Source organism: Citrus sinensis, chromosome 5 (assembly GCF_022201045.2).
Source record: "Citrus sinensis cultivar Valencia sweet orange chromosome 5, DVS_A1.0, whole genome shotgun sequence".
NCBI classification, from domain to species: Eukaryota; Viridiplantae; Streptophyta; class Magnoliopsida; order Sapindales; family Rutaceae; genus Citrus; species Citrus sinensis.
Window position 1 is genome coordinate 17,699,120 of NC_068560.1, and position 72,089 is coordinate 17,771,208.

The 72,089-nt window shown below is 33.0% G+C and overlaps 5 protein-coding genes and 1 long non-coding RNA gene across 14 annotated transcripts; 4 read left to right on the forward strand and 2 right to left on the reverse strand.

The window, feature by feature from the left end:
- Positions 1 to 510: 510 nt before the first annotated feature.
- Positions 511 to 1,358, forward strand: LOC127902303 (F-box protein CPR1-like; the record flags this gene model as incomplete). The annotated part of the gene is made up of 1 exon (XM_052441162.1): positions 511 to 1,358. A coding segment is annotated over exon 1 (777 nt), but the record flags the coding sequence as incomplete, so codon positions are not given.
- A 12-nt stretch (positions 1,359 to 1,370) lies between these two features.
- On the forward strand, positions 1,371 to 2,472 carry LOC127902525 (uncharacterized). Its single transcript, XR_008054891.1, has 3 exons — positions 1,371 to 1,744; positions 2,044 to 2,106; positions 2,203 to 2,472. It is a non-coding gene; the product is annotated as an uncharacterized LOC127902525 (long non-coding RNA).
- A 1,176-nt stretch (positions 2,473 to 3,648) lies between these two features.
- LOC102630621 (putative pectinesterase/pectinesterase inhibitor 24) lies at positions 3,649 to 5,873 on the reverse strand. The gene is made up of 2 exons (XM_006471229.3): positions 4,801 to 5,873; positions 3,649 to 4,494 (listed from the first exon to the last, which is right to left on the reverse strand). Exons 1-2 carry the CDS (start codon positions 5,858 to 5,860, stop codon positions 3,818 to 3,820), a joined length of 1,737 nt encoding a protein of 578 aa, XP_006471292.3. The 5' UTR covers positions 5,861 to 5,873; the 3' UTR covers positions 3,649 to 3,817.
- A 10,257-nt stretch (positions 5,874 to 16,130) lies between these two features.
- On the forward strand, positions 16,131 to 28,561 carry EIL1 (ethylene-insensitive 3-like 1 protein). The gene is given in 2 exon segments (NM_001288922.1): positions 16,131 to 16,784; positions 26,938 to 28,561. Coding segments are annotated over 2 exon segments (1,845 nt in total). The 5' UTR covers positions 16,131 to 16,185; the 3' UTR covers positions 28,184 to 28,561.
- An 852-nt stretch (positions 28,562 to 29,413) lies between these two features.
- Positions 29,414 to 40,675, reverse strand: LOC102631330 (CSC1-like protein RXW8). 9 transcript variants are annotated; one of them, XR_008054888.1, is made up of 13 exons: positions 39,575 to 40,324; positions 37,486 to 37,790; positions 37,081 to 37,227; positions 36,634 to 36,697; positions 36,308 to 36,517; positions 35,640 to 35,816; positions 34,216 to 34,514; positions 33,645 to 33,921; positions 33,115 to 33,393; positions 31,862 to 32,095; positions 31,605 to 31,781; positions 30,740 to 30,856; positions 29,414 to 29,626 (listed from the first exon to the last, which is right to left on the reverse strand). XR_008054888.1 is itself a non-coding variant. In XM_052441794.1 (12 exons), the coding sequence occupies exons 2-11, from the start codon at positions 37,764 to 37,766 to the stop codon at positions 31,611 to 31,613; spliced, it is 2,139 nt and encodes a 712-aa protein (XP_052297754.1). In that variant the 5' UTR covers positions 37,767 to 37,790; positions 39,575 to 40,324; the 3' UTR covers positions 29,414 to 29,626; positions 31,605 to 31,610. The 9 variants fall into 9 exon arrangements, 6 of the variants coding, with proteins under 6 accessions (XP_052297754.1, XP_024952077.2, XP_052297755.1 ...); XR_008054890.1 differs by having other exon boundaries at positions 30,740 to 30,884; XR_008054889.1 differs by lacking the exons at positions 29,414 to 29,626; positions 30,740 to 30,856 and adding exons at positions 30,893 to 31,093; positions 31,205 to 31,250.
- Positions 40,676 to 47,473: 6,798 nt separating this feature from the next.
- Positions 47,474 to 48,628, forward strand: LOC107176094 (putative F-box protein At1g32420). The gene has a single exon (XM_015528140.2). It carries the CDS (start codon positions 47,474 to 47,476, stop codon positions 48,626 to 48,628), a length of 1,155 nt encoding a protein of 384 aa, XP_015383626.2.
- The last annotated feature ends 23,461 nt before the right edge of the window (positions 48,629 to 72,089 follow it).

The following is a 72,089-nucleotide window of genomic DNA, read 5'->3' on the forward strand; positions in this document are numbered from 1 at the left end:
AAGAATCAAAGCATTAAAGAAACAAATATGACACCAAGTATAAGTGGTGCCTACATCCACTGGAAACAAAGCAACAGTCTTCACTAATTGAGATCACAAACTTTACAAGAATAGAAATCAATTTATAGAGAACAAGAACTTGTTAACCCTTTCTCTCTCTATCTTCTCTCTACTCTCAGTGTTTCCCAAATCATGTAGAGACGATGACAAAGCCTGCACCTTTTAACCTATGTTTCTAGGTTGTTACGCTAACTACTATTCCCGCCAAATCTATCCAAGAAGCTCTACCTCACGTGCTTGACACAAGCTGATTTAAGTGTGTTTAAGAAACGGCACTCAGAGACATCGTTTCTTGATCCAAGCAAGAGTCAGCTTCAACACATGTGCAAACCACGTGTATTACTTAAGATTGAATGACGGCTGAAATTATGTCGGTTCTGACTTCAAGAACTCTACAAGTGACAAGTCATCCGAGACTGAATCCTCTAAACGACTTGTAGTACTTGAGTTTCAAGTTCACTGTTTATCACATTTCAACAAACATCTCGTGTTCATACTACTGCCTGTAGGTGCTACTAACAATGGAGCGGCTCCCACGGGATTTAAACATGAACATATTAAGCCGACTATCTGTTAAGTGTCTGCTGCGCTTGAGGTGCGTGTCGAAGCCATTTTGTAGCTTAATCGACAGCCAAAAATTCGTAAAGACTCATCTCAACCGCTCCATCGAAACCGACTTCAATCTCAGCGTCATTCTTTCGTATACGCCGGCTCCGATGATATCGTGTTCTCGTTATGGGCAAGGTAAAATCTTCTCTGCCAGCTTAGATTCACTCAACATTGCTGTCGAACTCGATCACCCTTTTAAGAACTGCACAGGAGAGACCCCAATTATTGATACTTGCAATGGATTAATTGCCCTGAAAAATGGTGAAAATGACATTGCCCTGTGGAACCCATCAACCAAGAAACATGTATTATTACCTAAGTTTTGGAGTGATTTCGACGATTATGCTGATCTTGTCGATGGGTTTGGTTATGATGCTGTTAGTGATGACTATAAAGTTGTTAGACTTATACAATTCGGGAGAGGAAAGGTGGAGTATACTGAAATTGCTGTCTATAGTTTGAAATCTAATTCTTCCAGACGGATTAGAGTTGACTTCCCGTATTATTTTTCTCACCCTCGGGATGGTACATTTGCGCGCGGTCATGTACATTGGTTGGTATTGAGCGAACCCGAAGGATATAATGAAGATCTGATTGTTGCATTTGATCTAAAGAGTGAGGAATTTTTTGAAGTGCCATTGCCTCATCTAGAGAATAGAGATTCTGGGAATCTTATGTATATGGGCAATTTTAGTGGATGTCTATATTTCAGTTGCTTTTGTGATTATCCAGAACCTGTTGATATATGGATAATGAAGGAGTCTTGGACTAAAGTTTTTTCTTTTGCCGGAGGTGTTTTTGGAATTTTTACTTACGCGAAAGCATTAGCTTACTCTAAGAGCGGGGATAAAGTGTTAGTGGATAAGTTTTTATATGATGAAGATGAAGATGAGGGCATAAATAAATGGGAACTTGGTTGGTATGACCTACAAAATCAAAGAGCTGCTGGTCAAGTGACAGTTCATGGTGTGCCGCAAGGTTGTCGTTATACAATGATTTATGTGGATAGTCTTATCCAGAAAGAGATGTCTAGAGGCAGACCAACAGGCAAAGAAGGAAGAACAAGTTAGAAGAGGTAAAGTTACAATATTTTTGCTCAAGCAAATACTTAACTTGATCACATGAATACTAAGTCTCTTTAGTTCTCGTGATTATTGATTTTACTCTGTCTCACAACATAGTGTGGGCTTAGGTTGTTTAGCTCCTATTTTTCTCACTATTGAAGCAGGGTAGATGAATTGCTTTCTCATATGGTACATAGTCCTTCTGAATCATAGAGGGATGAGCATTGTCTTGAGTAGATTTATTATGATTTGTCCCCATGCATTCTTTCCTGCACTAACATATAGCCTGATGGTTAATTTTGCTTTCAAGGGTTTGAAATTGGCTTTAGTCATGTTGAAGAAGAATTGGTATAGGGTCAAGAAACTGAGCCAAGTAAATTTTTGAATTCCTCAATATTGTTCAATATAATCCAAATACATAAAAGGACATCTTGGGGGGTTTAAATTATCTGATTTTTCACTTTTTCAGGTTTAGGGTGGCTATTGGATTGGGAAGCTTAGTCATTAGAAGGTCTGGTTATTATGGTGGACATTGAAAGGTTTGATGAATACTTTTTGCAGTGCACATCCAAATTATGCTTTTTGAAGGCCAGATTTTGTCATATTATCTCTTTAATCATAGATAGTTTAAGAAGCTTTTACTTCTGAATTCGGTTGTGAAAGTACTTTCAATAGATGCTTGACTCTTATAATTGTCTAAAGACATGTTTTGCTTTCAAACCCCCACCACCCTCCCGGATTCCATTCTACTTGGTTCTTTATTTCTTTCTCTTCACAGTGGACTAATTCAATGATATGAAACTAATAAGGTTGCAGTATTAGAACAGCTGTATTGAGTCGAACAAACTAACTGCAATTTCTAATAACTTATTGCAATTAGCCTTAGCTAATAAGTCCATAGAAACATGCTGGGGACTTACATCTGCACTACTATTTGAAACTTTTATTTCAAGATTGATGGAAGTTGGATTTGGGAAAACAAATTTAGTTGGTACTGATCTTCTTTGATTTTGCCAATAATTTCTTCTTACCCAAGGTTTTTATTTTTTATTTTGGATACATACGAATGGTGAAAATGTATTTCTTCTAATGTTAATCAAAATTGAAATTGGAACCCGATTCTAGTCGAATCTTATTTATCCTCGAATACGTTAGTTGCCTTTTTTTGTTTGGTCTTTTGTTTCGATCACCATGCAACTTTAGAAATGATAATGAATATAAAACAATGTCATGATTATAAAACAGTCTAGTTCATGAAAAATAAAACTAAAAATGTGAAACAAGTTTTTCACAAATGTTAATTAAATAAATAGAAGAGATAATGATTATATAAATGGGTAAGTTGGGGGTCAAGTTGGGTAGATTAACCTAAAATCAATTTAGACCTTATTTGATATTGAGGTGTTATAGTTTTTAAGTTAAAATTGCTGTGGAAAAAAAGTTAAATATAGATAAAATTTTAAATAATAATTTTAACAAAATTAGTAAAGATATAATAAATTTTTCATCATACAAGTGTAAAATCACATCAACTTTGTTTTTAAACTACAGCCGTTAATATTTACTAAAGACTTTAGTGTCGTACCTCAACCTCAATTCCAAATAGAATCTAAATCAACTTTTTTTTCCAGCCCCCCGCACCACCCTCTCCCAATTTATATAGCTATTAAAACATTTAATTTTTTAAAGTTTACGAAAGTTACGAAAGCATATGGTTTATTAGTGTAACGGCCAAGAAAGTTATCAATCCATATGATTTAAGAGTGTAATAGCATTATACATTTAATCCATATGGCTTAATAGTTTTTTAAAAATTTAATAAAGTTCAGAATCCTGCACTCGATGAATACTATAACAATCAAATATATCTTTTTAAAAAATTAAAACAAAAATCAGATGAGCACTGAATTTAAATTCAATTATAAATGATCTGCATATATTACATATTACAGGTTGATGAAATGAACAAAACAATTTTCTGTAAAATGAATAACAAAATAAAAATCAGAAATAATTAATTATTTCTGTCAACAAAACCCTCTCATCATCGGTGTAATAGAATAAATGTCATCGTTATTGTTTCATCAAAGTCCAGGTTTGTAGGCAACTCCAGCATCCGATATCCACCGATCCCCTTGAAGAAATGCCCTCACTGTAAATTTACCAGCTTCTTTATAGCTAATCCCTCTTAATCCCTTCCACTTAACTCTCTTTTTCGTCGACGATCCTGCCCCATAGTTCTCAAACTCAGAGTAAAAAATGGTGTTTGGTGCTGAGTTTCCAACCCAAGGTAGCCACCCACTTGGGTGAATGAAGCTCCCCATCATCGATTGCATGATAATGGTCGTCGAGTAATTTTTCCAAGGCCTCCCGAGATAAGTCTCGACGCCACTCAAGTCTCCGAATGGCGAAATGGTGCAGTTCTGTATTACAATGCCTGTGTTTTCATTAGGGTCTTTTTTACCTTGTGCTGTTATGGTGTTTTTCTGGCCAGGCACTGGTCTCCTGGGCAGTATTTTGCAGTTCTGGAGGACGGCGGCCGAGTTTCCGAATATGAAATCCACTGTGCCGTAGATATTACATTCGCTGTAGAATTGGCGATTCGAGTGTGCGTAAAGCGTGTCCTGATACGCATCGAACTGGCAACGGTGGAACACTGAGTGATCCGCGGTTGACATTAGGGCTACTGCTTGGTGCTTGCTTGGTCCCGCTGTGTTGCGGAATCCCATGTCCCGAGCAACAAAGCCTTGGCCGAATACAGCTGTGAGCAAGTAAAAGAATGGTTGGATGGTGACGAGGCCAGAGAAATTATTTTCATTTTAAAATCATATAGATGAATTAAGAGTCCATGACATCGTCTCTGTACGGTTTTTGAGTTTTACCACTTACTCTCCTATCGTTAAAAACCTTTACAAAGATCTTATATATCAATTATATATCCTAAAATCTTAAATATCATGTTTCATTCATTGTGTCAAAACTATAATAGAAAAAAACATACGGTCTGAAAGATAAATATAACATTTTAATGAACAAATAAACAAGGATAAATACAATGAGAACTTACCAAATGTTGCAGTTGAGAATGTGGGAGTCCCGTCGATGAAGTTCCTGTGGCCGGAAACAATTGTTTCATTCATACCATCACCAATCATCACGACATTCCACTTTGGCTTCTCAATCCTAACATTTTCTACATAAACTCCTTTCTTAATGTAGATGATGAACTTCTTTTTGCTTTTATCCGGCACAGCTCTTAGGGCATCATTGATAGTCTTGTACTTAGCAAACCGATCTTTCCCCACAACGGCATTTGCATTCTTCTTCCAATTCTCCGCCGGACTCTGCAGCAGCTTCCGGTCCTCAGGCCGCAGCCACTCATGTGGCGGTTCACCCAGTAACCGCCTCAGCTTCAGAGAGCTCTCCACTTTTGAAATCCCAGTCAAAATGGCAAGCGCATTGCTTGTCATTTCAGTAGAGTTCCTTAAATACTCCAAAACCCTAGCTCGGAACCCTGGTTTTGCTTCTTCCAAGCCATCAATGCATGTCTCTTGATACGTTCCCGCTGAACTCAGCATCGTCTTTAGATCATTCACAGCATCCGACACAGACTTTCCCGACGACAACGAGCTGTCGAGGCTGTCCCATGCGATGGACAAAAGCTCACGACAGTTTCCCAAAGCATCAAGAAACATTATATTATTATTATTATTATCATCAGACGTTCCATTATGGTCCGAGAAAAATTTATCAGATGCTTTGGAAAGCTCGTTGGAGGCCACTTTGATGGCCAGCTTAAACAACTCTTCAGGCTGCATTTGGCTTGAATTACTAGCCCCCTTACTGAGACTATCATAACAAGTGTCCTTGTACATCGAGACATCGCAAACAGCTTTAATGGCAGCAGAAATGACCCGTCCATGGCCATTATTTTCGGCCTCAACTCGATCAGAATCATTGTTGCGAGTGATTCCCACAACGGCGGCTACAATGACGGCAACAAGAACGATGGAAGAGAGGGCAACGATGGCGATCCTTCGTCTAGTTCTCCGGCGAGCTTCGAGCCTCGCATGCAGATCAGCCTCGTCGACCTTGCCGTAGGATCTGAAGGAAGACATGTTTGACATTTAATTAGCTTAATTATTTTGCAATTCTTATTCTTGATTTGTTTTGAGTTGGTTTTATTTATATATAGAAAGCAAGATTATTGTAACGTGGTGTTACGTGCGAGTCACTAAGCTTTTGAAATAGCAAGCAATTAGAGAGTTTTCAAAGCTTAACAAACTCATGAAGTGCTTCTCATGTTTGTACAGTAGAAACTTTTATATTATTGGTGGTTCATTTCATTTGAGAATAATTATTCTATATCTCATTTGACTCACTAAAATATTATTATAATTAAAAAAAGAAGAAGTATAAATTGTATACTATTGTGTCTAATTAATCCAATATTCGGCTTTCTTAATAATTGCGTACCATATAGACGTGTTATAATAAGAATGGGGTTGATTTAATATATGTGTTAACATATTGAGAGTAATTTTTCCTAAACAGTTTTCAAGCAATTTTATTTAGGTGACCATCTAAATTTAACCTTTAGGAAAAATATAATTAAAAAATTAATTTAAACTATGCGCACCCCTCTAGTTTTAATAAAAAATTAATTAATTATATCTTAATATCTCTTTTGCATATACATTTTTTTAAAATGAATTATGAATTATGAGCTCATTTTTATTTGATGAATAGGAATATTTTGGATTTAACAATTATTATTGTATAATTATTTATTCATCTATTTTCTGAAAATACTCAAGGTCTTGCACGGTGGTTTTTAAATAACTTTATTTAATTAGTCATTCGAATTCAAAACTTAGAGAGGCAGGGAGCAAAAAATTCTATGTAAAACTTTACCCATTCCTCTACCTTTTAAAATTAAAAAAAAAAAACTCTATTGTTTGAAAACATGCATCCTTTATGTGCACCTGTTTTTAGTATTTCATTGTATTAGGGTCCTCTCCTTATTTTTTTTCTCTCTTTATCTCTCCTCGCCTTAATAATTGAGTGAAAAAAATTGACTTCGATATAAATAAAGTGAAAAGATAAATGCAAAATTCAATCCTAGCCACTAATTAAATAATGAGAGATAAAACAAAAAAACAAGAAGAGAATCTTTGTCCCATTTACATTAGGGTGGACAATGCTAACACTAATAATTAAGTATTTGAATATACATTAGAGAGTACACAAATTAAGTTAAAATTAAAGAGGTGCTGAAAAATAACAAATAAATAAACACAACCAACTCAACCAAAGAATTCTTTTTTTTTTATAGAGCTAAATTATTTTATAAATTCCTGTTTGTAGTAAATTAAAGTAATTTGTAATTTGGAATACTTTGCAAAATCGAAGCAGATATAAATAAGTCATGCTCTAAAATATTAATAAAAAATAAACAAACGCGTAAAATTCATTCCATCACCAACCTTTTAAAATTATGAATATATATATATATATATATATATATATATATATATATGATGATGCATTGTGCTTGTAAATAAGATCATTGTTTCTTTGTCAAATTTGTTTAACACTTCACCCGATGTCTAGTCCCAACAGAAAATATTTTAATTTAAACGATCGACATGCAATGATCGATGCAAATGTCAACTGTCTAGTCTCTAATTTCTCTATGTCAAAATTAAAATTATTTAGAGCAGTAGCCGGTGTATAAATATATATATATATAATCTCTATTATTGAGTTAACAACCCACGGGCAAAAGAAGAGTGTCCACAAGCAATATTCTCATTTAGATTATTATATTTAACTAATTCGAGATTTATGATCTTAATATTCCACGCACCACGGTTCACATTCGATGTCCATATATAAACTAATTAACATCATACAGGCATGCGAATATTTCCCATTTATTCTGATCCATTTACAGTTATTGCTTGTATGAACACAGTAGTTAAACAATCCCAATGAATTATAAACCTTCATGGCTATCGTTATAGATAGGGCGACATGGAGAGGGCTGCTACTGAAAAAAAGACGAGATCAATTCCATACTCTTGAAGTGATGCCGCACGTAAACTTACATATTTATATTTAGGCCGTTTTTTTTTTTAAATATTGATTACGCATTAGATTACTGTATTGCATTACACTGATATTTATAATTAGATATATATAACTGAAACTTACATTATTATATTAAATTTTATAAAATACATGCCTAGACAAATAACCCTCACAGAGGAGGGATGTCCACGCTCCACTCACATTTTGTGAGGGAGAAGAACTTATGAATATTTAGCTTCCACAATGCTTTTGTAGGGGTTGTAAGGACAGCAGCCCAACCACTTCGGCCAAAGGTCTAGTGGCATATTTAAGCCGTGTTTGAGATTGAAGTATTGTACCTTTTAAATTATACTTATTGTAAAAAAAATTGTAATTATAAAATAAAAGTTAATAGTATGTAGTTATACAAGATAATAATTTTAAAAAATTATTAAAGATATAATAAACTTTTTATTACAAAAGTATAAAATCAAATTAACTTAATTTTTAAACTGCAGCAGTTAGTATTTACAAATTATTTTAGTGCTATAACTCTTAATTTAATTAGTTATAAATGTCCAACTTCAATTTTAAATAGTGGCTTAACATATATGAAATTTAGTATCCAAACATATATCTAACTTTTGATTAGCTTTGATTTTCTTTCTTTTTTTTCTTTGGAAAGGCATTGACTGTGAACACAGCGCATGCATGATCGTCTTCCAATTCTCCTCGCAGTTGCTTCGGTGGATTGGATAGATTTTTGGACAATTAATGGCCAACGGCAATAGTATCCTTTCACCAGCAATTTGACTTTTGGTTTGAGTTATCTCATAAAGACCTTAATAAATATCTTATAATTGATTCAATAGTTAATAAATATTTAATTGTGAGTACGAATGTCGTTTTCAGGTTTAAAAGTTTTCGAAAGGCCAAGAGGCCAAATTTGAAATTCTATCTTGGCAAAGCTTGTTATAATTGGCACAAAAACCGATTAGTTGGAAAATTAGTAATCATAAATTTGAAATTTGTTTATAAAAACAAGTTAAATGTTAAACAAATAATTAAGCAACGATTTGATAACGTAAGCCGTAAGGCAACTCCAAGCATGCACAATTTACGTCGAAATCTTACTTTACAAATATTAATGTATCCATTTTTACTTGAACAAAATAAATTAAAGAATAAAGAGAGGATGAGTTTGAGATGGGATACTTAACTCTTAAGCTCCTGCTTGTCTAACACTAGTCGATATTCAAATAAAGCAAATGCTTTTTTGAAATGAATTAGCTAAACGTCTCTCTCTTTTTCTTTTTTTTTCTTTTTCTTTTAAAGTCCAGCTTTAATTTAACTGTAAACGCTGTGTTGGAAACGTGATAGCATTTTTGTATTTTCAATTTCATGTCCTATAGAGAAAAATAAACAGAAAATCTATCTATTAACATAGATTATTGAAAATAGTAATAATCAAAGTCAACTTTATTTTATGGACGTGATCATTTAATACAGATGTATTAAACTCCGTCAGAATTTCACAATTTCGCGTATTAAAAACTTGATCCATTAATTTTTAAACAGTATTTAGGTGACCATCTAAGTTTAATTTAGACTCTAATGAAATATAAAAGACCTAAACTAACTCCGAAAGACTAGAACATCAATTTAAACTTTAATCATACACGCATGGCTTTTGAAAAAAAAATAATAATAAATAAATAAAAGTCACATTCATCTCCCCAAAAGCATGGCCCTCGTATTAATTGTTGCATGTTGATTGTTGAACCTCAGCAAACGATTTGGATAAGCCATTCAATACATAATTATCTTCTCAGCCTCTATATATATATATATATGTAGTACTTTTTAAAAGGGCCGGAGAGATAAAATTCCTCATAAATAGTATAATTCACTATTTTAATTGACGAATTTTGGTGAATTGATTTTAGGGAGCAAATAGTACAAGATGGACGATTTGGTCTTTCAATAACGCTCGCAATTGGTCAAAGAACCTGTGTGATAAATTTACAAATATTAAGGGATTATTTTATATATATTTGCAAACGTGTGGCTCATATGCATTTTGGTTAAAAAGAAGGGACCTCAACGTAAATTAGTCTTTTGGTGCTTATCCACTTCCGCTCGTGTACCGTGTCCCTTTTGAAAATGACAAAAGTCACGGTATACACCACAATCACGACAACGTGGGGCCCAACCATTTTTGGACGTGTCAATTTGTGAGTGAATGGTAACAGTGACAGCACCTGCGCAAGTGGTAACAATCTTCAAATGCGGCAGCTGTTTTAAATTCCTCGTGAATTTACATAACTGCCCCTCCGACGCTGAACTCTTTTTTTCTTGGTTCTTTATTTTTTTTATTTTTTATTAAAAATATAATTTTTTTTTGTGTTTATTGATTCTCTTTTTCTTTATTTTTAAAAATAAATTTGAAATGAGTAATGATATAATCATAAATTCTTGTATAAATTTATTTTGTATAAACTGACATGACATTAATTCATTGGTTGAATTCAATATCTTTTAACCCACATGATTTATTTTTATTATTTTATATTTTCATTCAACTAATAAATTAATACCACATTAGTTTGTATGACATAAATTTATATAAATATTTACGGTTATATCATTACTCATTTAAAATACTCGACAGACAGTTAATATAATCCCTCATTCTTAATTCATCATTGAAAGTATTCTTAAGTGTTCAAGTAACAAATCTAAGAATCCCTTTCGTATGCATACCATAATGAGACTAGGTAACTAATCACATTTAGAGAAAATAATCTTAATTTAAATATAATTCCCAAAAAAAATCTTAATTTAACGAATATAATAGGACAAATGAGAGAGATATTTAGAATTGCACAAAAAAAAAACTATTTATCTCAAAGGGGTCTACATAAAATTTTGAAAAAAACTTATTTGTCAAAGAACAATAGATTACATTATAAAGAATTGATTAGTAAGTTGAATACCCCGGGAGTCAAAAAATCGTTAATTTGAAACAAAAGCCATGACTTTATTATGTAGCATGATAACTCAAAACAATGAGCGTGTTTTCTTCTGATAAGAACGATATTGACTTAACGTAATGGTTGCTAAGCGGGAATTTCACATGTCATGTTCGGTCCATTTGATTGAATGATTACCAATTTATTCTTTATTTTCTATATTGAAAGAAGTAACGCCTTTATTAGTGGTAATTTATTCACAAAATAAAGATTGTTATTCTCTACAAACGTTGTGAAATTAATAATGTAACTCAAATGATTTATGCTCTTCTTGAATACGAAATTAGAAAATTGAACATGTCGTTTTGTCATTTAAAGAAATTCACCGGTCGTGTAAAAACTCCATTAGAAATTCCTTTCCCACCTGATGGTCAAACAATTGAAGCACAAAATTCTCTTCTCAATTTATCATGCCCCACCACCGCATCCTTTGATTCATTGCTCTCAAGTTGATGTGATTAAAGAACCATGATTAATCAAACATTAGCAACGCAAAGCAAAACCCACAGTCAAAATTGATTCCTAATACGACCGTATAAACCCAAAGAAATAAGTAATCTGAGTTCGATTGAGCTTTTAAAGATATTTTACCATGTGTCTTTTAGTGGTAATTTATGGGTAAAATTTAACTTCTTTTATTTTTTTATTTATTAACAACTAATTAGCAATTGAGTTATTTGCTCATGATATGATCAAATCAGGAGAGAATATTGATAAAAGAAATAAACATAGGTTAATTAACGCTCATATAAGCGACCTTTGTTTCTAAATAACACGTCACCAATAAATGACTACTGTATATTTAGTAATAGTTGATTTTTTATGCTATCATTATTGAAATAATTTCACGATACTATTAAAATAGTTGAAGGACGATGACACGTTATTTGAAATATAAATTTTTTATCCAAACTTTATAAACACATATATCATTACTCTTATATATAAAAAAAAAATCATATGCAGCCAATAGATAAGTCTTGATCAATACAAAATTGGATCATGCATGAATAATAACGATAAAACATTAGAATATATGCTTGTGATTTTCTTTGAAGTTTACTTGGGGTAAATTTAAGACCAAAAGAATCTCATATTTTCACATATGGAAAAGAGTGCATAATGTGATTGCATTAAATTGAAGGTCCATTCCATCTCTTATTGTCTAAATGTCACTAACTTGGTGCGGGCTTACGTTTTGATCAAGCCAAGTACTTTGACCTGCTAAATGTCATACGTTATTCTTTGAACTTTGATTGATTTCGAAGAAATTTGACAAAAAGATAAGATCTCCCCAAAAGTTTGAAAGTCAAAGGATTCGCTGCAACATGAAGGAACAGTAGCCACCGCGCAATAAAGGATAACATCGTGGCAAGAAACAAAAAAAAGATTATTATTTGAGTAGAGCTGATTATATTAGAGTAAGTCACATTGTCACGTAACATTGTTTGATTAATCTATGATTTTAAAACTATTTATGTTCCAAATTTATCTTGCAGTGAAAATCTATTTAGTTTCGTAGGAATATACTTGAATAAAATAATCTTTGGACATAACCTTTAGTACAAATGCCCAAATGGGTTTATTTAACTGTAATTATAAAAGTATCTCTAATTTTTCATCATATATATATATATATTATGAATTGAAAATATACATAAATATCCATCATCCCTTTGAGTACTAAATCATCTTACTATGCTGAGATGTATGCTAACTATTATGACCTTGGAGATTATTGCAGATAAAGATTGGATTTACATATGGCTAGAGTGTGATTCAACGGCTACTATTGCTTGTTATCACCCACTATTTATTAATCACCTTGGGAGCTATATGCAAAACTGTTTAAGTTTCTATGCTTCAAATGCTCTCATTTTTTCAGAGAGAGGAAATTTTATTGGGGACTCTCTGGTAAATATTCCTATTTGTAAGAGTTTGTACGAGAATTTCTGGGACTTGCTTAAATACCGATTTTTCTTAATTGGTGTTACAAATTCCACGCCTTCTAATTTCATTTTTCTTTATAGAGCTCCTACATTTTCATAAAAAAAAATTTTTAGAACTATTATCCAATATTTAATTAATGTAAGTCCAAAAATACTGTAAACAAGTTGAAATTATCAACGGCATACCGATTGTTTGCAAAATGTATCAACTTCTATCTGTAGGGTTTTATAAATTAATCACTATTCTCGTGACATTATCAAAAATTGACGTTGTTAAATAACGGAGTGAAAAATTGATACACTTTTTAGACCTTAGGTGGAGTGCCGATGATTTAAAAATAAATAAATTGAGATATTTTTGAAATATTATTAAACATTGGCGGTAAAATTGATAATTGATGTCTGCCGTTTAAGCGACGGCAACTTAATGAATGTCACAAGCGGACAAACTTTAATGTGACTTTCCGAAAAAGGGTTCCCAGAAAAATAATCCAACCGAGCAGCCCTCTATTATATTATACACATCCGAGTTCAGTAAGTTAACATACATACAGTCCGCAGTCCAGCCATTTTGTGCTAACATGGGAAATAAGAGTGGAGCCAACCATTTTGTGCCGTAACAAGAGTAGTGGGGCCAACACCTTCTCCTGAATGCTGGACTTCAAATTACTCGTGCTGTAATACAGTTACAAATTTTTTGTATAATTTTATCTTATACAAATTAATATGATATTAGTTGAATGAAAATATAAAATAATATAAATAAATTATGTGGGTTAAGTGATATTTAATTTCACTAATTTTATTCTACTCTATCAGTTTGTATAAAATTAATTTATACAATAATTTATGATTATATCATTATTCATAAAATATCTATGGATGAAAGTTGGGGCTATTCACAAACTTGAAAAATGAAAACACATAATGAAGGGTAAAATGCTGTTTTTGAATTCATTCAAAAAATAAATAAATAAGTAAAGTAAAGAGTAGGGTTATTTAAATTTGAAAATTTAGAAATTGTCTATTATTGATCTCTTTTTATACCCATTGACGATTGTATTTGTGTCTCTCCACTTTTATATTTTACAAATCAAAACTCTTAATTTTCTTCTTTTTTTAGATTTTTTTGTCTTTCTTAATAAATTGTAATCTTTGTTCAAACTTTCTATATATATATATATATGAATTATTTTGATATTTACGGGTTTTTATGGTTAGTAAATATTATTTTTTTATATTTATTAACTTTCATGATTAATAATAATTTATTGATATTTATGTTTTAATAATAAATTTTGCTCATCTTAATTTAAGACAGCGTATAACAAAATAAATTATTTACAGATAAAAAAATTATATGAAAGAATTGACGAGAATTGAGAAATTGAGAAAGTGCAAAAAAAGAGCTAATAAAATAATTTTGTGAAAAATTATTTTGATTATAAATTTTTAATTAAAAAAATAGTGCGCAGAAAAAAAATTGACCTCCTTCCACGAAAGGTAAATTGACCTCCTTCCACGAAGCTAGGCTTCGATTCAGGTGCTGCTTGCACTTTCGCACGTTCGTGCGCCGTCCCAAACTCGGCTGACCCTATTAAACTTTTACGGGAAATTTCTACGGTGCTGTGCATGCACTCTACTTAAAGTACACCATACAACTTCTATACTAATTATGGCAAAATTTTAAACACAAACCCCACCCACCCGCTTATTTATCAAATCAGTATGATTTGATACGTTTGATATGATTAATAAACGAGTTAACTTTATATTTATCATAACTGTGATATGATTTTTGGATTAATATGTCAACACAATAATGCAACAATATGCTTATTAAGGATACAAACGACTAAGGAATTATGATATAAAAAATTAGTAGATAAATTATAAAAAGTATTAAAAATAAGTAAATTTATCAAGTAATCTAATACGAAGACAACACGGTTATTAAATAAATTGATACAAATTTTACACAATTAATTTATGTTAATTGGAAGAAAAGAATTGCGTTATAATTCTTATTGCTAGGGGTAAGCATTCGGTTCAAATCAAATAAAATTGAATCGTATCGAATCCAAAATTTATTTCAATTTGGTTTGATAAACCCTAAAAGTTGATTAAATTGAGAATTGAAAATCAATTAAGTTCAGCTTCGATTACCGAACATAAAAAACGATTGAGGTACATTTAAATATAAAAAAAATCTAAATCTAATAAAAAATTTTGATTTTCCTCAAATCTCAACCCTCTTTCCTTCAATTACAATTCAAACTAAATTCTGACATGAAATTATAACCTGAGCCCAAATCCGAACCGAATTTGAGCCAAATCAAACTAACTCTTGAACCGGTCTGAGTTGAATTAAAATCAAACGAGTTATAATCCAAATTGAAACTCGAAAAAAATCGAACCAAAACCCTAAATGCTCACCCCCAGTTACGGCCACCCGCCCGATCCCAGAAAAACTACCCTAACATATTGCCACGTGTCACACGTCATTCTTATGTACGATAATTTACAAACGAGTGACGAACACAGAAGTGAGTCCAGCAGAAAGTAAAGCGAAAACGCCAGGCCCACGGGTTAACCGCGGTTAAAACTGAGCCTAACCATAGTTAAATAGATAAATCCACCCAAAAAGCTTTTTAACTTCGCCTTCCCTCCCTCTGTCTCTGTCTCTGTCTCTCTCTCCTTCTTCCCTCTAAAAGCAGGACCAGATCAAATTCATCAAACCTTTTTCTCTCTCCTCTGTTTTCTCTCTCTAAAAGTGGGTTTCAATTTTAAAAAAAGAAAAAGAAAAAGAAAAAGAAGGCTTCTTGGATTACTCTATCGAACAAACAAATAATTATCCGGTACAATTACTATTCAGTATTATTATCGTCTTCATTTTCACTTCCATTATTTTTGCTGAGTTTTATGTTGTAAGCTCATGTAGTTTTGTTTAGTTTCTGTTTTTTTATCTTCTATAAGCTTGTTTTTATACTAGTGTAAGCAGATCTGAGCTAGTTTATTGAAATTTAAAGCCTTTCCTGATAATTTATTAAAATTTTGAAAGTACATAATGGTCTTCTTTTTTTTTTAATTTGTTGCATTTATTGTTTTATTACTTGCTCAATTTGTTTAGATTACTTTAATGGGCAGTTTCTATGTATGTTGATTAGGAGTTATTATTGGTTGCAGATTCTGTGTACCTGATTGATTATGCGAGAATGATTTATTTATTTAATTTAATTTGCAGGAGTTCACACTTGATCTACTTTTGCTTCAATTTTTTTTTTTAAAATTTTGAATTGCAAGTGTGTGGATTTGAGAATCTGAAAGAGGAAGGAAGAGAATTGAAGTGGGTTTGATTTAAGTTTTGAATCGGAGTTGTTTTCTGTTGGCTTATAGTGAATGGGAATCTTTGAGGAAATGGGATTTTGTGGGAACCTTGAGTTCTTCTCGTCTCCCCATGGGGAAGGAGAGGCGTTTCTGGAACATGAACATGAGACGGCGGCTGAAGAGGATTATAGTGATGAAGAACTGGATGTTGATGAGCTTGAAAGGAGGATGTGGAGAGATCGGATGCTCCTGAAGAAGCTTAAAGAACAGAGCAAGAGTAAGGAATGTGTTGACAGTGCTAAGCAGCGTCAATCCCAGGAGCAGGCGCGGAGGAAGAAGATGTCTCGGGCACAAGATGGAATCCTGAAATATATGCTGAAAATGATGGAAGTTTGTAAGGCTCAGGGTTTTGTGTATGGAATAATTCCTGAGAAGGGAAAGCCTGTGAGTGGAGCATCTGACAATCTTCGAGCTTGGTGGAAGGAAAAAGTCAGATTCGATCGAAATGGCCCTGCCGCTATTGCCAAGTATCAGGCTGATCATGCAATCCCTGGAAAGAATGAAGATTGTGGTTCTGTGGTGTCTACACCTCACTCCTTGCAAGAGCTTCAGGACACTACTCTTGGATCTCTTTTGTCGGCTCTTATGCAGCACTGTGATCCACCGCAGAGGCGTTTTCCGCTGGAAAAAGGTGTTGCTCCACCATGGTGGCCAAATGGGAATGAGGAGTGGTGGCCTCAGTTGGGTCTGCCAAAGGATCTAGGTCCACCCCCGTACAAGAAGCCGCATGATCTGAAGAAGGCTTGGAAAGTGAGTGTTCTTACAGCAGTGATCAAGCACATGTTCCCTGATATTGCTAAGATTCGAAAGCTTGTACGTCAATCTAAATGCCTGCAGGATAAGATGACTGCCAAGGAAAGTGCCACTTGGCTGGCGGTAATTAACCAGGAAGAAGCGTTGTCCAGGAAACTGTATCCTGATAGCTGCCCTCCTGTATCGGCTGGCGGGAGTGGCTCATTCATCATCAGTGATAGCAGTGATTATGATGTTGAGGGTGTAGAGGATGATCGAAATGTTGAAGTTGAGGAGATCAAACCTCGTGATGTTAATCTCTTTAATATGGGGGCTATGGGTAGAGATAGGCTTATGATGACTCCAACTATGGTTCCTCAAATCAAGGGAGAACTTGTTGAAACCAACTCAGATTTCATTCAGAAGAGGAAGCAGCCTGCTGATGAGTCTCATTTGATGATGGATCAAAAGATATATACCTGTGAGTTTCCCCAGTGTCCCTACGGTGACTACCGCCTTGGATTTCTTGAGAGGAGTTCGAGAAACAATCATCAGTTAAATTGCCCTTATCGCCACAATTCTTCTCAAGGGTTCGGGATGCCAAACTTTCAAGTTAACAATGACCAAACTGTGGCTTTCTCTCGACCTTTTGGTCAACCAACTCAACCTAAGCCGGCAACTCCACCGAAGAACCAGACTCAATCGCAATTCAATATTTCAGGACTTGAACTTCCTGATGATGGACAAAAGATGATCACCGATCTGATGTCCTTCTATGATACTAATCATCAGCAGAACAAGAGCTTGAATTCAGGGAATCTTAATGCTATTGGAGATCAGAATCAGCAGCAGGAGCAGCGGAAATTTCAACTTCAAATGGATGATAGCTTTTATAACCAAGGAGCTGTGATGGGACGCAACATGCCAGGGCAATCTAACATGCCAATGAACAACTCTGTTTTCTCCTCGGCTGAAATTCGTTTTGATCAGTGCAAAGCATTTGATTCCCCATATGATGCCAATCCCAGCGACGGTATCACTGACTTTAGATTTAACTCTCCATTCAACATGGCATCAGTTGATTACGCCATGGATTCTATTCCGAAGCAAGATGTATCCCTGTGGTACCTTTGAAGAAGGAAATGGACCTGTCATATAAAGTGCTTACATTTTATGTGGTCTCTAGCAGACTAGAAAAAAACGCTGTACATCATTGGAAGAAGGTTGCTGTTATGAGTTCTGCTCCAAAGGTGCGAGACTTCTTCCTTCTAAATTTGGTATGTTTCAAGTCTAGGGTTATTTAGGTTTTGCTTTCATTGCAGTATTGAAGATGGGCAATAAGTAACTGGTAGGAACCACAACCCAATATTCACTGCTGCTATTGAAGTTTAGGAACAGTTTCTTGTTGCTATGGTTGGTATTGGCCAGTAGTTGTATACATATATATACATATACATTATGTACACATATTTTTAATGTATGCTTGTTTTCCATCCACAACGGCTGTATTTTTTTAAGCATTCACCTAGCCAGATGTGCTACTGGGTATTGTTTTTTGGGCACGATTCTTATTCCTTTTGTTGTTCTTTATATACGATGGATGGATGGATCGATTGAGGTAAAATAGTTTTGTTTGCCATTTTGTATGCGTAACTCGGAAATGTTACACTTTCTTTTTCTGTTTGTAAGCTACTGATTCCAAGTTGAAGGAACTTTGATTTTTTCCCCACTTTAACTCTACTTTTGGCTAATGAAGACTTATTTTGAACAGCTGAAATTCAATGTATTTTTTGTTAGGTAATAACACAATCGCGTTTGGGAAACAACTTTTTTCAGCATGATTTTAAAGGGGTGTTGCTTTCCCTCTTTGACAAACACTACGCAACCCAGTTAGGAAAACTGCTTAATCGGATGACTCACGATAGGCAAATCTGACCGACAAAATCCAATGACCACCAAAACAAGCTTCCTTTTGTGCCAACACTAAAAGGGTAGTATTATTACTTATCAGGCGTGGACAAGTTTTGATGGTAAATTGCTGCTATTGGACTATTTTAATAAAAATAATTTGCCATCTAATTTCTCCTTTTTAGAAGATAAGATATTATTTTTCTAGAGTGCACAGTGTGTGTCGCAATGGATATACACTTTCAAAGTTGGGGTATATAGTTTATAGAGCTGGCTACGTTACAGAAACTGTACGTAACAGCCATGCATTTTTGATTCGTTGGATCTAGAGACAGAAGTTGGATGGTTGGGATTAAAGGCCAGAATAGAAATTAGTCACGGGCAACCGTTTTTAACATTTAGAAGGGTTCATTTCCATGCACACCCAAATATTTTGACAAATATCAATATGCACCCTTTAACTTTTTATGTAAAACCACACACCCGACCCGTTAACTTTTTTACTATTAAATTAAAAAACTATCATGCCTCAATCGAAATAAATTGATCAGGTAAAATATCTCTTATAACTTGTCAATTTTTATAGTAAAATATACGAATATTTAGTAAAATCAAATTTATTTTTTATTCAATAATCAAATTTTTTGATTTAGTGAAATCAATTTTATTTGTATTTATTTGTAAGATTTTTTTAACAAAAAAGTTCTAAAATCAAATTTAACTCGTATACTATTTAAAAAAATGAACTTGTTTACTAACCAACTAGAGTTTATCTTTAGTCAACATATTTTTTTCTCTAAAATATCCTTTGATAGAATTACTTATTTAAACATGATAGTATCAAAATTACTTCATATTTCAGCATCCATCTATTTAAACTAGTGTGAATTTTTTTAGTTTGATATTGAAAATATGATAGTTGATGAGAGAAATGTAATTCAAATTTACATATAAAATAGTTTCTTGTAATTGCATACATGGTCTATCAAAAATATTTTTTGTGGGTTAAAAAAAAAATTGTGTCACAAGATGAAACTATCTCTTGATTTTTCAATTCCTGGAGTTTATGTAAAACAATAAATACTAGTAAATCATTTGGTTTGTGACTTCTTAAACGAATATTTGGAAACGCACAAGTTCCTCTCCCCTTCAAAAAGAATTATCAATGTAAATACCAACCTAGAAAATTGATTTTATAATTCAAAGAAGGTTTGATTGAAAATGTTAATTGAAATTTATCTTTTCATGATGTCAAACGTTTTTCAAATTGACAAAGTCAAGTCTCTTTGTTAATTCAAATCAAGAACAACTAGAAAAATATTAATGTATAAAAATTCTACGAAGGGTTATTTTTGAAATTCTTAAATGAATAGAAATTAAATTAATATTTTAAAATTTTAGTTATGGGTTTATTTAAAAAATGGATTTAGAAAGAAATTTTACGGGTTTAAAGAACCCTGCCCTTTCTTTAATTATTTGGTGAATTTGAAATATATTAATTGGTATAAGAATATGTTCTTCTAATCTTTCATCCTTATAAAAGAATTTGAACAACTTAAAGTACAATGTTAAATCCTTGAGATACAATGAACCTGAAAATCCTACTTTGACACACCACAAATATCAAATCTGACTTAACAATTAACGGAGATAAATCAATGTTACTAGTAAGCTATAAGCCAAAACACAAGGCAACTTCTTCACCAAAATCAATATCATTCAAATAATTCCCCTTATGAACGTCTAAGCTATCATAAAAATAACAAAAAATAAAAAATAAAAACAAGTAGATAAGAGAAAAAATTCTCCAATAACAAGTCGCCCTATAGAACTTTTCCTTGTAGAACCTACACAAAAACCACCGTTATAGGGCTATCGAAACCTCTACTCACCACTATTAAAGTTGAAAAAAAATTTCTGATATGAGTGTATTCTTCTATTTTGAACAACAAAGTGGTTTTTCGAGAGATTCATCGAAAAAAAGCCTTAAGAAGTTGAAGAAGAAATTAAAAAAAGAAGCATAAAAAGAGGAATGAAAATAAAAAGATACTTTATCAAGAATAGATTAACAGCAATCAGTATATTTGAGCATGCAATAAAATTTACCCCTATATTCATATGACAAAAAATATAATTTTATTCATTAATTACACTACTAATTTATCTAAATTTTAGTTTTTTAAAAAAATAAATTTATGTTTATTTTTTTACATTGACCTAATGTCTAATTAAGGGCATTAATGTCTTTGAGTTAGTTAGAAATGGCCAGTAATTGAACTTAACCGCGTAGGACAACAATTTGACTATTTGGGGGTGGGGTTGATGGTTTACATCAAAGTTAGTGTGTGCTAATGATTAATAATAATAATAGGGTAAATATGAAATTAATCCTTACCCAAGCATTAGAAGTTTGTTGGTTTTCTTTTAACCGGATAATTACCGGTCAATTTGTCACGCGTCCCTACACGTGGCTGCATCTAATTTAGTCGTTTGTCATTTCAGTTTCTGTTACGTACAGCATCTGTAACGTAGCTTGCTCCTATAGTTTATATGTGAATTGGTATCTTGCCTCGCACGTCAGTTGGAGTACAACTTTGTAAGTTTATCATTAGGATTTAGTTATGTTAGAATCATTTTAACGTAGAGTATCATTTCATAATATACGGTTAAGTTATAATAAGTTTTTTTATTATTTATTATTTTATATGTATAGTTGTAATTTGTACTCTATCTTCAAACAATTTTAAAATAATCATAATTTTATTATTGTAACTTCAAACTACACATTTTGCAAAGAAATGAATATTATAATTTTCTTTTTAGATTACCCTTATTTAAATTTTAAAAAAAAGAGTTTGGAGAATTAATTTGAACTTTCTTTATTTGAAATAAATAATAAAAATGAAGTGGGAGATCGAGTGAACTCTATTATCTAATCCGTTGGTGTTTTATTTTAAGCTTGGGTTCAAGGAGGTGACGCGTACTCCGATATTACGACGCCGTGGGCCCATCTCGATATACGCGTCGATCATTGAATGGCTCGTTAAAGGAACAGCACGTGGGGTATTGAGGATAATCTTCAAGTGCGGCGGCTGTGGACTTTTGAGACTGATTTTTTGAATAATTTGAATAATATTTTTCTTTTTAATTGCGACAAATGCGCTTTTTGTAATAATACACTGAACTTCTCCTGGATTTACGAAACTGCCCTTCCTATTGTCGAATAGTTTAATGAGAAACAATTATGAAAAGAAGAATAATTTAATTTTCAAATAAATGAGGAAAAACAACTAATTAAAGGAATTATAGAATCCTAAATTGAGATTGTAAACATGTAATGGTAATAAAAGAGTCTTAATGGTTTTCATAAATTAACTTTGTCTTGGTTAAGCAGTGATCAATTACTGTAGATTTGTCCATGAAAGAGAGGATCAAAGAGTTTATGTGCATACATTTTTTAATATATTTTTTAGCCAAAAAAAAAAAAAACAGGTTGGCAATGAGCATGAAAATTTAATAAAGATTTTTTTGGAGATATAAAAAAAAGTAAAATGATTTTAATTTGGATATTAAATTAGACATTATTTTGGGGAAAAAAAATACATGAATAAGTAATTTTGATTGAGAAATGAAAAAAAGTAAGAATGGAGTATTTAAAAAAAATAATTTTTTACATTTAATTTTAGAATAGGGTGAATTTCAATATTTTTAATCAATACAAATATAGCGACATAAAATTTTATAGGACTTTTTAAACATTGTGGATTAATTAGTTAATAGTTGAGCCGTAAATAAATGACTAAAAATATAGTTGTTTTTATATTTTCGGCGCAAACACTCTCAACTTATAATTCACACTTTATAAATCACGGATGCTTCAATTAACCATCATTTTGCATGTAAACACGTAGATTCGCATTGTCAATGAAAATATTTTGAAATATTACTTTAAAAGGGTAGCTGTTATTTTTATTTTATTTTATTTTTCTATTTTATATGCATTTTAAACCTCAGAAGCTTATAATTTGGACCCCAAAATATATTCAAGAAGAGGAATCCAAAAACAGAAGAAAGAAGGGCCCAAAAAAAAAATCTCCATTCTTGTTACTTTTTTCGTTAATTAACCATTTTGAGAAAAAGCTTACACTAGGGGTTAGTGTAATAATGTTGTAATTTTTAAAATAATTACTGTTAATTAAAATAATCAGCTGTGAAGAAAATTAGTTAAATATTTTGTGAGATTTACTTTTAAAGGTGCCGTGAGTTTTAAAAGTAGTTTTATGTATTTAATAAATCTTATAATTAAATTATTATAAGAATATAAATGACTGAATTAGATATAACATTGAATAAAATTTATTTACACATTTATAAACATGTATATACAATATATTTTTTTATTGTGTACATATGATAATTGATAAATAAAATAAACATTTTACACTATTAATTTTGTTTTTTATTTTACTATCTCAATATAGTTGGTTATAATAATAATTTCTTTAAAGTTAATGATTTCTTCTAATTAATAAGAATAGTTTTGATTTTTATTATATATATAAGAATATATATGAAATTACACTAAGTATAAAAATAATTTTTCAAAATCAAATTTTAAAAAACTACCCATTCGTTGATTTTCATAATATATAGTAGGATGAGATAATTTTGTTAAAAATAAATTTAAAAAAAAACATACTAAACACTAAACTTAATTTTTAATTTTTTAAAATTACTAAATCTCAGATGGGCCCTAAAGCTGATAATAGCTTAAGCTTTTTTTTATATCGCGTGAAGTTTCACTAGACAAGTCAAAATTTGCACTAAATTCTTACCCCCACGTGCGTCAAATATTTATAGTCCTAAAGTCGTTCAAACAAGCCAAAATTCTCCCTCCCATTAATTTTACCAGGCCCCACAGAGCTTTCTAGGTTCAATTGATTTATTTTATTTATACTTTGACCAAACTTTTTATAAAAAAAATTATTTATTCAAAATGATTAACAGTTCAGCACCTATTATTCTTGCACTCGAAAAAGAATAAGTCTTCTATCTTGTTCGAGACTTCACCATGTCTTGATAAAGACTCGGTTGATCCTCCATATATGTTAAACATAATTCTAGGACTTGATGAGAGCAATTTACGTTAACTCAATGAAAGTCATTGGTGCGATCATTTTTATTTCATTATTTTCAAAGATGAATCTTTTGAAATGAGTATTTGCATAATTGCATCTTTTCATTTTTTACCCCCCTCCCAATTTATCCTTTTTTACTTTAGTTATCTAATGCTAGCTAGTATTAGATATCATGGTCACATTTTCACCTAGCACCTTATAATTATATGCATGCGTCCACACTATATGCACTATACTTCATAATTATGGATTCCAACTTCATTATTTAGTATTGTAGTGTTATGATTTTATATGCATAAAATCATAGTTTCAAACTCGATAATTGTAAATACTTATCAAACACATTATTCGTATAACTTTAGAAGTTAAGTTTTAAGTTTAGAAGCTAAGTTGGTCAATATCAATATTAATCTATGGTAATGCAGCCGTAGTATCACCTTTTGTAAATAATGAAAAATAATATAATATATATTTTTTAAAAAACATGTTAAAATTGAGATTTGTTAACTTGCATAATAAGGTAACAAACACCAATAAATACACAAGCATTAGATTTGTATCACCTTTTGTAAATAATGAAAAATAATATAATATATATTTTTTAAAAAACATGTTAAAATTGAGATTTGTTAACTTGCATAATAAGGTAACAAACACCAATAAATACACAAGCATTAGATTTCAATCTAACGGCTGTGAAAATGTAAGGTAATAGTATTAAAAACTATAGAGAAATGAGAATACTTACCACATTTATAATGTTTGTTACCTTATCATGTAAGATAATAAGAGCCGTTAAAATTCGGTTCATTACATCAAACATAGAGTATACATATTTACATCACAGTACAGCAATGAGAAAATAGTTCAGTTTACAGATGCCAATATATAACGGCATTTGTTCAAGTAAACCTCCGTGAAATTTAAGGAGAAAAACAAAGGCGCTAATCTCTTGCCACGTTACATAACCTGATTTGTTAATTTTAAGAAAGAAACGAACAAAAGAAACACAGAAGTGAGTCCCACAAAAGTAGTAGTAAAAATTATTAAACTCTGCATAATCAGCAGCGTAATCCAAATTCCCGCGTTTTAACCGCGGTTAAAAAGAAACTGACCGTGGTTAAATAAATGCAAAACAAAAGGTCACCGCTCTCGCCAGTCGCGAAAAAGATTTTACTGAGTCACTTCGCTTTCCTTTTTTTTGCTTCTTCGTCTTCCTTCTGGCTCCATTACAAAAGCCGGAGGGAACAATTTCACATCCCATCAATTTCAACGTCAAAACGGTTTTGATGGCTCGAACCAACAAGTAAAAAAAATCATCTCGTCTCAACTTATCCGGTACATTTAACTCTCATTTTCGACTTTTTTTTTTTTTTTTCCTTCTTTTCCCTCAATTTTTTTTTTGATTCATGTTAAATTAAAGTTATAGTTTTGTTCTCTTGTAAATGATCTTCAGCTCTTTTGAGCATGTGGGTTCTTATTCTTTTGGCTTTTGGATCATCACTGCTGCGGTTTATGTGTTGAGCTCGTGTCGTTTTGGTTTGGCTTCGCTTGGCATACTGGGTTCACTAAAATTTGCAGCAGGCTCTGTCTTTTTCTCTGTCCCTTTTTTTTTTTTGTCTTTTCTAATTTGGGATTATTTAGTTTTAAATTTGTCTTAATTTCATTTAAGTAAAATTAACGAAAGCTTTCATTTTGATTGAAACCCCGAGCTTCCGGATTTGTATGGATAATTTAGTTCCATGTTTGTTTAGCTTGTGTTCAAGATAAGTGATTTTATTTTAAGTATTCGTTATTATTATTATTATTATTAGGATGATGATTATTTTTTTTTTCTTTTGCTTATTCGGAAGGGAATCTGGCTGTAAGCTTCTGTTAAAAGCTATTACACTTTTTTTTTTTATTTGGGGGGGGGGGGGGTTGGGTTTGCCGTTTTTGTATTTTAGTTCCAACTGTAGGCAGATCTGGGCTCTGCTAATGTGGGTCATTTTTTTTTTAAATAAATTTCGTTTTGTTAAAAACTCTTGACACATTAATTTGTTGTAATTTTGTTTTTTGTTACATTTATTATTTTATTACTTGCCTTGTTTATCTAATTAATGGGTTTATGGGAATTTGCACTTGGGGTTATATGTCTTTGAATAGAAGTTGATACAGATTCACTGTATCGGGTTTATCTAAGCTGGAACTGATTTGTTTTATTTATTTAATTTGCAGGACTTGACCGTTAATGTATATTTCTATATTCTAAATTGCAGAGTTCTCTGTTTTCAAGTTATTTGTGGAGTAATTTTGTGCATTTGTTGGTAGAGAGGGAGAGAATCAAAGTGATATTGACCTGGTTCAATTAAGCTTGGAATCGAGGTTGATATTTGAGGCTATAGTGAATGGGAATCTTTGAAGAAATGGGATTCTGCGGAAACCTTGAGTTCTTCTCAGCTCTCCCGGGGGAAGGAGAAGCAGTTATGGGGCATGAGATGGAGACGGCAGTGGAAGAGGATTGTAGTGATGAAGAAGTGGATGTTGATGAGCTCGAGAGGAGGATGTGGCGAGATCGGCTGCTCCTGAAGCGCCTTAAAGAGCAAAACAAGAGTAAGGAAGGAGTTGATAGCGCTAAGCATCGTCAATCTCAAGAGCAAGCCCGAAGGAAGAAGATGTCTCGGGCACAAGATGGCATCCTTAAATACATGCTCAAAATGATGGAAGTTTGTAAGGCTCAGGGTTTTGTTTATGGAATTATCCCTGAGAAGGGGAAGCCAGTGACTGGAGCGTCTGATAATCTTCGAGCTTGGTGGAAGGAAAAAGTCAGATTCGACCGTAATGGCCCTGCGGCAATTGCTAAGTATCAGGCGGATCATGCTATTCCTGGAAAGAATGAAGATTTTGGTACCGTGGTGTCTACGCCTCACACCTTACAAGAGCTACAAGATACTACTCTTGGATCTCTTTTGTCGGCTCTGATGCAGCACTGCAATCCACCGCAGAGGCGTTTTCCGTTGGAAAAAGGTGTTGCTCCACCGTGGTGGCCAACTGGGACTGAGGAGTGGTGGCCTGAGTTAGGTCTGCCCAAGGATCAGGGTCCTCCCCCTTATAAGAAGCCTCATGATCTGAAGAAGGCTTGGAAAGTGGGGGTTCTCACAGCGGTGATCAAGCACATGTCCCCTGATATTGCTAAGATCCGAAAGCTTGTTCGCCAATCTAAATGCTTGCAGGATAAGATGACTGCTAAGGAAAGTGCCACTTGGCTGGCAATAATTAATCAGGAAGAAGCTTTGTCTAGGAAACTGTATCCTGATAGCTGCCTTCCAGCGTCTACTGGAGGAAGTGGTTCTTTCATCATTAGTGATATCAGTGATTATGATGTTGAAGGAGTAGACAATGAAAGGAATGTTGAAGTAGAGGAGATTAAACCACTCGAAGCCAATCTTTTCAACATGGGTGCTATGGGATCAAGAGATCGGTTTATGATGCCTCCATCCTTGGTTCCTCGAATCAAGGGAGAGGTTTTCGAGACCCACTCAGAATCCATTCAGAAGAGGAGGCCGTCGGCTGATGAGCCACATATGACGATGGATCAAAAGATTTATACCTGTGAGTTTCCCCAGTGTCCCTACAATGACTACCACCATGGCTTTCTGGACAGGACTTCGAGAAACAATCACCAGCTGAATTGCCCATACCGCAATAACGGTTCTCAAGGGTGTGTAATGCCAAACTTTCAAATTAACAATGACCAACCTGCAGTGTTCTCTCTACCATTTGCTCAGTCTACTCACCCGAAGCCAATAACTTCAGTGAAGAACCAGACTCAACCTCAGTATAATGTATCGGGACTTGGACTTCCTGATGATGGACAAAAGATGATTTCTGATTTGATGTCCTTCTATGATACTAATCTTCAGCCTAATAAGAGCATGAGTCAGGGGTGTCTGAACATTACGGAAGATCGAAATCAGCAGCCAGAGCAGCAGAAATTTCAACTTCAGCTGGATGATAGCTTCTATAACCAAGGCATAGGTGTTATGAAGGGGGGCAACATGCCCATGAACAACCCTGTTTTCTCCTCAACTGAAGTTCATTTTGATCAATGCAAAGCATTTGATTCCCCATTTGATAACAATCCTGGCGATAATATTGCTGAGTTCAGATTTAACTCTCCATTCAATGTGGCATCAGTTAATTATCCCATGGATCCTATCCCAAAGCAGGATGTTTCCATGTGGTACCTTTGAAGAATTAAAGCTGATCTTCATGCTTCCGTTTGCCGTAGACTCTAATAGAAGTTGAAAAAGGCTGTATATTATGGGAGAAAGGTGTGAGGCTTCTTCCTTTTAAATTTGGTTACTTAATGTGTTCAGTATTTAGATGTTTAAAAGCCCCTGTAAGCTTGGGTTTCTTTGAAGTCTAGGGTTATCTAGTTTGTCTTTGCAGCAGTGTTGAATAAGGGGCAATAAAATATTGCTAAGGAAACCCCCAACCCAATGTCCAAAACTGCTTTTGATGTTTAGGGACTAAGTCTGGTTGCTATGGTTGATATTGGCATGTAGTTGTACACATACATATATAATCTATGTACACATACTTTTATGTATGTTACTATCTTGTGTTTCTTTTTGTTGTTATTTGACCATGGTACTGGATTGGATTAGCATCACAGCCAATAGGCACTGTTAATTTATAATGAATAGATGGGAAGTTGTGAAAAGTTCTGCCTGCTGTTTTGTATGGTTTACTTGGAACTATACAGAAAATTCCCAATTTTAAAGAATGAGCTTAAGAGGCATTTTACCAAGGTACACAATATCGAGAATGAAGCATATCATAATTTTCTATTTCACATGCTTTTGACCTGCTCTTCTTGCAGTTCCAAAGTCAAAATTAGAGAGCGAGTCATTTTGAGCCAGTGATGAGAGGATAACAGGTAGTCTTTTCCAGAATTGGAGCAGTGATGAAAGGATAATGTGTACACACTAGGAAAGCTTGGAGACCTTACTAAATGGGTTATGCCGATATTTTTTTTTTCCTGAAAATGGAAATATGTGGAGTCAAATTACCCTTACTTTTTGTTGGTAAAACTTAGCATCAGATTACTGTGGGATTTTGGCAAATTCTAAGGTCCAGCTGCTTTTGCAGTCAAAGTTAGGCGTAGACACGCTCAAGCAAGTTGCCGTTGGAGTAATCTAATAATAAATCTTTTATTTCATTACTATAAATATATTTTTTTCAAATCAGGTTAAAATTTTGATATCAAATTATTGTCAGAGTCCGTGTCGTTGTTGGCAGAAAAAAAGTATATACAGCCAACTTATTCATAACCGAATTTGATGTGTTGTTGAGCTTAATATTTGGGTAAGATCATTAACATATTGTCGTGAATGATATGTTTGTAGATTGAGATTGTCTTTTGCTTGAGCTTTAGCGTTGGTGATCAAGAAAGACATTGAAGAATCAGAGAGCCTGGACATTGTGAACAAGGAACTTCAGTACAAATCAACATAGAAAGGATGTATCGCCTAGATGTCACAAGTAGCTATTCCTGACTACAAGTCTACAACCAACTGGAATATGGACAATTCGATAGCACTAGCCAAACCTTATTTATAGAAACACACCTTTGCCTGCTCTTTCACATGCTGCAAGCTTTGCAGAAGATGATGGCTCTGAATTCGATCAGCCTGCCCGAAGATGATACATTTTTCAACACACATATACCAATAGCAATATAACTTTGAAGCTATATTTAGAACAAGAGCGATTACAAAAAACAAACACAGGCAGACAGATATTACACAACAATGTAGCCATCTATATTAAAATTCTAGAGAAGAGGAGGAAAGAGAATTTGTGGGGGAAAGAGACTGCAGTCCATGTATTCAGTACCTATCTCAGATTACCATAACTCTCCAATATGTATCCAGAACTGCTGAACATTCAGCAATTCAACAAAAGATAATAAAACGGCACATAATTTGCTCAAATGAACAAGTCCTACAGGCTTGCTTATTGTTTGATACAGATGGTGTTAACTAAAAAAAAGGCCCATTAGAAAGCATACTGTATGTCAACGCCTCCACAAATGGTGTAAAGCCAAAGAAATATAGTAAAATATTAAGACAAATCTTATACCAAAACAGATACCAATTCTATTAAGCCGAATTTTTGGTAAATTCAGATGCCTTAAAAGAATAACTGCAACATCCAAAACGTTCAAATATAAAAAAATTTGGGAACAAATAAATACACAGACGCCTGTCGCACTCGAGTCAATAGAAGGAAGGTTGTTAATGAATTCTATTGATGACACATTACAAAATCCATAGAAGCATGCATCTAATATTTTTTTTCCCAGTTCATTAAAATGTCCAAAAATTGTGATTATGCAATAGAACCAAAACAGAAGCAAATAGTAACTCAGGACTAAGGAATTGGCTTACTCAATATAAAATCATACAGATTGATAGTTAGAGGAAAAAGTAGTAAAGGGATTCTACTTTGGAAAGTTCTATCTTTTCTTTATTTTATAGAACTTCACCATATTTCCAGTAGATTACTTCAACTGACCTAACAAAAATGCCACTCGAGTGTCACAAAACTACAGCAGGGTTTTTCTTGTTTTGGCCTCAACTGTTTTATGTCGAGACACAGGAGTAAGAAACTTTAATTCAGTCACATGTGACCTTAACAGAATTTCACTCCTTGGGACGGAAATACAGAACCACAGGACAAAGTTTCAATAACCAAAAATAAAGATGAGAATCTGTAATTTACAAAATGAGGAGTATCCTTACAGCTTTCAGAGTTTGCTCAAGGATGTAGGCCATAGATCTCAACTTGGAAGCCAGTGAATCTCTTGACTCTTGGTGTTTCACCTCTGTTTCTCCGGAAGTTGTATTTGTTTCTTGGAGCTAGGTGCGCAAAGAATATAAGTCATTCCTAAAACATATAGGGCATTCAATATCACAAGCACCAAACTCAAGAGCAAGTCATGCAACTACTTAGGTGTAGCACTTTTTTGGATTCTTCATTCTGACCTAATTGTTGAGACAGATGAAAACAATACATAGTTGCTTGGGTATCCTTTATCTCTGCCTCTTTGAATTTATACAAAGACACCTACCAATGCTAGAAAAGAAGCTTAATAACTGCACAGAAGTAATAACTGGTTCAGTGTTTTTTTGGCGACCCATAGCAAATGATTATGATGGAAAGTATTGTGATCTAATAGACAATTGGTACTAAAATATTTCAGTTACCAAGCAGCCAATCCCACAGAATTGATGATAAATCCAGTGAGACAAACTGCAGATTCAGAATAGATGATAACTCCAGTTAGACAAATTACAGATTCATAGAGCACCAGATGCTGCTCCAGGCAACATGTAAGATAAAAATAATTTATGCTGTGGTGAGAAATATGGTCTTTAGTTCATATTGTTTGTTGACACTATTGCATCAATGTTTCACTTTCACATTGCTTTTGGTAGTGTAAATAAGAGACCATCTAGCGAAAAGTTTTATTATAGTATTTCATAGGACTATCTGTGTATCATCTACTGGCTATTTTGATCTCTGAAAAATAAATGGCTTAAACAACCAAAAATTTTATCTTTTTAATGCCAGAAAGGGAGTATCCAGAAGTTATATAAGTCGAACCTGGCTTCATTGACTATGGATACGGATGCTATTCTGGTCTCCCTGATGATCCATACGTCCAGATTTACACAAGTCCTGAGAAATTAACCTGAACTGGCAATAGGCAGAACGCAGCTGTTGATAAATCTCTTCCATTCTCCCACCCTGCTCATCTTGTCGATCCATCTCTGTAAGAACCTGTCAAAAACTAATTCATCATACATGGGAAGCACACATGGAAATGCATACAAATAGAGAGGGAGAAATTTCCAAAGCACCTGGGCAGACATCTTAGTAAATGTAGGAAAAAATCGCTGCCTACAATACTCGTTAAATAAAAGAGTGCCAAAAATAAGTGGAATAGTGAAACCGAATGCGACTGTTGACCGTTTAATCCCAAAAACTCCGAGAGCAATAATTTGTGTCAAGACAAGTGAGACAATTGTAGAATTGTGAGCAATGGGCCAGAATTTTCCCCCGCTTTCATAATCCGTTGTATACACATTGATTATCTGAAAAAGGAATTTAATAATCAGCAATTTTTGAAGCACATGCATGCACAGATACTCACAGAGCAATAATGAATACATAACCCATCAACGGTTCTAAGCAGATCACTTTTTACTGCTTGTTCACAGACAGAATAAGTAAATGGGTCTTGCAGCTTGAGATGAGTGTGCAAAAACAAACTTGAATGCAACAAACAGTGGAGACAGTTTCCTTTCCCCACTATTAATTCTCATGAATGTTCAGCATATTACTCTTTTTTGTCTCATTAGTAACAATAAATTCCAAAAAATTCCATCCTCGTCTCCTCATTAATATTTTTCTTAATTTATGGATCAAAACATATCAGATCATCAACTAGTTTAAAAAGACAATAAGAATAATCATTCCTTGAATACCCAACAACAAAGCAAATGGCATGTGTGTAATGAGTCAGATGATAAAATTTATACATGGAGAAATTCCAAAATTAATCTCATATTTTCATTTAGGTCTGGAAAACACATTGCTTTTCTTCTCTTATTTTATACAGTATGTTTTTCTTCACTCTTACGCATTTTTATTAGTTTGATTTGATTTCTCTGTCTAGATAATTTTGGTTTGATTTTCCAATTTAGGCAACAAGGTACTGCTAATAAATAAATTCATATGTAACATGATCACAAAAGCCAACAAATATAGTCCTAACAATTACTGTCACTGTTGTTTGAATTCAGCAAACTTGTGCACAAGATGCTGAACAGATGAAAGAACATTATAGTTCACGTATAGTAGCTACTGAAACCAAAACTACCAATAGATGTACTCGCCGTGACCTAGACTCGGTAAACAGCAAAAAGGAGCATGATTCAAATTAAAATTTCAGTAACCTTGAGGTTAAGTACATAACCACTCCAAATCATGGAAAATAAAAGGGAGTAAATCTCTAATAGAGACAACTAAACTAATAGATTCTCTTTCACAAAATTCGAAGAAAAGCATATAAGAATTGAAGAGGATGGAAGTATTGACTGGAAATAAGAACCTGGTTTTTGTACACGAGGTAAGCAAGTACAAAATATATCAGCAAGAGAGGCAATATCAATGGTGCCATAACTGAACAGATGAAGCCAAGAAAACCAAACATGAGCAGTTTCGAAACTTCTGTATGATATGGGAAGGATAGAAATCCATTAGGCTGATCTTCCTTGATTCTGCACACACACTTTTTCATAGTGTTGTAGACAAGACCTAGAGGTTGCACCATTTCAACAGCCAAACTTGCCCAACCCGATGTTAAAACATACGTCATGAAGAAGCTAGCCTGCAGAAATTCATACATGAAAGTTTCAATTAGAATCATTTTTTATGTTTTTCAGCTATCTGGAAGAGAAATAAAGGCATTGTGAAATTTTTTTTACTATGTCCAGTCACATTGGCTACAGGGCTACAGAATAAATCCTTGAAGACAACATTAAGTCTTGATGCAATCAGTTTTGAGATATCCTTATTATTAATCAGATTATGGCACATATGGAAGGAAATAGACCAATTCAAGAACCATGGAAAAATCACCTGGATTGGCACAGCTGCAGCCAGTTGGTTCAGTATGATCTTAACACTTGATATTGCATTCAATTGCCCCATAATGGACCCTGATAAAACATTAACGAAGAAAACATTCCAAATTGTAAAGGACAAAACTTTGATGCATGCACTCCTTTTCCTCCCACTATGTGAGACAGATCCCTCCACTGTTGAAAACAGCATCATTGTTGGTGGAACAGCATACTGAAATAAAATCAAAATGACACTTGGAAGGTAACCTGTTACCAGCTGTTTGATGTATTTCCTTCATATAAACACAAGATAAGTTCAGAGAAATTTCATATCTATTTCAAAGCCTATCAAGTAAACAACAATGCTTTATCAACCCAAAAATTGGAAACACCTGTAATCTAAAAACATATGTTCCGGTAAAATCTTGTTTTTCTATAAATGTGCAATGTTGTCAAGTGCATTATTTTTAACTTCGACAGTTTTTTATCCATGTGTAATACTGATAGGTGAGCCATGTCTAGAATACATGTATCAGAATGACAAATATAAACACATATGCGTTTGTAATCACAGTTATAATACTTACTGTTTAAACATTCCTTTCAGAAATGGAAATGCATGTGACAGCTGGTGAAGTCGAGTCAAGCCTTGTACAAATGCTACAGGAGCAAGAAAAACGATCATGAAAGCAATAGCAGCCAGAAGTATTGCTATTTTGCGAAACCACAGTTGTCTATATGGTATACAAAGATTTGACCAAAGAACATCATTTGGTTCAGGAGCCAATTCTGTTACCCATAACATGGGATTCTCTGAGTGAAGAACCTCGGCAGCAACAATGGCAGCATAACGAGTCTTAAAATAAACGAAAGCAACTGCATACTCCTGCATAATAGACCATACCACAATAGGTCACAGTATTGCTCTGTTCCTGGATACATATGGGTTAGGTTCTATGGCACCACATTTTTGACACAAATTCATGAACAACTTTTGGATCCTTGCACTTTTAATGGTTTAGATTAAATCCCACGTGTTCATTGATTGCATTGCATTAATTGCATATGTCAGATTTAATCTCAACCGTTGAAAGTGTGGATCCAACAGTCAAGAATTTGTATAAACATCTTTCACTAGACCTTTACATCAAATAGTTCATACCACATATGTCATAGTTACACAATGTTCCCTCACCGGTCACTAACATGGGAGACAACAATAGGCTCACTAAATTTGAACACCACAAATATGGTGAAAGGTATTAAAAATAGCAAATGAAATCCTAAGAACATCATAAAATATGTTTTAAAGACAGATGAGAATATTCTTAGAGGCATAAACAGGTAAAACTACAAAGAGCATAACATTCCCTGTTAGAATTTAAAAGTGTTAAAAAAAAAAAGAAAAGAAAAATGCAAACATTCACTTTACTAGTAATACATTCATGTAGCCCAACTAAAGCCTCCCAATGCTGCTATATCTATATATATTAATGGTTACAAAAAGTTGTTACCCAATAGAATTGCAATTTGCAAAACAGGAAATACAAGAATTAAGTTTTGACAGAGAGATTGAAGATGAAGCAGAATAATACATCCACAAAAGCACTTTGAAAACGCAAATGATCAAGGGTAAATATATTTTCCTATAAGCTTAATTATTTGGGATTAAAGTAATTTAACATGGTAACAGTGCCTTTATGGACAAAGTTTTATGTTGGAATATTTATAAAATCTCTTAATAATTAAATTCCAAAACAGAAGGGTCTGAGTAATCTATGTGATTAATCCTTCGATAAAATATGGTCATGCACTGAAAGGAGTGCACTAAGACGTAAATTGTATTATATGGCCTTTAACTAGATGTTTAATATTTTGGGACAGATGTTCATTCTACTTAAAACAATAATCAACAAGCTCAGATGTTCAAACAAAACCACCTATATATGACAGACAACCATGATGACAGCAAAACACAATCTTTAGCTCAATTTAGGCAAAGATTTTTTACCTTCTCAGAAGCTAAATCCGAAATATCAAATCCGATGTTCTCCCTAACACTATCTGATTCATCAGAAAGGACCTCAAAAGAGTTCGGCTTTCCACAAAGGCATGGCAGTAAACTCAATTTAGACTTCTCCTCTGTGGAAAAATTCTTAACAAGCTGGCACATATTCTCTGCATCATTCTACAACAAAGCAATCTCAGAGACCAAATATAGAACATATTACAGATTTCTTGGCTTCACTTCTTTCAGTTAGGAGCCAAATAAAAGTTTAAAACAATTTGACTTATGCCTTTTAACACCAAATTTCCTCTATAATTCCACAAAGTGTAGTCTAACATCATACTGTTTGCTATTTTCAGGAACGAACTGTCAAACAATTCTTAATTTCATTCAAATTTTTTCATTAATTCTGCATTCAGTATCATTTTAATCTCCATACAGGATGCGAAAGTCAGCATATGGAGGCCAAATGCTGTAAGTGGCATCTGTTGAATATCTAAATTATTTTGAAAACTAAAGCCATAAAATTTGATAAAGCGAAAAAAGGGGCATGAAATTCATTTAATTAGAGATTTCTAGAAAAATAAAATAAAATTCTGATGCAATCAAGCTGCATAAACAATAAATTAATATTTCATCATCAGAAATCACTCAATAATACAGATGCGCACCATCAGTTTCCGAACTGTACTTGCTCGATAGACTATTTGATGTGATAAGTAGCTTGACGAATAGTAATTCATAAAGAATTGTTTCACAGAATCACTGTATGAATGTTCTGAAGACCAAGGAACAGCACGGACAAGAACTGTAAAGTGGCTTGGATCTGGAGGAGATCCGGTAATATGTGCCAGCCTCGTTCTAGTGATGCTTTTATACTCCTATGGAAAAGTGGCAATGGTTATATATATGATTCAGAAAATATTATGAAGAAAAGAATTGATAGAAAATTCATCATGAAACAATGGAACTGTGGGTCTAAATTCTTCATACTTACGAAGTATAGGAGAACACAAGCTGACCAGGATATGACATGTAAAGCAAGGCAATGGACCCAAAACCTAGGGAAAAGGGGGAAAAAAATGAGTGATCACTTCAATTTAATGATTTATTTTACGACAAACTCAAAACATTGTGTTGACATCACATATGCCACCAGTGAGAATAAGAAAGCAAGAATGACAAGGTTAAAAAATAACTTTTCTGAAATTTGTGCTGACAATTTTCTGTCAGTCCCTCCACAGAAAAGAAGAACATAAAAAAGAAACGGATATCCTAGATATTCCGTAATCGAAGCATAGAACAAAGTGAATCCATTGTTTCATCGTAACTAATTGTCTGCCTGAATCAATATGTATGCATCTACAAAATCGTTAATATACAATTAGAAAAATGAAGTCCCTCTGCAAAGTGGGTTCAACAAAATAAAAATTACTGTCGGTACCATTTTGAACCTTCTTCGACATTTGCAATTGTGAATACTTCTAGAGATTCTGAAGAAATTTCCATATGGATAATGTCATTCCCGTAATAATTCACTGGAAGCACTAGGAGAATGCAAATGATAGCAGCAATGCTGAAGATTCGAATGCTGTGGACCAAAAAATTGCTGAGCGGTCAGTAAAACTGCAACAAGCATAGGAACAGAATTAAGGCTGGGAAATTCATCAATAGATCAATGTTTGAAAAATTCATGTAAAGGTAATTTGAGGCAGAGTATACATACTTAGCATTTAGAATTGAAATACAAAAGCCATTAACACAAACATTTTTAAACAAGTTACTAATGAAGAAGAAATTCTACAAGAATGTAAACAAGCCAGCATCAAGAAGTTTTGGGTTAGATCACCTGAAAACAATGATTCTGATAATAATCACTGCATCCATGCCGCCAATAGCCAATATTTCATCTTCAGATGTTTCCCAGGCCTTGACTATCCAGCTAGAGGAGGATGCAAATCTCTCCAAGCTGAAAGAATCATCGAGTCTATTCCCGACTGAAGCAAGCCTTTTCCCAAAGTAGACACTTAAATTGCTTGGTCGCTTTCTCAATATTGAATACACAGACAACAGCAAACTAGTGACTGATATATTGATTCCAGCAGAAGTTAAAAGAGCAGAAACGTCCATCTCCTTCCACTTTATATGCAAGTTCTACAAATTAATCTAACAGAACATCAGTATTATATTTTGTGCTGCAAAATCTAATCATTCTAAATAATCTTGAATTTACAAAATGCTATTCCATTAAAAACATAATAGATTCTGATAAACCAGTGACTGTATGCAAGAACCAAAATCTCATCCAAGATCTTAGAAAACACATTAAATTCAATAAATGTATATCTAGTTTTACGGTGCAGTAAACAGTTATGAACCATTAAAACATGTCCTGGTAATAGAAAGTCTATTGTAAAACCGTAACATAAACCAAAAGCACCATTAACAATGTGAAACAAGCCCACACTCCATTGAATAAAAATACATTAAATGTGAAACAAGACCACACTCCATTGAATAAAAATGCATTAAACAAGTCAAAGTTTTGGCTTTGCTAGGCTTGATTTAATTATGTCTCTAAAGCCCCGTTTGGGGCAGCTGTGCTGTCAAATTGTTTAACAAGTCTTCTATTGTTTCTAATTTGACACGAACTAAGCTCAGATACCAAAAGATAATCTTATTTCTCAAACTTCACCAATTATATGAATTACTTACACTACAAGAATCAAAACATGTAGATCTAAAATTATGACAATAACTGTGAATAAAGGATATTATGAGATATAGAATTCTCGTTTGAGCTAAAGTTGGGTACAAGATGATCCTAATGAGAACAAAAAAGTAAGATTTGCAACTGACTTTTGTTAAAACCCACTCGGCCCTATGGGGTAATGACAAGAACTAAATTAACTACCATAATTATTCCTCCGTTTCTTCCTTGTTCAAGAACTTGCACAAACACAGCAATATTTCTAAAGGCAAGAGGGTAGTAATATGAACATGGAAAGCTGGAATTGTGGAATGAGTATAAGAGAAATTAAAATTGATTAAAAAAAAAACACAGCAGCTAAATCCAATAACCAACAGAGGGCAAGAAGATTTAACAGATAAATCCCTTAAAAGGGAAAAGCATTTTCTTTTAGATCAGCAGGTCATCGTTCTTGCACATGATAACAGTAAACAACACAAAGCTCGTCATATTCTCAATATATATATCTATATCGACAGATGCCAACACTAAATTCACAAATAAGAAGTAAAATAAAATAATTCGGCAAGTCAGAAAGAAATGGCAAGTACATATCTTGGAATGGCATTGACAATGCTGCAACTTCTTTTGTTAAAATATTCACACACCTCTTGATACAATCAATCAGAAAATAGCACCATTTGATTGTTAAGTAATTGCTACTTCAGATCGCAGAATTCTTTAATAATCTAATAAACTGGAACAGTATCATACTATCATTCCCTTTATCACATATCAAGTGCAATTAAAGGTGCATTAATTATCATATAAAGAGTTACTCTTTCTTTAGCCCATTTTGTCAGTTCTATTAAACTAACGATCATGATAATTAACTTAAAATCAAACATAAATACTTACAAGAAAAAAAATAAATCCCAAACACATAAAAAGATTAATGAACAAGATAATAATCAAGTAGTTCCAAGAGATACATTACATTGTATGTTATTGGACATGAAAATTTAATCAATGTTAAACCGATGATATATCAAATGCTCAAAATAAAATTAAAAAAAATAGCTAAAAAAGTATCATAAAACACATTGAATTAAATAAATTTCATATAACAACTCCATTCAAATAAAAGAAAGAAGAAAAAAAAAGGGGAACAGCAAATGGAGACGCCTACGAAATTGTAGATTAATTCACAAGTATAGAAAGAATTTTTTTTAAACGAACGAACAATTACCGCAAGGAGAGTCGAATCGCCACAAAATTGGAACCCAAAAAAAAAAAAAAAAATCGAGGAGAAAATTCAATGTGAAACGACGCGTTTAAAGAGCATTAGCGCCATAACTTAAAAACTCCATTTCCCTCGCTTACGATTGCTTGCTTTTCCACTTCACATAAACAAAATTAATTGCATTGATTTTGATTTTTGAACTTTAAAGTGAGAGAAAAATCGAAAATGAAGTAACATTTTTTCTTTTTTGGGTTTTAATCTTACAGAAATAGGGAATTAATTGCAAGAAAAGTTTGTGTTTTTGGGTTGTTTATATATAATATGAATGCGAGGAAAGCGGGTATCAGTAACTAAAAGGACCGTTGGATTAATAAAACTGAAAAGGGTAATTTACATAAGAGTCCTTATTGTTTTCTTAAAATTCAGATACATTAGTAAATTTTCAAAATCAATCAATTTCATTCTTTCTGTTTTTGTTAAAGGGCGTGTGAATAAGGAAAAAAAACAAACGCAACAATTTCTCACATGATTTAGCAACATTAGCTAGCGTACGGCTATTGATTATTCCACTAAAATTAGTCATTTTTTGTTGATAAAAAGAAGATGTGTTAATGAAATTCTATGAAATGATTTCATAAGATCCAGTCTATTGTCTTTGTTCCTAAGAAATCATTAAAGTTAAGGATACAGTTGTGGTACCTGATAAGACATTGACTAACGATTTCAAGTTGGTTATGATACAAACCTTGCACGATGAGAGAGGAATTACATCGATCAATGATTGCTTACCTATTGTTGCGGTTTACAACTTTAGCACTAACTCTTGGAGACATGTGGAGGAAGGGTTATTTCCAGTTGGATGTTATTTGGGGGGGGTGAGGGCATGAACAATGTCTACCAAAATGGATTTTGGTATTGGGTGGCATCGGATGAAACTCCTTGCGATTATGTAACTATTCTATGATTTAGCATGAGTGAGGAGGTGTTTCAAGAAATGAGAGGACCTCCTGTTCCTCTAAAGCATTTTGGTCCGAATATTGGAGGATTGGAATACGCGATGATTGCCTCTCTCTACTACACACACAAGAGTCGAGACGCTCTTTTGGGTTATGGATGATGAAAGGGGGGTTTTGGACCAAACACTTGAGTTTTGGACCTTTTATAGAAACTTATCATCCAGTTGGATTTTGGAGAAATGGCGAATTCATTCTAGAATCATATCCACGAGGTGTTGACCGTCGATTGGTCTTATATGATTCTAACTACGATCAAATAAGGGAATTTGGAATTACTAGTATACGGATTTCAGTTCGTTTTTCGAAAGAAAGCCTTATTACAGTCCGAGAATAGGAGGATACGTAGCTTGTTGGATGTTCATATTCTCGACGTTACACGGCATGTTTTGGGTGTGTATGTTAGAAATCCTCTAGGACAAGTTAGATTAAGTCTACGAAGTTACAACCAGACGTCTATCCCAACAAATTTTATAGGAGAACTTATTACACACAACCCACATTGGCGGGCAGCTATCTACCTTTACCAATTTTTAAAATTGCGAGAAGAATACGATCCTCGGATATGCCAGAGTTGAACCAATGCCCTTAGGCCATGTTTGGTTTGAAGAAAAGGGAGGAGAAGAAAAAAGTGGAATAAAGAAAAATGGAGAATAAAGGAATGGAGAAGAGTAGTGAAATTAGATTTTATTGTATGGTTTGATATAGAATTTGATAATGAAAGGAATTATAATTTTTTTTGTAGGTAAATTTATCATTTACCTTAAATATTAAACTATTTATATTAGTAATAATAATATATATATTGATATATAATAAAATGGTGGTCCGGTTCCGTTGAAGGTCTGGTGCCTTTCCGGCGGATGTCCAGTGACTTTCTGGTGAAAGTCCACGCAAAGTCGGCGGAGATCCGGTGACTTCCCGACGACGTCCGGCAGAGATCCGACGACTTTTCGACGAAGGCCGGTGACGTCTGGCGAAGGTTCGGCGACTTTCCGACAGCATCAAAAGGCACATTGAATTAAATAAATTTCATATAACAACTCTATTCAAATAAAAAGAAAGAAGGAAAAAAAATGGGGAAAAGCAAATGGAGACGCCTACGAAATTGTAAATTAATTCACAAGTATAGGAATAAATTGTTTTAAACGAACGAACAATTGCCGCGATGAGAATCGAATCGCCACAAAATTGGAACCGCAAAAAAAAAAAAAAAAAACAATAATCGGGGAGAAAATTCAACGTGAAACGACGCGTTTAGAGTGAATTAGCGCCATAACTTAAAAACTCCATTTCCCTCGCTTTCGATTGCTTGGTTTTCCACTTCACACAAACAAAATTAATTGCATTGATTTTGATTTTTGAACTTTCAAGTGAGAGAAAAATCGAAAATGAATAACTTTTTTTTTGGGTTTTAATTTTATAGAAATTGGGAATTAATTTCAAGAAAAGTTTGTGTTTTTGGGTTGTTTATATATAATATGAATGCGAGGAAAGCGGGTATCAGTAACTAAAAGGACCGTTGGATTAATAAAACTGAAAAGGGCAATTTACATAAGAGTCCTTATTGTTTTCTTAAAATTCAGATACATTAGTAAATTTGCAAAATCAATCAATTTAATTCTTTCTGTTTTTGTTAAAGTGCGTGTGAATAAGGAAAAATAAACGCAATAATTTTTCACATGATTTAGCAACACTAGCTAGCTTATGGCCATTGCTTATTCCACTAAAATTAGTCTTTTTTTGTTCATAAAAAGAAGATGTGTTAATGAAATTCTATGAAATGATTTCATAAGATCCAGTCTATTGTCTTTGTTCCTGAGAAAACATTAAAGAATTAGGAATTCATGTTATAACAAGATTTGATGAGATTATTTCCAGTGTGGAATGACTCAATCATTTACTTTGATATTTTATTGAACAAAAATCCCCTTCTGAAAATGGAACCATTTGGACAAAAATTGAATCGAAATATCTACAGATTCTCTTGCAGAGTCCAGATAATCATGAACTAAGAAAAGATCAAGTGGTGGAATTTTAAATCTATCAAATATGAAATTCAAGATCTCAATCTCTCGCGTTAAAAGGCCTTGTCAGAGATTGACTTCTACGTATCAATAAACCTCAAGAAACCATGTATTGATTTATTTCTTCGAAACTTGATAAGGGAGAAGGAGTCCTCACACTGCTATGGGTTCGAACCTTCCCCCTCAAAGTGCATCATTTTCTATTGCTGTTTTGTAATATTTATCCACTGGAGCTTAAATTGTAGCATTAATTTAAGAAAAACAATAAAGCGAATTAATTCCCACAGTTTCTGTCAAATTAAACCAAACGCCACAAATACAAAAAAAAAACGTGCTAATTTAATTTCGATTTTCTTTCACTTCAAAAGTTCATATCAATGTTGCAATTTGCTTATGTGAAGTAACAAATTATCTTGTTCATAGGTTTAATATCACTAAAATTTTCGTGTCCAATAAGTGCGGCGCATCTCTTGGAACTGCTTGGTTATTCTTTTGTTCATTCTATTCGAAACTTTAATTTGATTTAGGCAGCTGGTAATGAGTTAATGGCATTATGGTAAGAGTTGTATAGCTATTTTCTGATTTATTGTTTCAGAGATGTGTGAATATTTAATTAACAAAATAAAGCTATATACACTCTATATATATATATATATATAGAAGAAATGAATCTATTTCTTTTTTATGTTCCGTCTTTTCTGTAGGAAATCGAGAATGTGAGAAAATACGGCGTCGTTTTGCTTGAAGCTTCCCCCATCGAATGGCTTTCTCTTCCTCTTCATTTCACCACACAACCCCAACAATAGAACCGACCTGCAGAACCCTTAAACTGTTTTTTTTTTTTTTTTTTTTTCATTCTATGCGATAGGATTTGGCTTAGATTAAGCAAAACCAAAAGTTTTAACAAGGTAAGGTATTGTATTCTTTAGCTGCGAATATGTACATAAACAAAAAGAATTGAGTTGCAGCATCTAACCTTGAAAATTGAGTTTTAATTCTATGTGGCTTTGCCATAAGGTAAGGTACTATCTTCTTTGGCAGCAGATTATTTTCAAAGCTTGAATTTTGTTGTTTTAATTTGCGAAGCCATATTGTCGTTGCTGTTAAATTGGGTTAATATTATGGGAAATAAGCTTATGCTGCGATGTTTTTGCTTGAATCATGAGCTGTGAGTTGTGGATTGCGAATGGTAATTTCAGGTGCAGACTGTGGATTGCTAATGGAAATCTGAGGCTGTGGCTGGAGCTGGATCAAAGAAGGAAAGGGGAAATATTTGGCTGTGGCTGGAGCTGGTGGTTGGATCTCAATCGACAAAGGAAAGGGGAAATATTTGGTTGTGGCTGGAGCTTGTGGTTGGAGCTTGAAGCTCGATCAACGAAGGAAAGACAAAGGAAAATACTTGGGTGGAGCTCCATCGACGAAGAAAAAGGGAAATATTTGGCAAACGAAAACGGCGTCATTTTTTGTTTTAATGAAATGCTGCGTTTAAATTTTGGAGTTTGGTCGGGGATAAACATCATTTTCGTAATTTAATTAAGGGGTTGTTATGTTACAGAATCTGTAGCATACACACCCAATGCATGCACCACACCTGTCCTGCATATGGAAAAAAAGCATGGAAATGCTTTTGTTTGGTAGCTGGCTAAAGCAGAATCTGTAGGTTCCTTGTCAATAATATGGGCTTGGACTTGGGCTTAGAAAACAAGCCCATATTTAACGGAAAAACCAAACCTGGCTTAATCCTGACTCCATCCAAACTTGAACGAATTTTTAAAGAGCCCAGGTTCCTTGTCAATAATATGGGCTTGGACTTGGGCTTAGAAAAGCCGGCCCAAGCCCATATTTTGCCCAACCTTCAAAACAAAGCAATGCAAGCAGCTACATAATTACCAAATACCAAGTAAAGGAGATCGAGCACAATCTTACGAGGATATGACATGTAAAGCCAGGCAATGGGCCCAAAACCTGAAAGAAAAAAAAATGATTGATCACTTTTGAAACCAAAGAAAATCGAAATTGAAGTAGCACCCCCCTTTTTTTTTTTTGGTTTTTGTTTTTGTTGGGTTTGGTTTAATTTTACAGAAACTGGGAATTAATTTGGTTTATTGTTTTCTTAAAATTCAAATAAATTAGTAACTTATAAAATCAATTAATTACAATATTTCAGATATCGTTTTTGTCAAATAGGTCCTTGACCAGCTTGATCTGGTTATATGCTATATATATGAACAATTCAATATAATAGTGTGAATAACAAAAAATAAACACAATAACTTTTACATGATGTAGCAACAACAGCCCTCCATCCATGCCTCAAAATCAATCGTGCTTAAAGATTCCACTAAAATTATCCTTAATTCTCGCTCATAAACCAGGGATGTCAATGAAACTCTATGGAATAATTTCACAAGAGCTAGCCAATAGTCTTTGTTCGTAAGGTCTCGTTAAGAAACAAGAATCCATGTTATCATAAGATTTGTTACGATTATTTCCAGTCGCCCCTAATTTATGGGCGCAGGAGATAAGAAATTTACTTAATCAAATAAACATTTAATACTCTAACAATTAAGCTGTGTAATATTTTGTTTGAAGAATGAAAATACACAAAAAGAGATAGACAAAAACTCACGACTTCAATAAAATTTTAACCTAACTCCCTTAGAATATAGGCACTATCCAATATATCAAACCTGCAAAATTTTCATATTCAACTACTAAAACATAAGAAAAGGTCAAAAAAAAAAAAAAAAAAATCTCAGGTCAGCTTGACTATTACCATGGATCTATGTACAATATTTGGACCCTCTAGCTCCCTATTGCTAGAAACACTTAACAGTTACGTGTGCATATTGTTAATGTCACATTCGTAAGCTAAATACATGTGTTAAAACCATAACTACAATAGAGTAACTTCAAAGTTCATTAGTTAGGAATGCTTGGGTACGACCAGAACAACAACAAAAATTATTTAGAGAGTAGATAATTTTGAGAGCTTAAATTGTAAAGTTCTTGAAAGTTTAGTGATTTGAGAGATTGAGTATATTGAAGTTCTGGGTAGTAAGTCAAAAAAATATTACAATATTTGTAATCTTCATTTCACTAGTAAAATTTTATCCTTCTGTCTTTACCCATTGATGTGGGCTAAAAGTCGAATTATGTAATTTCTGGTGTCCTCTTTGCAGGGGCAGACCCAGGACTTAATATTACCCCGGGTTAATTTTTAAAATTTATATTTTAAAGCGAATATAAAAATTTATAAGTAGAAAGAAGTACATTAAATAAGAAGGAACACCAAAAATCTTATCCCTCTAAATATGTACTATAGACAAAAATAACTACAAAAAATAGTAGAAAACAAAAGGCAGCTCAAATATGAAAACATTATTTTTCAATTATAAAATCTGGCATTGCAACCTATGATAACATGTAATTATATCAGGATTGAAAAATTAAATAATAATTTCAAATTAAAATAGCTTAATACATGCAATTACAATCAATTAAAAATTACAAATAAAACTTTTTATACTTGAAGTGAAGTACTAAATTACCAAACTTAATAAATTAAACAATTAAAATTTATTCATCATTTCAAATTGTAAAAGTATTATTAGTCAAAAGTTTCAATAATAAATTAAACTCAATTAAGCAAAAATGTATTTTGGTGTAGTTGTTTTTTTGTCAGACACTCTAGCTCTCTTTAAAAAACTAGATGTTGATGATTCTTCTACCAAAATTTCCTTAAAATACTCAAATTTTATTTTCTAACTTGTCCTCTTAATTAATATAACTAATAAATAAAATCTAAAAATTCAGATAAAAAGTTTACGAAAATATTGATAATTGTTACTATATGTTGTTTCTGTAAGTACTTATAATATTAGTGACGATGTTATATTACATTCACATATTTTTTTTCAATTAAAAGTTTTTTTAAAATAAATTAAAGCAATAATAAAATTTTAGCTCCCTACCGTTTTCAATCTATTCAATAAATATATAATTTAATCATTTTATAAAATAAGTCACTAATTTCAATTGAAAATAATATAATTGAATTAGGGACATATTTATAAATAAAATAAAAACTCTATTGTTATATAAAATTGATGAAAATATAAGGGTAATTGGGTTGGGGACATATTTGAATATAAAATATAAACTATACTGTTATACTAAATTGATGAAAATATAAGGGTATTGAGTTAGGGACATATATGAAAAGAAAAAAAAATTCTATTATTTTACTAAATTAATTAAAAAGTATGGGGTATAGATGATTTTTTCTGGACTAGACCGGGCTACAGCCAGGTCTAGCCCACGTGTAGGTCCGCCACTGCCTCTTTGTGTGCTTGTTCTTCATTTTTCTTCAATTTCATTTTAGCAGTAACTTTGTTTCACCCATCAATTTCCTAACATTAACTTGGTCCTTACCACATAAATTAAAAATCTATTATTAGATAATGACTGTGTGGAATCATAACTTTTATGATGAATTGAATTTAATTAATGTTACAAAAATTTAATTCGTGTTAGGGAAGGATGAACATGTCGGTAGGCTCTTGTCAGGAATTTGTGTAGAGATAGGGAGAGAATAACTAAATATTATTATTGATAATATTATCATTTGCTTAATTTTTAATAAATTACTAGATGGGTATCTTGGTGAATTTTTTTTTTGAAAAGTGGGTGCTAAAAATAATTAATAGCTTTGAAAAGTCAACTTATCATTAGCTGCGAAGTTATTGCCCATCCATGAAATACCTGAAATTAAAATCTATCCCTGTTAATTCTTAAAAATAGTTAATCCAATTTATATATAATTATGGCAGGATAAGGCATTTACTTGGGTTAGGGAAAAAAAAATGGAGAGAGATACTACGGTGATGACAGGCTATAATTATGGAGAATTGTGTGATGATTTGCTGGTTGAGACTCTGTCAAGGTTGCCCGTGAAATCACTAATGCGATTAAGGTGTGTTTCAAGATCTTGGTTTAGTTTAGTGAAAGACCCCAAATTCATTTGTAAACATCTCACTAGAGGCGACCATAACCGTCTCATGGTCTACAATGAATATTTTATAGATACCTATCCAGTTGACGATTTCGTTGTAGTACCTGATAACACAATGACAGACTTGCATTTTCAAAATTTTGAAGCAGCTGAGACAAGGAATTATATTCTACTTGGCCCTTATGAGGGTATAATGTGCCTTTCTGAAAAATGGAATCGTAACAAAATTAATGTATGGAACATTTCCATGAATGAGTACAGAATTCTTCCAGAGCCGCCTAGACCTAGAAACGGCGTTAGTGGTAGTCGTCCCTCCAATACAGTAATTTTCTGTTGCAATTTTGCAGTTGGATTAGATCCCATATCTAACGATTTCAAGTTGGTTCTGATACAAACCTTGCACGATGAGAGAGGAATTTCATCGATCAATGATTGCTTACCTAATGTTGCGGTTTACAACTTTAGCACTAACTCTTGGAGACATGTGGAGGAAGGGTTATTCATAATGGGATGTTATTTGGGGGATGAAGCCATGAACAATGTCTACCACAATGGATTTTGCTATTGGGTGGCAACGACAGAAACTCCTTGCTATTATGTAGCTATTCTATCGTTTAGCATGAGTGAGGAGGTGTTTCAAGAAATGAGAGGACCTCGTGTTCCAACAATTACAGAATTAAACGGGTTCGAATATTGGACGATTGGATTACATGATGATTACCTCTCTCTACTACACGTAGAAGAGTCGAGACGCTCTTTTGGCTTATGGATGATGAAAGGGGGCTTTTGGACCAAACACTTGAGTTTTGGACCTTTTATAGAATGGTATCATCCAGATGGATTTTGGAGAAATGGCGAATTCATTCTAGAATCATATGGAGGAGCTGGTGACTGTCGATTGGTCTTATATGATTCTAACCACGATGAAATAAGGGAATTTGGAATTACTGGTGTATGGTTTTCAGTTCGTATTTTGAAAGAAAGCCTTATTACAGTCCGAGAATAGGAGGATACATAGATTGTTGGATGTTCATATTCTTGACATTACACGGCATGGTTCGGGTGTATATTTTAGACAGTCCATTAGGACAACTTAGATTAAGTGTACTAAGACACAGCCAGATATCTATCAACAAATTTTACCGGGGAACTTATTCCAGCCAACCCACATAAGTGGGGAAATATCTACCTTCACCAATTTTTAAAATTGCGAGAAGAGTACAATTGCAGCATATGCCGGAGTTGAACCAATGCCCTTTTAAGTCTTTCGGGGCGTGGGATGGGACACCATAACACACTCTTTTAAGTGTACAGAGATGCAAGATGTCCAAATACCTAATGAATTAAAAGCGTTTAATTATTTCCTTAATGTAATTTTGATTTTATTTTGGTTTTTTTAAGCGAATGAAAACGTTTGCAAGGTATGATGCATTTCGAATCCTTGCATGATAGAGTTATGATTTTTATTTTTGGATTTAAGGAAAATTATATATGACATAACTCTCTTTTGATCTTAAAATAATAAAATTATTTTAGAAACTTCAAAAGTTTGTAACGGCTTATTTCTTCACCTACTATAAAAAAAGAAAAACAATAACTATCTATCTATTTTTACAAGATTGCTATAAAGGTAGAAAGACTTATAAAACAAGTATACTTATTCCTAACCTATTTTATGAATTATCTATTTAAAATAGTTCTTAAGTATGGTTTTTGTGTTTTGAAGGTTAATCCCTAAGCTCGTGATGCTTGGATTAGAAAAACATATGTAAGATTTGGATTCTAGAGGCTCATAAGCTTTTGGAATAATTGCCAGTCCTTCAATCCAACATTAATTTTGAAAGTTTGAAATCATGCCATGTGTCTGAGCTCACATGTACCTCATTGTATTAGATTTAATACTTATCAATTTAGTAGTTCAACCACTTTGACAAAAGAGCCAATAGTAACAATTGATTATTTTGAATTCAATGATCTATAATGCATCACAATGGTTGCAATCATAGACCTTTAGATTGTATTAGTAACACTCGTCTAAAGATTGTGGTTGCGAGCTCACCAAAAATATAATGTCAATGCCCACACTTGATCAACTGAGAATTTGCCTATATAAAGGCAAGAAATTTCATAAGTGGAAGTGTAGAATATGCGTAGAATTTTGAGAGATGAGAAAATTGGTGTAATCTAGAGTGAATTTTAGGAAAATGTGTTGATTGACACTAAAAAGTGTACATTTAATAAGAATAAAATTATTAGTTTTCACTTATTGTGTCGATTAATGCGTTCATTATTTTTAAACTATTTTAATACTCCCCAAATATATTTTATGTTAAATTAATTCGTAATTTGTTAATTTTTATCTTGTAAATATTTTTCAGGAATAAAGATAGAATTGGAATTGAAAGCGGGAATAAAGAAGAACTACTGGAACAAAATTGAAGAGATGTAATAATAAATAATAAATAAAATAAAATAAAAAAATAAAAAAGAACAAAAGAACAAAAACATGTTGGTGATGGTCAGGAGGCCATTACGCCTCCTGACCATCACACATTTCAACACACTTATATATTTTAAAATAACAAATAAGTAATAAAATTAAAAAAAAATTAAAGGCAATTGTTGCCTATAAAAAGGTGACGCGACGGAGAAGCTGGGGGCGGATTTTTTAAAAAGCCGAGAGAGCTAATTTGAGAGCTGAAGCCGAGACTGAAGATTTTCTTTCTTTCTTTGTTTCTTTTCTTTTCTTATTTCCATTTGTATCAATTTTCTTTGTAATATATTTCAAAAAGTTTATCAAATAAAAAGAGTGTTGTGTTTTCTTTCAATATGAGTAGCTAATTTTATTAAGCTGATGTGAATGGTGAAGCTCAATATTTTAAACTATTAATTATTATTTTCTCAAATGAGCTTTTAAGTTTATTTAATTCTTTTCTAATTATTTTTATGTCATGTCAATTTATAAATTTCACTGGATTTTATGGTATTTTGACATAATGTCGACACATTAATATAATGTGACACATTAGGTACTTTATTCTATATTTATCCACACACATAGAATTAAATGATATAATAATTAATTGGTAAAAGTGAGGCAAAATATAAATGAGAGAGTATTAAAATTATAGTTTGAATACAGAGAGTGGATCTTAAACATTAGCTTTTTTTTAAATCAATTTCAAATAATTTCTTAGTTTTACTAGATTTAAAACTCCATGTGGTTTGACCCCGTTCTCACAGAGTTATATTATAACTAAATACTGTTATACTTGAGAGTAATACACTTTTGAGTCGTGTCAAGTTTTTGGCGCCGTTGCCGGGGAGTTTTCTAAATTTGGTATTAGTTTGTCTTTACTTTATTTTTATTTTATTTTAATATTTTTTTGTTTAGTTGTTACCATCTTTCCGTAATTCTATTTTATTCTTTTTTTTAAAACTTCAGTTAGCACCCTCTTCTTTTCAAACCTTAACATTATCCATAAAATTTGTGAGAAACTTCATCTTAGCCCAAAACCCTTGCAAATCAATCCCCGAATCAAATTTATTTCTTTAAATTTCTGCAATTTACTTTCCGCATTTATTTTAAATGGTCGGTTCTACCGCCTAACTATTATTTAAATTTTGTTAATTTATGTATTTTATTTATGTGGTCGGTTTTATCGCCTAGCATTTTAATTTCAGTTTATTTATTTTTGTGCATTAATTTATTTAATTTAATGTTTTATTATATGGCTGGTTTTAAAATACCGTCTAAACTATTTCTTTTAATGGTTGGTTTCACCGCCTAATTTATTTATTTATTTATTTTTTCAGTTTGTTTATTTTTATGTAATTTTCATTTAACGTTTTTGCATCATTAGTTTAGCACACATCATTAGCATTGCATGCGTCGTTGGTCTCGTACAAATAGTGGTAGATTAATTAGAAAATCACCTTCACCACCCTTAAATATGGCTGACATAGGAGTTAAAAATTTTTCGGAGCACGAAAATGACCAAGCCTTGCAAAATCTTCATGAACAACCTATGACCCTTAGAGACTTCATGCATCCTACTAGAACAGGGTCACCATCATGCATAGTTTTCCCTCCTGATGCATCACGTTTTAATTTCAAGCCTGGTATCATTCAACTTTTGCCTACCTTTCATGGTTTTGAATATGAAAATCCATATTTGCATTTAAGGGAATTTGAGGAAGTCTGTAACACTTGTACTGATCAAAATTGTAGCATGAATATAATCAGACTTAAGTTTTTTTCTTTCTCACTAAAGAATAAACCTAAAACCTGGCTACAAAATTTTAGGTCAGAATCCATTAGAACTTGGGATGAAATGCAAGCACAATTTTTGAAAATATTCTTCCCACCCCACAGAACAAATTCTTTCAAAAGACAAATCACCACTTTCAATCAAAAACCAGGAGAAACTCTCTACCAATGTTGGGATAGGTTTAAAGAACTACTTAACATTTGCCCACATCACGGTTTTGAAACATGGAGATTAGTGTCTTATTTCTACGAGGGATTAACATCCCAAGGTAGACAAGTCGTTGAAATGATGTGTAATGGTGAGTTTAGGGATAAAAGTCCTGAAGATGTATTAGATTATCTTAACTATATAGTAGAAAATGCACAACACTGGGATACAATTGGTTCGTATGAGTCGTCAAGTAAACCCCAGTTATCTCCACCTGGTGGAGGCATGCATAACCTTAGGGAAGACCATGATTTTCAAGCCAAATTTGCATCATTAGCTAGAAAAGTTGAAGCATTAGAGTCGAAAAAAATGATCATGTAAAGTCTGTTCAAAGTATTTCATGTTATGTTTGCGATTCTACTGACCATTCTACGCAGGACTGTCCAACTTTACCAGTCCTTGAAATGATGTGTAATGGTGAGTTTAGGGCTAAAAGTCCTGAAGATGCATTAGATTATCTTGACTATATAGTAGAAAATGCACAACACTAGGATACAGTTGGTTCGTATGAGTCGTCAAGTAAACCCCAGTCATCTCCACCTGGTGGAGGCATGCATAACCTTAGGGAAGACCATGATTTTCAAGCCAAATTTGCATCATTAGCTAGAAAAGTTGAAGCATTAGAGTCGAAAAAAAATGATCATGTAAAGTTTGTTCAAAGTATTTCATGTTATGTTTGTGATTCTACTGACCATTCTACGCAGGACTGTCCAACTTTACCAGCTCTGAGAGAAAGTCTACATGAACAAGTAAATGTCGTTGACAATTTCAAAAGGCCAAATCCAAATCCATACTCCTAAACTTACAACTCTGGTTGGAGAAACCACCCAAATTTCAGTTGGAGAAATGATAATCATGCACAAACTTCACAACCAGGTCCTCCACGTCAAAATTTTCAAAACTCCCAGAGTTACCCACCATATGTCCCACCACCAAGAAAAACTATGGAAGACACATTGCATTCGTTTATTGAAAAACAAGAGTCGATCAATAACCAAACGATGCAAACCTTAATCAATTTGACAGAAACTATCTCCAAACTTACATCTGCTCTGACCATACATGAAAAAGGAAAGTTTCCTGCTCAACCTGAACCAAACCCCAAGAGTCAACAACATCCTCAAATGGGAAATTCAGGAAACTAAAATATGAGTTAAGTCAAATCGGTTATAATCCTTCGTGGTGGTAAAGTAGTCGAAAAACACATTGTGGACCCTCATGAAACTAGTAAAGATTCAATTTTAGAAAATAGGGAAGAGTCTGTCGAACCTTTAAACCATGAAGAAATAACCAACTCTCCCCCTATACCCCCATTTCCTCAAGCACTAATCAAGCCAAAGAAATCAAACTACAGTCCAGAAATTTATGAAGTTTTTAAACAAGTAAAAGTCAACATTTCTCTGCTGGATGTCATTAAACAGGTACCTTCTTATGCTAAATTTCTGAAAGATCTGTGCACGGTGAAAAGGAAACATAAGGTGCAAAAGAGAGCTTTTCTAGCAGAACAGGTAAGTTCTATTCTCTCAACCAATAGTGCTTTGAAATACAAGGATCCTGGTTGTCCAACTATTTCTTGCACTATTGGGGATCATAAAATTGGATATGCTCTACTTGATCTTGGTGCCAGTGTTAATTTGCTTCCTTACTCAGTGTACCAACAACTTAATCTTGGTGAGTTTAAACCAATTTCTACCACTCTTTTACTTGCTGATAGATCGATTAAGGTTCCAAAAGGAATAATTGAAGATGTATTAATTCAGGTCGATAAATTCATATATCCTGTGGATTTTATTGTTCTGAAAACGGAACCAATTGCTAATGAATGCAAACAAATTTTTGTTATTTTGGGTCGACCATTTTTAGCTACTGCTAATGCTTTGATAAATTGCAGGAATGGATTAATGAACTTATCTTTCGGCAACATGACACTGGAACTCAATGTGTTCAACATGTATAAACAACCTCACCACTAAGAAGATGATGATAATGAGAATGAGGAAATTGATCTCATCAAGTCAATCATTGAGGAGCACATTCAGGATGAGAATTTTACAAACTCTGCTGAAATTTATTTTGCTGGTTCTTTTGAATCAAGTAAAGAATTAGATTGTGATACTGCTAGCACATGCCCTACACTTGATTCTATGCAGGTACCTATAGGTGACGATAACCAATCGAACTTTGAAAATACGGTGCAACCTGAAGAAACAAACGAAGAGGAAGCACCAGAGCTTGAATTAAAGCCCTTACCAGAAGAATTGAAGTATGTCTATCTTGGAGAGCAGCAGAGATATCCGGTGGTAATTTCTTCTCAGCTCACGCATGATCAAGAAGGTAAGTTGTTATCTGTACTAAAAAGGCATAAAACTGCATTTGGTTGGACCTTAAAAGACATAAAAGACATTAATCCTTTAATTTGCACACACCGAATACACTTAGAGGAAAATGCCAAAACAACCCGTCAACCACAAAGAAGACTAAACTCTCATATAAAAGAAGTGGTAAAGAATGAGGTCCTTAAACTACTAGATGTATGAATTATCTACCCTATCTCTGATAGTAAATGGGTAAGTCCAACTCAAGTAGTACTAAAGAAATCTGGAATAACTGTTGTAAAAAATGAAAAAGGTGAACCAATCCCAACACGAATTCCATATAATTGGCGCATGTGCATTGATTACAGAAAATTAAATGATGCCACTAGAAAAGATCATTTTCTCCTTCCATTTCTAGACCAAATTCTCGAAAGAGTAGCTGGACATCCCTACTACTGCTTTCTTGATGGCTACTCTGGCTATTATCAAATCCCTATAGCCTTAGAAAGCTAGGAAAAGACCACATTCACATGCCCATTTGGAACATTTGCATTTAGGAGAATGCCCTTTGGACTTTATAATGCTCCTGCAACATTTCAAAGGTGTATGCTAAGCATTTTTAGTGACATGGTTGAAAATTGTCTAGAGGTTTTTATGGATGATTTAACTGTATTTGGTAATTCTTTTGATACATGTCTTGATAATCTAGAAAAAGTTTTGGAAATGTGCAAAGAAAAAGGACTAGTTTTAAATTGGGAAAAATGCCATTTCATGACCACTTCTGGAATTGTCTTCGACCATATTGTGTCTTCAAAAGGAATCGAAGTTGATAAAGCCAAAGTTGAAGTCATTTCAAAATTACTCTCACCAAAGATAATTAGAGAAGTCCGTTCTTTTTTAGGACATGCAGGATTTTATAGGAGGTTTATAAAAGATTTTAGTACCTTATCTAGACCAATTTGTAACCTCCTAATAAAAGATACACAATTTGAATGGACTAAAGATTGTCAACAAAATTTTGAAAAGATAATTAGTCTTTTGACATCAGCCCCAATAATGCAACCCCCTGATTGGTCTTTACCTTTTGAGCTAATGTGTGATGCTAGTGATTATGTCGTTGGCGCTGTTTTGGGTCAAAGAAAGGAAGGTAAGCCCTTTGTCATCTATTATGCAAGTAAAACTTTGAATAGTGCTCAAATGAATTACACTACAATTGAGAAAGAACTACTTGCTGTAATATTTGCATTGGATAAATTTCGTTCGTATTTAATTGGTTCATCTACTGTTGTTTATTATGATCATGCTGCTGTGAGATATTTAATGTCAAAACAAGATGCCAAACCAAGGTTGATACGATGGATTTTGCTACTTCAAGAATTTAATTTGACAATCAAGGATAAAAAGGGCACTGAAAATGTTGTTGCAGATCATCTTTCAAGACTTACAAATGAGTCTTCAATTGAAACAACACCCATCAATGATTCTTTCCCTGATGAATTTTTGTTTTCTATAAACAAAATGCCTTGGTATGCTAATATTGTTAATTATCTTGAAACAGGTGAAATGCCATGTGACTGGAGTTCCCAAGACAAGAAGAAATTCTTAACAGAAGTAAAAAGCTTTTACTGGGATGAACCATACCTGTTCAAGTACTGCTCTGATCAATTTTTTTGAAGATGCATACCAGACGACGAGGTAAGTAGGGTCATTTAATTTTGTCATTCTGAAGCATGCGGTGGCCATTTTTCTTCAAAAAGACAACTGTAAAAATATTGCAGTGTGGATTTTATTGACCTACATTATTTAAAGATTCATATGCATTCTGTAAAATGTGTAAGAATTGTCAAATAGTAGGGTCTATTTTAAAGCGAAACATGATGCCTTTAAACCCTATCATTGTCATTGAAATATTTGATTGTTGGGGAATTTATTTTATGGGCCCTTTTCCATCATCATTTGGATTTATATACATTTTGGTTGCTGTTGATTATGTTTCAAAATAGATCGAGGCGATTCCTTATAGGCACAATGATCACAAGATTGTGATCCGCTTTTTAAAAGAAAATATTTTGAGCAAATTTGGAATACCTCGAGCCATTATCAGTGATGAAGGTAAGCATTTTTGTAATAAGCCATTTGAGTCCTTAATGAAGAAATATGGAATTACACATAAGGTTGCTACCCCTTATCACCCTCAAACAAGTGGTCATGTTGAATTAGCAAATAGGGAGATAAAACAAATTTTAGAAAAGACAGTTACTCCAAACCGTAAAGATTGGTCTCTTCAACTAATTGATGCACTTTGGGCATATCGTACTGCTTTTAAAACATCTTTAGGTATGCCACCCTATCAGCTTGTTTCTGGAAAATCTTGCCACTTACCAGTAGAACTTGAATATAAATCATTTTGGGTCATTAAAACTTTTAACTCAAATCTTAATGAAGCCGGCAATGTGCATAAATTGCAAATAAATGAACTTGAGGAATTAAGGAATGATGCATATGAGAATTCCAGAATTATTAAGGCAAGAACCAAATTTTTTCATGACAAAAGAATTTTTCGGAAAACATTTGAAATTGGTCAAAAAGTGTTGCTTTATAATTCTCGTCTTCATTTATTTCCAGGGAAGTTAAAGTCAAAGTGGAATGATCCATTTGTTGTAAAAAATGTGTATCCATATAGAGCTGTAGAAATTGAGAATCCAAAGGATGGTGTACATTTAAAGTTAATAGCCAAAGATTGAAACCATATCTGAAATACCAACCACATGAAGCAGATACTGAAATCCATTTGAGTGTCCCACCAAAATTTTGATTAAGCCTTTTCATTTTAACGTTTTGTGAATTTGATTTACTGTTACTTTATCGTTTGAATTATTTATTTTTTTTCTTTTTCCTTTTCCCTATGTCTTGAATGGAGTGCATTGCATTGTCTTAATTATGTGTTGTTTGACAATTGTGATTTAGCTCACCAAATTTTTATACTTGTCATGAGCACCTCCATGAGAAATTTCCTTTTCGATCATCTTAAAACGCTTTTTCATGTAAAATTTCACCTAAGGAAATTGCTCCGATTTTGTAAATTACATCCCATTTGGGATCTGCAACCACCAGAGTTAGTATCTCACGTGAAAGATCTAGAAAGACAACTCAAGGAAATAGAGGATGGTATTTATAATCTGCAATTGGAACTGGATTCAATAAAAGGACGAAGGTGAGTTATATTCCTTGTGTGTTTTTGTTTTATTGTTCTTTTTCACATTTGATTTGATTTTGTAGATTTGATTATGCAGATTTGATTCGTTTTGTTTTGATTCACTCTTCCATATAAATGGCGGATAACGGTACTCCGTGATTTTTTAAGTCGGTATTCTCAGTTTCCCACAATAACTGAAACCTCAATGTCAAGCATGGAAGCAATACAACAAAATTTGCATCAATATTTACAAGATTTACAAGATTTACAAAACTCGTTGTGAACGACTGCGTTTGTTAATGATCAATGGGATGCCTGCTGACATTCGCTGGTAATTGAAGCAAAGGTCCGATTGGCAGGTGAGTTTTCTGATCCATTCATTTTCTACATGCCTGGTTTTGGTAAAAGTATATTTGCTAAGAAAAGAAGAGCTAAGCGACTTGGCTCTGAATGTTCTCACTGTGTAAGACTTGCTTGCAAAAATCCATGTTGTAAAGCTTTAGGAATGGTTTCTGTAAATCGTGAAGATAAAATCAAATTCGTTAAGGATGGCATGAGTAAAGAATCGTTGGATGATATCTTACGATCTCTTGAGACGCATCCGAGCGGATATGTTCAACGTGAAATTCAAAATTTGTGGAAGCTATTCCAAAAGGAAAGTGCACATTTTAGTCTTGAGAATCTGACTCTAAAAGACTCTGTTTGCCAGTTTATAAGAAAATTGGATGGGAAGTCTATCCTCGACCCATACAGGGCGTTCAAGTCTTTACTGGACGTAAAACCAGAGGAAGATGTGAGCCACAATCACAACTACCAGTAAATATCCTTTTATTTTACTGTTCTTTTATCTTTTGCATTATTATTATTATTGTGTTTTTTTCTTTATTTTATCTAATCACTGTTTGCCTTTGAATTATTAAGCTAAAAGCTTCACGCGTCATTTGACAAACATACCACCCCATTTACAGATGTATATAATTATGTCTATCACCAAGATCCTTAAATAAGAGCTTCTTTTTAAGCACTCGCAAATTGTTTCTTTTTAGAATTGTTCTAATGGCAGCAACTTCAAGCAGTCAACTTAAAAACATTTATGTGCTTTCTGGATTTCGTTATGGAAAGTATAAGGAGTTCGTTTAGGCAGCCATAGATCTTGGTCGTGCTATAGCAGAGAGGAAACTACATCTTGTATATGGAGGAGGTGACCGAGGGTTATCAAAGCTTGTCTCTGAAGCTGCTTTCGTTTGAGGAAGCCAAGTGCTAGGCATCATTCCAAAAGCCTTAAAACCTTTAGGATGACTGGAGAAGAGTTAGTTGTCTCAAGTATGCAAGAAAGAATATCTGAAATGTTGAATCATGCTGACGCTTTTATTTTCTTGCCAGGAGACCTTGCAACTTTAGAGGCGCTAATTACATTTGCTTCTTGGGCCCATTTGAATATCCATAAAAAATCCATCGGTTTGTTAAATGTTAATAACTTTTATGATGGCTTAATAACATTTCTTAATCATGCAATAAAAAATTATTTCATTCCATCCTCAGCGAAAAAACTCTTCATTTGTGCTCCTTCTGCTAATGAGTTACTTGATTTTTTGCAAGCTTACAAACCAGAGCCAGATCCCATGACTTTGGCGTTGGATTGGGCAACTGATGACGATGGCAGTAACTCTCGTAAAAAGTGTAAATTAGATTTAACTCTCCGTCTGTAAATATTTCCAGTAGTGGCTAGGTGATATCTTCTAAACTCTACTCCTTTCTTTAGACATTGAAGACAATGTCTCCTTCAGGTTAGAGGGAGGGAATAGTTGATAATTGTGGAATGTCTTAGTCCTAGTGATGTTTTTACTAATTTTTGTTGTAAAGACTAACTTTGGATAAAAATTTGAGTCGAAGATGGCAGAATATAGAATGTAGTGTCTCTAGAAACGTATCTTCTTAATTTTTGTGTTTTCTTAAAAAAAAAAAAAACGTTTCTAACTTTTTGTTTTCGGTCTTTTTCTCTCTTTCTCTTAATCATCTCCCTTAAGTTTTTGCAATCAGTCCCAATTTCTTTTTGTGTTTTCTTTAAAAAAAAGGAGTTTATTTTTCGGTGTGATCTTTTAACATTGGATAACATGATGATTTTCAAATTTTGGTATTCGTATTATCTTTGGCCTTGAGTTATGTTACACTATGTTTTTCCCTTTGCATATTGGAATGTAAATTGAGAAATTGAATGAGTGAAATTGATTAAGCCATTTGGGGGAATGTACATGTTATGAAAAGACCAAGCAAGTTTTTGAGCCTATTATCCTTGGAGAGTAACCTTATTTGCCTACACAGCTTCACAATTTATTGTACAAGATCTTAATATAAAAAAAAAAGTTTGTGCAGCCGCATCTAAAAGTCCATTGAATTAGTGGATATAAAAAATTATATGGAACCCTAAAAGATGACAGAAGGCCATTTTTGATCCGTTTGAGCCTTTCTAGTGAACCCTATTATAAAGAATCCATAGTTAACCCCTTTGAGCATTTGAAAAAAAAAAAAACTTTTTCTTTAGTAACCTATCATATTTTCCTACTTCAATGAGGAGTATCATCTTATGTTTTATGTTTTCCATCACCCAATTATGTTTAAAAATAGGGATGATTATATATTCCTAATAATGGTGCTATAAAAAAGAAAAAAAGAAAGAAAGATGATATGTATATATCAATTAATAAAAAAATAAAAAAAAGAAGAGAAAAAAAATCCAAGCAAAAAAAAAAGCACCTTATAATCTCCATAAAGTCCCCTATTTTTCAAACATATATTTTTGTTTTCCCTATTACCTTTTTTGTTAGCCATAACCCTAGCCTACGTTACATCCTACTAAAAGTCCTTCTCGATTTTTAGGAACTATAGTCTGAAGTAAAAGTTGGTAATATGGATTAAAAGATATGGTGATGCATAAAAATAAAAATAAATTTTGCTAGTAATTCATTGGACTTGAGATCATTTTATTTCTAAGCTGTGAGCATTATTTTTTCATCTTGGTGAGAGCGTGTGATATTGTTTTATTATTCTCTCAAATTTACCATTTTTTTTAGAGTGACAAATTAATTTGGGGTATATATCCTTTTGAGAGAGTCACTCTTTATCGTGAGATTTTTAGGTTTGATGTATCATTCTTAAAAGTGACTTGATTAATGTAGCTCTGATGATTAATTATTTTACAGGATTTTACTGAACTGTTTTGAGCGGGTGTGATTTTCTTTAGGCTGAAGATAATGCTTATACTTTTATTTGATTGTTGTCATTAATCTGATGGAAGAAGCAAACACAATTTTTAAAAAAATGATTTTCAATTTGAGTTTGAATTTTTACTAAACTTTTATCGCTTAAATTGCTAGGGCCTAGCAATAAGGTGGTTGGGGGGTGTGATTGACACTAAAAAATGTACATTTAATAAGAATGAAATTATTAGTTTTTCACTTATTGTGTCGATTAATGCGTTCATTATTTTTAAACTATTTTAATACTCCCCAAATATATTTTATGTTAAATTAATTCATAATTTGTTAATTTTTATCTTGTAAATATTTTTCAGGAATAAAGATAGAATTGGAATTGAAAGCGGAAATAAAGAAGAACTACTGGAACAAAATTGAAGAGATGTAATAATAAATAATAAATAAAATAAAAAAAAAATAAAAAAGAACAAAAGAACAAAAACATGTTGGTGATGGTCAGGAGGCCATTACGCCTCCTGACCATCACACATTTCAACACACTTATATATTTTAAAATAACAAATAAGTAATAAAATTAAAAAAAAAGTTAAAGGCAATTGTTGCCTATAAAAAGGTGACGCGACGGAGAAGCTGGGGCCGGATTTTTTAAAAAGCCGAGAGAGCTAATTTGAGAGCTGAAGCCGAGACTGAAGATTTTCTTTCTTTCTTTGTTTCTTTTCTTTTCTTATTTCCGTTTGTATCAATTTTCTTTGTAATATATTTCAAAAAGTTTATCAAATAAAAAGAGTGTTGTGTTTTCTTTCAATATGAGTAGCTAATTTTATTAAGCTGAGGTAAATGGTGAAACTCAATGTTTTAAACTATTAATTATTATTTTCTCAAATGAGTTTTTAAGTTTATTTAATTCTTTTCTAATTATTTTTATGTCATGTTAATTTATAAATCTCACTGGATTTTATGGTATTTTAACATAATGTCGACACATTAATATAATGTGGTACATTAGGTACTTTATTCTATATTTATCTACACACATAGAATTAAATGATATAATAATTAATTGGTAAAAGTGAGGCAAAATATAAATGAGAGAGTATTAAAATTATAGTTTGAATACAGAGAGTGGATCCTAAACCTTAGCTTATTTTTAAATCAATTTCAAATAATTTCTTTGCCCCGTAATTAATTTTCTTAGTTTTACTAGATTTAAAACTCCCTGTGGTTCGACCCCGTTCTCACCGGGTTATATTATAACTAGACACTCTTATACTTGAGAGTAATACACTTTTGAGTCGTGTCATGTGTAGTTAATAAGAAGATATTTTTCTTTTTTTTTCTTTTGTTTCCAATTTCCTTATATTATACTTTACAAATTTATTAGATGAAAATGAGTGTCTTGCTTGCCAATATAAGTGGTTAATTTTCTAAACTAAGGTATAGGATGAAGCTCAAGGATTTAAATTATGGATTGAATTACTTTCTCAAGTGAGTTTTAAGTTAATTGTTTTTAATTACATGTTTATAAGTTATATTTTTTATCAGTTATTTTTATTCCATATGAATTTGTAGATCTAGATCTTTTTGAATCAATGTCAGTGTTTATTTCAGGACTCTAATAATTTATTTTAATTTATTTCCTGTTAAGATTAAGTTTTCTTATTGCAATTAAGTTTGCTCAAAAACATAATGAGAACCACCTATTAATAATAGCTCATCACAATCCTAATTCTAATTTAATTAGAACCTTAAATCATAATTACAATAAGAAAACCTAATCCTAACTGGAAACAAATTAAAATAAATTGCTAAAGTCCTAATAATTTAGACCTAATGTTGACACACCCGTACAATAGTGAGAGCACTTCAATACAACTAGGGGTGGGCATGGGTTGGTTTTGGTTGGATTTTAAGTCAACCCAAACCAAACTATAAAAATTTGGATCCAACCCAAACCAACCCAAATATTTTTAACCCAAACCAAACCAAACCAAACCATTTGGGTTTGGTTTGGGTTTGGTTTGAATTTTATTATCAAAATAATTTTTATTTTAATAAAATTTAATTATATCAAAATTATAATAATTATTAATTGTTATTAATTATTAAATTGATATTAAAATATAAAAAAATATAGTGGATAAAAATTATAAATTTTACAATAACTTAATCCTTAAATTAAAGAATACTACAAAATCAAAATAAAGTTTAATCACAAAAATTATTATTTCTCAATAAATAAGAACGTACACTTTAATAATAAACTTTTACAAACATGACATTAACAATCTAATAATAAATTTTGCCACTTGTTATTTATTTAGTTATGTAATATTTGTTTTTATTTATCGTTTTGGTAGTTTTGCGTTATGTTGTCTACTTATATGTTTAATTTTAGGGAGATTGCCAGTTTTCCCCCTACAGTAATCAACATATATTATTTTTCCCCCTTCTGCTTTTATAATGGCCAAAAACCCCCATAATAGTATAAATTTACAATATTACTGTTATTTTCAACTACTCTTTTATTTATATTTATTCTAAATTAAGTAAATCACATGAATAGAAACTAAATAAAAAATAAAGCATTAAAAATAAGAAATATATGTTTTGATATGAACAAAAAAATTAATAATAAAATTTTTTATACTTATTTATTTTGTGAAAATTTTCTTATAATAAATATATAAGAAAATTATTAGTCAAATGATAAAAAAATTATTATAAGAAAACTTGAATGACAAATAAAAATTTACTATAAGATAAATAATAAATTTCTTTTTAGTAGAGTCTCCTGCTCTTTCTATGATGATCCTTCCATGTTGGAGGAATTATTTTTATAAATAAGAAAAAAAATTATGTTATTTACAACAATATTTATTTAATTTAAATTTATTTTTACTGTTATTTTCATTTTATAACTGTTGACAATTGATCACGCTGTAAAAAATTTAATAGTGGTCTTTCACTTATTTGTGTTCATTTATTTTGTTTTCATTTATTTCATTTGAAAATTTTGAGTGTTGGAGTTTTGTCCATAACCCATGGGTAAACCATACCCAAACCATAATAAAATGGTTTTCTACATAAAACCCACATCTAACCCATTTTCATGATTTACCCAACCCAAACCATTTAATTTGGTTTGAGTTTGGATAAACCCATGGGTTGTGGGTTTATGCCCACCCCTAAATACAACAGTAATACATTAAATACTTAACATCCATATTTATTTATAGGGTGGCCAAAGAGGAAATAAGTTACATAATTTTCAAACTAATGTAACTATCGCGGGAAATCTTCATGCCAAGAATCTATTTCGCTGGTCCCAAGTTCTTCATTGTAAAAGACTTGCTAAGCTCTCTCTTCAGATTATTAATCTTACTAGCATCTTGGCCAAGAATCAACATGTCATCCACATAAAGCAAAAGAATAATAAAATCATTATCACCAAACTTCTTTACAAAAACAAAATGGTCGTGCATAGTCTTGCTAAAACCATGATTCTCCATGAAAGAATCAAACGTCTTGTACCATTGTCTTGGTGACTGTTTTAGTCCATACAAACTTTTCTTTAACTTGCATGCAAGTTTTTCTTTGCCTTTGACACTAAATCTTTTAGGTTGCTCCATGTATATTTTCTCTTTTAAGTCACCGTGAAAGAAAGCTATCTTTACATCAAGCTGTTCAATCTCTAAATTTAAGCTAGTTGCTAATCCCAGAACTACTCGGATAGAAGACATCTTTACTACAAGAGAAAATATTTCTTCAAAATTAACACATTTCTTTTGACCGAAATCCTTCACAACCAATCTAGCTTTATACCCCTGCTGTGAGTTGTTTTCAGTCTTTAACCTATAAACCCACTTGTTCTTTAGTACCCTTTTTCCCTTAGGCAGCTTCACTAGGTCATAAATGTGGTTATCTATTAAGGATTTCATCTTCTCTTGCATGGCTTTAACCCCACTCATTTTTATGCTTATGAGACATGAATTCTTCAATACATTCTGGCTCCCTTTTATCTGTAGGCATCACATACTCATGTAGAGGATATCTGGTGGAAGGTCACCGTTCTCTAATAGATCTTCTTAATTCTAGCTCAATTGGTGGTGTAGGTGGTTCTGGAGGTGCTTGCTCAACTGGTTCTACTGGACCATCATTATAATCCTCTCCAGCTCCCCCATGATCATCATGAACTACAGGTGGAGAAACTGAAGTTAGAATAATAGGAATCTATACAGATGACTGACACTCGTCACTCTTCTCTTCATCACTAACTATCTGATCTTCAAGGAACACAACATTTCTATTTTTGATTAATTTCCCTGCCACTGGATCCCATAATCTGTACCCAAATTCTTCATGCCTATAATCTAAGAAAATACATTCTTTGGCTTTATCATCAAGCTTCGATCTCTCATCTTTAGGGATGTGAACATATGCTTTGCAACTAAACACTCTCAAGTATTTATAAGAAACATCTTTCCCAGTCCAAACTCTCTCATGTATATCTCCATCTAATGGAGCTGAAGGAGAAAAGTTAATCAAGTCAACTGCAGTACGCATAGCCTCCACCTAGAAAGATTTAGGAAGCTTAGCATTAGAAAGCATACACTTAACCATATCTTCAATTGTTCTGTTCATCTTTTCTACAACACCATTCTGCTGCGGGGTTTTTGGTACAGTCTTCTCAAGTCTTATTCCATGAGATCTACAATACTGCTCAAATGGTCCTCTGTACTTACCACCATTATCTGCCCTGACGCATTTTAATTTTCTTCCTATCCCCCTCTCAACATAAGCATGGAAGAACTTAAATATATCAAGTACCTCATCTTTAGATTTCAAAGCAAAAGCCCACACTATTTTAGAACAATCATTAGTAAAAGTCACAAATTAAAATGCACCTCTTATTGATCTACTTTGCATTATGCAAACATCAATGTAAATCAAGTATTTGTGATTTTCTAGATGAAGAAAAACTTTTAAAAGCTACTCTGTGTGTCTTTCCAGGTAAGTAATGAATACAAGTCTTGAAGGACATACCTGCAAAGTTGGGTAGAAATTCTTTTTTGGCAAGAGTTTCCAATCATTTTTCACCAATGTGACCAAACCTTTTATGCCATGTCTCAATATCAAAATCTTTTATAGCCATATTCACATCTTGTTTCTTGATCTTGGCTTCTAATATATAAATGGTGTTTACTTTCCTCCCCTTAGCTAACACTAGGGAGCCTTTGGTGAGCTTCCATTTTCCTTCACCAACTTGGTTAGTATAACCATCATCATCAAGCTTGCTGTAGAGATCAAATTAAGATGAATATCTGATATATGTCTAACATTTTTAAGCAATAACTTACAGCCAATGTTGGTTTCCAAGCAAATATCACTTATGCCCACGATCTTGGATGCCTCCTCGTTTCCAATCCGAACATGGCCATAATCACCGTTAACATAGAATGTGAAGTAATCACAATGTGCAATAACATGAAACGAAGCACTCAAATTAATCACTCAATCACTGATATGACAAGTGAGATTTACTGAAATCTCGTCATAAACAATACCCAAATCACCATCAATTATGGCTGCAATGTTCTCTTTGTCATTTTTTTGAGAATCACCATTTTCTTTTGCCTGTTCTCTTTTCTACAATTTACATTCTTTTAATGTGACCCATTTCTAACAATGAAAGCACTTGAGGTTTCTTCTCTGGGATTTAGATCTTCCTCTGGGGTTATCATTGTTCTGCTGGCGGGAATTTCTACTTTGGCTCCTCCTATGCTTTTCTTGCTTTTCTGAAACAAGTGCATTTGACTCAGAGGGAACTGCTTCAACACTCTTGCTTTTAGATTCTTCATTCCGCAGCCCATCTATAACCATATCTAAGGTTAATTTCCCGTTTGGCGCTAAATTATTCACTGACACCATTAATGTCTTTCAATTGTCAGGTAAAGAACTAAGCAACAACAATGTTTGTAACTCATCATCGAGAATAATTTTCATAGTAGTCAACTGATTAACCAAAACTTGAAACTCGCTAGTGTGCTCAATTATACTACGCCTTTCATTGTATTTCAAGTTAACAAGCCTTTTTATCAAATTGGCTTTATTATGTTCTATCGGCTTCTTATAAATTATCTTTAACTTTCTCCAAAGAACATCAGCCCTGGATTCCTTCACTACATGGTGGTACATACTTTGATCAATCCATGATATAATAGTACCCACGACCTTCTGGTTTAATTGAGCCCATTTCTTATCATTTTAATTGGCGGGTCTACCTTCTTCGCCTTCAATGAGTTCATGTAAGTCTTTCATGTATAACAAATCCTCCATTCTAGACTTTCAAATACCATAATTCCATGACATTAATTTCATCATGCATGCCGATGACTCCCCTATCTTAACCACATAAGTAATAAAAACACAAAACCTGAAGCATTGATACCACTCCGTTGGGAAATAGACTACCAAAAGCAACTTCAAATTAAGTGAAAACAAAACTCTTTCCCTTTTTGTGTGATTAAAATAAGATGTGCACCACAAATAAATAGGCAGAATCATAAACCAATAAATCCAAAACAAAAACCAACCACAAGAGACACAAATTTTTACGTGGAAAACCCAAAGCAGGAAAAACCACGTGATCATAGTTTGATATAATCTCCCACTAAATTAATGGGATTACAATACAAATTCTTCTTTAGATAATACTAGCGGCTCCCAACATCAAGAATTTCACTATTCTTGGCTTACATAATAGCCTAATAACTATCTCTTCAACAAGTGGGCATTTCAAATAATAGCCAAAAAGAGGATAAAATAAAAATTAAGACCAATAGGATTATAGAGGGCGATGCCAGGAACTTACCCTCAAAATTTGGAAGAAAACAAAGTTAATTTTGTATTCCGATTGCCTAATTAAAGATTGAAATCACTATTCCCAAATTTAAAAAAAAAAACTTCCACTGTCTTTTCCCCTCTCCCGCTGAACACCTTTTTCTCTCAATACACAGTTAGGGAAGCCCCTTGCTTTATATGTAAATTACATGGCAATTTTCATTTACCCCTTCAAGTTTTCTTTAATTATTTAATCGCTCAAACTTATTAAACTTTGAGCTTTTGGGCCCTAAATGAGTAAGACCCAACGCTATAAAGCCCGAGAAGCGATTATTCGAGCTTACATTTCACCAGACTTATAAAGACATGGTCTTAAAATCTTACTAGTTCAAAGACAGAGTAAAGAAACTTTTAGTTGAGAGGAAACAAACAAATGAAATAAAAGAAGAGAAAAGAGAGGGAGAGAGAGAACACGTGCACAAGGTGAGAAAATATAAGAAGGAGAAAGATTTGAGTGGGGTCCACATAGAGGGAGAAAATATTGAAAATTCTTGAATTTTCATTTTAGTAAATCTCCTCCATTGATTTAACTCAAATATAATAGAGATTAGTGAGTGTAAAATTAAAGATATTTTTAAGAGGATGTTGATCTTTACACACACACACACACACACACACACACACACACATGTATATGTATATGTATGTGTGTGTGTGTATATATACACACACACATATACATGCATACCATTTAGTACGATAATGATATTATACTATTAAATCACTTAGATTAATAGCTTTTTCAGACTTAAAGTCCAAAATCCTAGACAATATCAATACTATATATATTACCTTAAACTTTTGATAAACATTGCTTAAAATATTTAGGCGTCTTTAAAACTTCTAATGAATTAATTGTGCTTTGAATAGTCAACTTATATTATATATTTGTTGCAAAGTTATTATTAGGGGTGGGCAAATTGGGTTTTGATTCGGGTTGTTCGGGTTTTGCTTTTGGTTACTAGGCTAAACCCTAAATTCAGCTGAAACAATGAAAAGAATAAGCAAACCCGATGACGATCAATAATGGATTGAATTTAGAATCCTTGCTAATTAAACCAAAGTTGTAGGTAACTTGAAATCATAAACTAAATTTGAAGTTGTTACCCAATCAACAAACATAAATTTATCAAGGCATGCAAAGCATTAATCAAATTTTGCGCCTTAAAGGGAATATTTCCCAGTGCAAGAAGGATAAACAAGGTGGATTTTTCCCTGTACAAAAAGGATAAACCAAGCAGTTTTATCTTTATGATATAGTAAATTGCACTGTAAGCACAATAGTTTAGAACAACAAAAGAAATTAACGAAGAAATAAGAGATAAAAGTAGAAAGCATTATTTAGAACAATCAAATTGTCCTCTTCTTTTATTATTATAGTCGTAATTGTACCATTAAAGACTTTGTATGTCTCTTTTATATAGAGAAACCATTGACAATCCTTTTCTTAGTTCATGATGTTTTTGGGTTGAACCAAAATCAAACCAAAACAAATTGGCATTGTCTGTAGGGATTGAACAAAAGTTTAGTTTCCTAATTGCATTAACAAAGAGCATTTTCCACTTTGAAAAAACCCAAATTTTCTCCTCAAAGAAATCATTTTTCTCTAAAAGAGAACACACTTTTCTCCATAAATATAATCTTTCTATAAAAGATGTGATTTTTCTTAAAGAAAAATCACTTTTCTTCACAAACACTTTGATTTTTCATCACAAAAATGTGAACCTTTTCCATATAAGTGCCACTTCTATTCTCAAAGACTTTACCTTTCTCCATAAAGAACCATCTTGCTATCCTGAAAAGGAACCTTCTTTCACTCTTAAACACCATAAACGAGGTGAAGCAAGATATCAACAAAAAGAGACAATTGAAAGAACTCTCATAGAGATCGTTACAGAGCGAGAAGACATTTTAAAGGGGTCCTTAGAGTAAGAAGAACTCCCAGAGTGATCATCCCAAAATAAGAAGAACTACCAAAGGAAGTATTAGAGTAAAGAGAACTCATTACCAAGAAGGATTGTGCCAGATCAAGAAGAACTCCCTAAGTTATCATCACAGAATGAGGACTCAGAAAAGAGCCCTAGAGTGAGAAGAGCTCCTACAAAGAGCTCTAAAGTGAGAAGAAATCCCTAGTAGGGTGATCACTCCTGAGCAAGAGGAACTCCTTCAAAGAGGAATCATCCCCGAATAAGAAGTGAACGTCTCAAGCTCTTTAAAATTTCAACATAACAAAAAGGTTGCCATTTCTGAAAATGAGCTCTAGGCTCCCAAAGTGTCCAAGATTGTGTGGAATTCACCTCTAATGATGGTTTGCCCAAACCTCTCAAGTCTCCAAGATGCTAAGAAGGTCCCTTTGTTGATAAGTTGCCTCAAGTTATTTAACTCTCGAACATGCTGAGGAGGTCATCTAAATATTCCCAGTTATCTCTTTCTAACTCCACTTTTTATTTTTAAAATCCATACATTTTACGCATATTGTTCACTCCTAATGTTAAAAAAAAGATCTCAATAATCTCTTATATGACTGGCCCTCTTTTAAATACACCTCACGAAATTATCTTATTTGACATCATTTATATTTATTTGAGGTTTTTACTGATATAAACATTATTTTATCTTACTTGACTGTTTATGTTTATAGCATGATAAGGACCTACAAGGGGGACTTATGTGTTTATCTTATTTTGTAGGGTTGCCCTAATTCTTTCAAACCATTGTTAAATGATCTCATTCGACCCTTGATATGTTAGATACATTTGATTATGTATGCATCGTATGATTCTTAAAGGATTTCATAGACCCCATTGAGTTAGTCGAAATCTTCTAGGTTATAAGAATTCTAATCTATTTACCTTGGATTGATTGAATGTGACTTTGTTTATGATTAGGCATGTTGAGACCTTTTAAGGCAGGGCCTTTAGTCTTTTTAAGGTTTGAGCTAGTATGTAGACGATAAATGCCATTTGTACATGCCTAATAAAGAACTTGAGTTCTATTATGTTTTATGATTGTGTGAATTTTATTTTTACTTACATTTGATTGCTTTCTGTTATGTTTTCAACATATTGGATGGAATATATTTTTATGAACAACTAATAAAGGGAAGATCCCACACAATTATATGAGAGACCAATTATACTTCAAGGCAAGAAAAGATATCACGTAATTATCTCAGAGGGTCCCCAGACCAATTTCGTTCTAGTTCACAAGGGGCCTCACAGAAGCTACAAAAAGAATCTCCAAAACTCTTATAATTCTATTCAATAACCCCATATTATTTAGGGGTGGACTGATAACTACACCCCTAATAAAGGCTTGCTTGAAGACAAAGTCTCAGCCAAATGAAAAACTCAATCAAGCACGTTTGGTAAGGAAGATCATTTATGTAGATGGTCATTCCTGAATTCCTCGTAAGTATAACCTTTAGATACTACATAGATATGCAACGAATATCATCGGGGCTGCTGTCAATGGCTATAAAATCAACCTCAATCACAAGGCTCCCAGTCATCAAGTCTAACACCTAATGCAATCATCTCTTTTAATGATGATGCCAATAGAGTACTCTTATCCCCATGATAATGCACGTACGGTCACAATAAATATATCCTCTATAATGTGATGAAAACAATGGTCAATATGGGGTGGTCACTTAATATCATTTTTACCAATGCCTGCGCCGGTAAGGGACCTTATTGGTGCGATTTACGAGCAAGACAATGATACTTGAATGGATTGTATCATTATTAGTTAATGTAACTAAAGGTTATTGCCGCATCCTAAAGTGCCATCTCTAGGCACTGGAGGTCTTTATTGTAACAAGCATCATCACTATCAAAAGATGCCAAATGATTGAGGTGCTATTCCAATCATAGAAAAATGTTTCATAAAACATCCATGGCTTAGAATAAGGCATACTATAGCTAGCACTAGTATATCCCTAAATTTTTAGAAGATCACCTCAAAAGAGGATCTTACTGAAACGGAGCTAAACAAGGGGATCCCTAGCCTATGGGTTAATCTCAAGAGGCCATCATTCTCTCTTATGATATTATATCTTTATTAAATTAAGACTATGAGACCATTCCTTCATCTGTAAAGATCAATCAAACCTCAATCTATGCCATCTTCATCGCTAATGCTCAATCAAGAATTCACTAGTTATTAAATCTAAACTTTCGGTGTCAACGCCATCTAGCTGTGGTAAGAGATGGATAAAATGCTCGATCTTAGGTTCTCCAAGGATATGATATGACTCAGTGGATCTAACAAAGTCAATGGTATGTACAAGCCTGTACAGATGCATGATCATGATCGTGGTAAAGTATGACTACTTCAGAAATTAAAACTCATTAATCTACTT

Excerpts from the sequence above, each read along its gene's own strand:
- LOC107176094 (XM_015528140.2), top strand. The coding sequence starts at position 47,474 with ATGGAGAGAGATACTACGGTGATGACAGGCTATAATTATGGAGAATTG.
- LOC102631330 (XM_052441794.1), bottom strand. The coding sequence starts at position 37,766 with ATGGACGTTTCTGCTCTTTTAACTTCTGCTGGAATCAATATATCAGTC. Across the intron at positions 36,518-36,633 it reads CTTGTGTTCTCCTATACTTC|GAGTATAAAAGCATCACTAG; the intron begins GTAAGTATGAAG and ends ACTTTTCCATAG. Across the intron at positions 35,817-36,307 it reads GTACAGTTCGGAAACTGATG|AATGATGCAGAGAATATGTG; the intron begins GTGCGCATCTGT and ends GCTTTGTTGTAG.
- LOC102630621 (XM_006471229.3), bottom strand. The coding sequence starts at position 5,860 with ATGTCAAACATGTCTTCCTTCAGATCCTACGGCAAGGTCGACGAGGCT. Across the intron at positions 4,495-4,800 it reads ATTCTCAACTGCAACATTTG|CTGTATTCGGCCAAGGCTTT; the intron begins GTAAGTTCTCAT and ends ACTTGCTCACAG.